This window comes from Manis pentadactyla, chromosome 9, assembly GCF_030020395.1.
Source record: "Manis pentadactyla isolate mManPen7 chromosome 9, mManPen7.hap1, whole genome shotgun sequence".
Taxonomy (NCBI): Eukaryota; Metazoa; Chordata; class Mammalia; order Pholidota; family Manidae; genus Manis; species Manis pentadactyla.
The window spans coordinates 20,689,350-20,761,438 of NC_080027.1; the positions used below are offsets into that span (position 1 = coordinate 20,689,350).

Consider the following 72,089-nt stretch of genomic DNA (forward strand, 5'->3'; position numbering starts at 1 on the left):
GAGCTTCAGGCATCCTATCACCTTGGTTGGAAATGCAGACCCTGAAGCCCCTCACTGTGACAAGCAGCCTGCCTCTCCTTCCCCCCAGCCGGTACGTATGTGCTAATAGGCTGTTCCCACCATTGCTGAAGAAGAGCCTGAAGGCAACCCTGCTAACAGCAACTACACAGCTTAACACAGAGGCTTCTCCCTGTGCACAGTAAACCAGCCCAGACTCCAAGGATTCTTCCTATGTGAAGTTGGCCAACACAGACAGTGTAGACTGGCTTAGAGTCCGCGAAGCATAAGGGGCTTTGTTATTGTGGCAGAACCCATGCTGCTCACCTGTGACCTATGCCATCACCCTAGGCCATCCCGAGGGCCACGCTGCCCAAGGCAGTTTAGGGGATTAACCCTAAGGTTGCTCCTTGCACACAGTTAACCAGCACAGACAGCGGAAACAGACATGGTGACTAGAAAGCAGGAAGAGACTTTGTCCTCCCAGGCAACACCCACCCCACTCACCGACAACAACTCCCACTGCAACAGGACTATGAAAAGGCAGAAGAACCTGGTTCAATCTCAAATTCCTCAAACACCAGAAAGAGGGCTTGGTGAGATGGAAATCACTAATCTTCCTGAAAAAGGACTCAAAAGAAAAGTGAGAAGCATGCTAATGGAGCTACAGAAAAAGATTCAAGAGCTATGGGATGAATTCAAGAGGGAGATAACTGAAATGAAACAAACAATGGAGGTATTTAAAAGCAGATTAGGTGAGGTAGAGGAGGCAGTGAATGGAATAGAAATCAGAGAACAGGAATACAGAGAAGCTGAGGCAGAGAGAGAAAAAAGGATATCTGGGAAAGAAAGAATATTAAGAGAACTGTGTGACCAATCCAAATGGAACAATATTCACATTATAAGGGTACATAAAGAAGAAGAGAGAGAAAAAGGGATAGAAAGTGTCTTTGAAGAAGTAATTGATGAAAACTTCCCCAATCTGGGGAAGGAAATAGTCTTTCAGGCCATGAAAGTCCAGAGATCTTCCAACACAAGACACCCAAGGAGGAAAACACCAGCACATATAATAATTAAAATGTCAAAGATCAAGGACAAGGACAGAGTATTAAAAGCAGCCAGAGAAAGAAAAAGATCACCTACAAAGGAAAATTCATCAGGCAATCATCAAACTTCTCAGAAGAAACCTTACAGGCCAGAAGGGAGTGGCATGATATATTCAATGCAATGAAACAGAAGGGCCTAGAACCAAGAATACTCTACCCAACAAGATTATCATTTAAATTTGAAGGAGGGATTAAGCAATTCCCAGATAAGCAAAAGTTGAGGGATTTTACCTCCCACAAACCATCTCTACAGTGTATTTTAAAGAGACTATTCTAGATGGAGGTGTGCCTAAAACCAAATAGCTGTCACCAGAGAAAATAAAACCAGAGCAGAGGAAGTAGACTAAATACTAACCAAATGCAAAATTAAATCAACTACCCACAAAGTCAGTCAAGGGATACACAAAGAGTACAGAATATGATAACTAACATATAAAGAGTGGAGGAGGAAGAAAAAGAAGGTAGAGACAAAGGAATCATCAGACTGTTTATAAGAGCATAATAAGTGAGTTAAGATAGACTGCTAGGTAGTAAAGAAGCTGCCCAAGAAGCTGCCCTTGAACCTTTGGTAAATCTCAAATACAAAGCCTGCAATGACAATAAGTACATATCTATCGATAATCATCTTACATGTAAATGGACTGAATGCACTAATCAAAAGACATAGAGTTACATAATGGATAAAAGAGCAAGATCCATCTATATGCCACCTACAAGAGATTCACTTCAAAGCCAAAAACATACACAGTCTAAAAGTGATGGGATGGATAAAGATATTTCATACGAACAATAGGGAGAAAAAAAGGTGTTGCAGTACTCATATCAGACAAAATAAACTTTGAAACAAAGAAAGTAACAAGAGACAACAAAAGACATTACATAATGATAAAGGGGTCAGTCTAACAAGGTGATAAAACCATTATAAATATCTATGCACCCAACACAGTAGCACCTACATATGTGAAACAAATACTAATAGAGATAAAGGGGGAAATAGAATTCAATGCATTCATTTTAGGAGACGTCAATACACACTCACTACAAAAGACAGATCAAACACACAGAAAATAAGAAGACAGAGGGTAAGTAAAGTTAAGTGAACAACACATTAGAACAGACGGACCTAACAGACATCTATAGAACACTCCACTGAAAAGCAGCAGGATACACATTCTTCTCAAGTGCACATGGAATATTTTTCAGAATAGACCACATACTAGGCCACAAAAAGAGCCTCAGTAAATCCGAAAAGATTGAAATTGTACAAACCAATTTCTCAGATCAAAAATGTATGAAACTACAAATAAAGTGTGCAAAGAAAACAAAAAGGCTCAAAAACACATGGAGACTTAACAACATGCTTCTAAATATTCAAGGGATCACTGACCAAATTAAAACAGACCAAACAGTATATGGAGACAAATGAAAACAACAGCATAATTCACCAACTTCTGTGGGATGCAGTGAAGGCAGTTCTAAGACCAAAATATATAGCAATAAAGACCTATTTAGAGAAGGAAGAACAATCACAGATGACTAGTCTGAAATCACAATTATTGAAACTGAGAAAAGAAGAACAAATGAGACCCAAAGTTAGTAGAAGGAGGGCATTAATAAAGATCAGATAAGAAATAAATGAAATTGACAAGAACAAAACAATTGAAAAATTAGTGAAAACAACAGCTGGTTCATTGAGAAAATAAAAAAAAAACCAGAATTGTAAAGAAAAAAAAGAGAGTCTGTACACATAAACAGAATCAGAAATGACAAAAGAAAAATCTCTATAAACACCATGAAAATACAAAAAATTATAAGAGAATACTATGAAAAATTATCTGCTAACAAACTGGATAACCTAGAAGAAATGGACAACTTTATAGGAAAGTACAGCCTTCCAAGACCGAAACAGGAAGAAAGAGAAAATCTGAACAGACCAATTACCAGCAATGAAATTGAATCGGTAATCAAAAAACTACCCAAGAACAAAACCCTCGGACCAGACGGTTTCACCGCTGAAATTTATCAGACATTTAGAGAAGACATAATACCCATCCTCCTAAAAGTTTTCTAAAAAATGGAAGAGGAGGGAATACTTCCAAACTCATTCTATGAAGCCTAATACCAAAACCAGGCAAAGACACCACAAAAAAAGAAAACTACAGATTAACATCTCTGATGAACATAGATGCAAAAACAGTCAAAAAAAATAGCAAACTGAATTCAAAAGTACATCAAGAGGATAATACAGTAGAATTCATGCCAGGATGGTAAAATGTTCAACAATCCATCAACATCATCCATTATATCAAAAAAAGAAAGACAAAAATTACATGATCATCTCCATAGATACCAAAAAAGCATTTGACAAAATTCAACACCCATTCATGATAAAAACTCTCAACAAATTGAGTATAGAGGGCAAGAACCTCAACATAATACAGGCCATACATGACAAACCCACAGCCAACATCATACTTAACAGCAAGAAGCTGACAGCTTTTCCTTTAAGATTAGGATCAAGGCAAGGATGCCCACTCTCCCCACTTTAATTCAACAGAGTACTGGAGTTCCTAGCCAGAGCAATCAGACAACACAAAGAAATAAAAGTCATCCAAATTAGTAAAGAAGAATTTAAACTGTCACTGTTTGCAGATCACATGATATTGTACATGAAAACCCCTAAAGAATCCACTCCAAAACTAGTAGGTCTAATATCTGAATTCAACAAATTGCAGGATACAAAATTAATACACAGAAATCTTTTGCATTCCTATACACTAACAATGAACTAGCAGAAAGAGAAATCAGGAAAACAATTCGATTCACATTTGTATCAAAAATAATAAAATACCTAGTAATAAACCTATCCAAGGAAGTGAAAGACCTATATCCTGAAAACTGCAAGACACTCTTAAGAGAAATTAAAGAGGACACTAATAAATGGGAATTCATCCCATGCTCTTGGGTAAGAAGAATTGATATTGTCAAAATGGCCATCCTGCCTAAAGTAATCTACAGATTCAATGCAATCCCTATCTAAATACTGAGAACATTCTTCAATGAACTGGAACAAATAGTACTAAAATTCATATGGGACCACAAAAGACACCAAATAGCAAAGGCAGTCCTGAGAAGGAAGAATAAAGCAGGGGGATTATGCTTCTCAACTTCAAGCTCTATTACAAAGCCACAGTAATCAAGACAATTTCATACTGGCATAAGAACAGCCCCATAGACCAATGGAACAGACTAGAGAGTCCAGATATTAGCCCAAGCATTTATGGTCAATTAATATACGATGAAGGGGCCATGGATATACAATGGGGAAATAACAGCTTCTTAAACAGCTGGTGTTTGTAAAACTGGAAAGCTACATGTAAGAGGATGAAACTGGATTATTGTCTAACTCCATAGACAGACTTATACTCGAAATCGATCAAAGACCTGAACTTAAGTCATGAAACCATTAAACTTTTAGAAGAAAGCATAGGTAAAACTCTCTTGAATATAAACATGAGTAACTTTTTCAAGAATATATCTCCCCAGGCAAAGGAAAGAAAAGCAAAAATGAACAAGTGGGACTATATCAAACTAAAAAGCTTTCATACATCCAAGGACACCATCAGTAGACCAAAAAGGCATCCTACAGTATTGCAGAATGTATTTATAAATGATATGTCTGGTAAGTGGTTGACGTCCAAATATATAAAGTGCGCACATGTTTCAACAAAAAAGCAAATAACCTGATTAAAAAATGGGCAGAGGATCTGAACATTTCTCCACAGAAGAAATTCAGATTGCCAACAGGCACATGAAAAGATGCTCCACACCTCTAATCATCAGAGAATTTAGATATCACCCCATACTAGGTAGGAGTCCAACATCAAAAAGACTAAGAACAACAAATGCTGGCAAGGATGCAGAGAAAGGGGAACCCTCCTACATTGCTGGTGGGAATGTAAGCTAGTTCAACCATTGAGGAAAGCAATATGGAGGTTCCTCAAAAAACTAAAAATAGTTACCATTTGACCCAGGAATCCCACTCCTAGGAATTTACCCAAAGAATGCAATTTCTCAGATTCAAAAAGACTTATGCACCCCTATGTTTATTGCAACACTATTTACAATAGCCTAGATACAGAAGCAACCTAAGTGTCCATCAGTAGATGAATGGATAAAGTAGATGTGGTACATATACACAATGGAAAACGATCCAGCCATGAGAAAGAAACAAATCCTCCCATTTGCAAAAACGTGGATGTATCCAGAGGATATTATGCTCAGTGAAATAAGCCAGGTGGAGAAAGACAAGTCCCAAACTATTTTTCTCTTTTATGGAGTAAAATAACGAAGCAAAACTGAAGGAACAAAACAGGAGCAGTCTCACAGATTCCAAGAAGAGACTAATGGTTACCAAAGGGGAGGGATGGTGGGGTGAGTGGGGAGGGAGGGAGAAAGGGATTAACGGGTATTATGATTGGCACACATTGTGTGTGGGGGATCATGTGGAAGCCAGTGTAGCAAACAGAAGGCGGATAGTGACTCTGTAGCATCTTACAACACTGATGAGCAGTGACTGCAATGGATATGGGAGGGACTCAATAATATGGATGAATGTACTAACCACATTGTTTTTCATGTGAAACCATCATAAAAAAAAGATACATACTAAATCCTTGTACAATGTATTTTCATAGCTACTTAAAAGAACTCTGTTAAAAAAAATATTAAAATAGGCAATGAAAAATATTTTTAAGATAATTTAGTTCATAAGAAAGATACAATTTTAGCATTAAGTGAAACTGAAAAGAATGTTGGGTGTCATTTTATTTTTCTGTGGTCAGTTCTATTTAAGTAACTGTCTTGGTTTTAATTGTTTTACATATATCTTACAATATTTCCAGATAAATCATTAATCACTCAAAGCAGCATTTTACAAAATGAAGGTAAACTGTACCATATCTCTATCTATGACTATGTTTATACTGATCTATATTCAATATTTATAGTTATACTACTGCTGCTCATCTGTATGACTTGGATTTTACTTTCTTTATTGAAAAAGCAAATGTTTGACATTAGAATCCATATACAAATTTCATCAAAAAACGCTTATTTTCACATATACATAATTGTTTATGTCATAGGCCAAATTTTATCTTCTAAAAAAATCAAGGTATTCAGAGCAACAACATCTTATAATATACATTGAGTGGTGGGTGAGGAGGGTGAGGGAGATGAAAGGGTACAAAAATTCTCTATCATAATTTAAGTTGTCATGGAGAATAAAGCAAATGATTCTGTAACATCTTCCTATACTGATAGATAATACCTGCATTAGTGGGTGTGAGGATTTAATAATATGGGTAACTGTTGAATCACTGTGTTGTATGCTAATGAAACTAACATAATGAAACTAATAGAAGATTGTATATCAATACTTCAATTATATATATATGTGTAAATGTATATTTATGTGTATGACCTTCTTGAGAAGAGTTTTCTGTTAGGATTAAAACTTTATCTAAAGTGTTATTAAATATACATCTCTTACAAAACTCAGGTTTTTCCAGCGTTCCTGGATTATTTTAGTCTTCTACCATTCAAATCAGGGTTTCAAACTGATGAGGTAAGGTTACCCTGAAAAATCCTATATCTACTAAATAAATTGAATTATTCTTTGAAATTCACCAGTAAGACATAACTTGGGAATTGTTAGTCCAAAATGAAATGAAAAAGCACACCTTTCTTTCACACTGTATGTGCACGAAGTGCTGGATGAATTTTCTTCAACAATTCAGGATGCAAAAGAGAACTACAGCTGAGAGAAAACAGTTCAACAACGCAAAGGCAGAGTAGGCAGAATTACATTGTGAAAAACAGCCATTCACAAACCCAAGTCAACTAAACTCTGCAACTTATAACCAGTGTTGCTTTATTTCTGTTGAGCTGCTCTGTTTACAGGATAGCTTCTACTCTATTACAGATTTTCTCAGGTTATAATATCACCTGATATATTGTTCTCTCCATTACAGAGTTACTCTTTTTGTAAATAAGACTATACCTATATATTTGAGAAAATTTAGCTAGTCCTGCCAAGATCACACTGTCCTTTAGCAGCAGCTGTGGATAATGTCTGCCAGCAAGCATAACTTTCAATAGAGCCTCATGTTTTTCTCAATGCCTTCTTTAATGTGATAATGGATTCTGTTTCTTCAATTGTGATAATAGTAGAATTCTTGATGAAGAGGATTGTGAACTCCATCGCTGGACTGTCTAGACTGAAATGGATGAACAGTGAGCCAGTTACTGAATCTCTCTGTGCCCTGGTTTCATCATCTGCAAAATTCATCCTTCACATACCTTTACTGAGGCACTTACTAGGTGCTGGGGATACAACACTGAACAAAATACAAATCCTGTGTTCACAGAGCTCACATGACAGGCAGCAGGGGCAGAGAAGAAACAAATGGCACAAGTTAAATACACAAAATGTTATGTGGAAGTGCTTGTAAAGAGAAACAAACGTTGTAAAGACATGAGACAGGTACAACATTAAATAAGGGGGTAAGGAATGTTCTCAGAAGAAAACAAGAAAAAACAGCATGCAGTTATCTACACAAAGGAAGGTTTAGGATGAAGAGGAGAAAGTAGAAAACACCTAGGCAGTATGGGCTCTAAGGTGTTCAGGAAGAGTTCAGGGGCCGCATGGGGAAGCAAAGTGAGGCTGACAGAACACTAAGGAATGAGTTATTAGGGCTCAGGAGTGGGGGTGAGATCACTTTGGACCTGGGGGCTCTTGGAAAGGTTTGGCTTTTATTCTGAGTGTGATGAGAAGCTTTGTAGGATGTGTGAAGAGCAACAGGCCCCAGCACACCACATGACAGTGCCAGTCCAGCTCTTACACTGAGATAAGTGTGAGGAGGGACAAAGTCACACAGAGAGACAAGCTAGAAACTGCAGGGCTAATTCCAGGACTGAGAGGTTGGATCCAGGGCCAGAGTGGCAGCAGAGAAAGAGCTGAGAAGTAGTCAAACTCCAGATAGATTCTGTGTTTAGCATAGCATGTGGATTGGCTGGATGTGAGGTGTGTGAGATAGAAGGAGAAATCCAGGATCATTCTTGTCTTTGTCCTAACAAAGAGAAAGTTCACCTTCCATTATATAAGACTACTGTTTGGTTACTGCTAGTACTATATGAAAGTTATGTTCTGTAGATAAACTATGTTAACTTTTTATCTAACACCCTTGGATTATTACCTGGCATATGGTCAGCACTCAGCGAAATAGGGTATGACCATATCTATCAATTACTTGGAAGCAAATGCAGCTGTTCATATATTTGCTCTATTCTAGTCTTATTTTCTTTCATATTTATACTGAATAATATTTCCCTTAAAAACATAAACAAGAAAAATATGTCTTAAATTATGTCATATTACTTACATGAAATATGCACTAATATAAGAGGGTAATTACAGGGAAAATGCAAATAATCTACACATTTCATTGCTTCTAGATTATACTACATGTATGTTATAACATAAACATGCTTTCTGAATTATAGTATAATGAGTAAAGTGCAGTCTTAATATGAATAGAGTCTAATTTCTTAAATTAGTATTTCCTTAAGTGTTGTCCACAAATTCATAGAATCTGTTGACCATCTTTGGTCACAAACCAATGAAATACTTTGCCTAAAGATAGGAATAGGCATAAATGAAAACAAGGTGAAAACCTACCTTATAAAAATATAACCAGAAATGTGAAAAAAGACTGTAATTATACAAAAAAGACATAAGACATACAGGAGATGACAAATGAGCCATCAAAGCATATAATTGAATAATAAATGTTAATCAAACACTCATCTCTAATTGCAAACAAAAACATATAGCAGTAGCTATAAATATTTCATCTGGACAAAATGGATATCAAAGCGAAAATGAGGCATAATTTTAAATAACATTGACATATGATAAGGGAAATTTTTAATATGTGAAGTAAATAAAAATAATTCATTTTTAAGGGATTTGAGACTTTTTGACAGTTTTGAATTAGTAAAATTCTTTAAGCTTTTAACTCCTAAAAGATATTTTGCACTTTTTCATGTTTTCAAAACATTTAAACCGTATTTAGGAAGAATAATAAAATATAGTTATTTTTATACACAAGTAAAACAATGTGAAGTTCAAAAAAAATACAATTTATAAACATTATTATTTAGATGAAAATTTTCTAGTTACAAAAGTTGAAACAGAAAAATCAAACAATGAATAGATAATTAATCTGCAACTCCACATGATATAGAGGAAACTTTTTTTTGAAAAGGGTATTTTAGTACTCTAGCTGACTAAAGTTCAAGGGCTGCCACAAAATCTAAATTCATTGCCATTTCTTAGCTTTGCAAACTGTCTCTGTTAAATATTTTAAAACAAATGAGTCATGCATTTAATTCAAGAATTTATTTTTAATGACCATAACAAACCTATAGAAATCAGAAGACAATGGTTATTAAAAATACATAAAAATACATCAGAGAGGAACTTTACTGAAGCTTGTTGACATGTGACAGAAATGATAAGACTGTAAACTGTTTATCAGGTAGCCACCAAAGAGATATCTCTGCACACAGATTCTTAACTTGATGAATACATATTTCACATCCTAAGCATGGCAAGTTGAGAGTCTGGATTTTTACAAGTTCTAAGAACACATTCATCTCAGGTTTCATAGACCAAATAATTACCAAAGGTTAAGCTAGTAAGTGTATACAGAAAGATGCAAAAGCATACAGAAAATGACTAACTGTGCTTATAATTTTAATATATACAATGCATGCATAATTGTAGATCTGGAAGAACACATACAAAACTTTATAACTTGTTTTATTTGTTGAGAAATAATAAAAACAGAAATAGAGGGCATTTCTATTTCCTTGATTTCTTCAATATTCTCCAAATTTTCTCCAAGGTTAGCATATACCTTTCTCAACCCAAAGTTGCTAAAGTGCTAAGTTTGTCCTTAGCTGTTTCCGTTTGTCACTTAAATTAACCAAAAATAACATATAAACACCGGGGAATATTCTCTAAAAAAAAAAACATTGTGCATTGCAAATTTATTGCGGGAATATAAGTTTTTCTAATGATATGATTAATATTTAGAAGTACTGTCTTAAAAGTTATACATCTATTAACTGATATAATCTTTACAGTAATTCTATGGAGTGGATTTATTATTTTTATTTTGCATTGAGAGAACTGATGATTAATGTTTCAATGACTGACATAGCTAAAAGGGTAGCAGATGTAGAATCTAAATCCTGGAAGGTTTGGTTTCAAAGATAGTTCTTGTAATGATTCTACCATGTTTCATTTCTATATAATAAATGAAACAATTTCTGAAACTGTTTTTAACATTGTGTCCAAAATATATCTTTTTTCTGTAGTAAAACTCTCTAAAGTTGGAGTATGCATACCACCTTGCATGACATAGTTTGAAAAATGGCAACTATGTTTTCTCATTTTGTGCAATTGCCCTTAAAAATATGTATAATAAGGCAGAGCCAAATGGTGGCATGAGTAGGACGGTGGGAATCTCCTCCCAAAAACATGTATATTTTTGAAAATACAACAAATACAACTAATCCTAAAAGAGAGACCAGAAGACACAGGACAACAGCCTGACTACATACACACGTGCGAGAGCTGAGCGCCTGGTGAAAGGGGTAAGATACAAACCTCGGCTTGGCGGGACCCGAGCACACCTCCCCCCAGCTCCCGGCAGGAGGGAGAGGGAGCCCAGGACTGCTAAACACCCAGCCCCAGTCACCCGCACCAGAGCAAAGACACAGTGCATGCGTGTAGGGATGGAAACTAGGGAAATAGGGCAGCAAGAACTCTGAACAGGTGGCAAAGCTGATGCCCCTGTGACTAAAGGGAGCGAGTGCTTTTTGAAAGTCTTAAAGGGACAGGGATTTAACAGCTAGACGGAAAAAACACAGGTCACAGCACAGTGGCTGTAAATTACAGGGAAAACTGGGCGAACTAACCCAATGGGCAAAATCTCAGAGACACCTCACGGAGGTAAACAGCCAAACAGCCTCCCCGTCTGTTACCCCTCCAGTCGCTGTGAAAGCAGAGAAACAACCTAAGGCAAAACAGGCCCACAGAAAGGAAAATTCCTACATTTTGGCCGGGCAAGACACAAAGACCCAGCCTACATGCAATTACCCAACACAAACCACTAGGGGTCGCAGTTGTCCCAGTAAAGAAAGGCCAGTAGCAAGTGAAAAGTTTGGACCTCCCAGCTGACAGTCAATAGCACCTGTCAACATGAAAAGGCAAAAAAATATGATCCAGACAAGACTAACCCAGACAGCTTCGGCATCTGCTACATCTTCCCCTGAGAAGGAACCTGGGAGATAGATTTAACCAATCTTCTTGAAAAAGAATTCAAAACAAAAGTCATAACCATGCTGATAGACTTGCAGAGAAATATGCAAGAACTAAGGAAGGAGAATACAGAAATAAAACAAGCTCTGGAAGGAATTCAAAACAGAATGGACGAGATGCAAGAGACCATTAATGGACTAGAAAACAGAGAACAGGAATGCAGAGAAGCTGATGCAGAGAGAGATAAAAGGATCTCCAGGAATGAAAGAATTTTAAGAGAGCTGAGTGACCAATCGAAACAGAACAATATCTGCATTATAGGGGTTCCAAAAGAAGAAAAGAGAGAAATAGGGATAGAAAGTGTCTTTGAAGAAATAATTGCCAAAAACTTCCCCAAACTACAGGAAGAAATGGCCTCTCAGACCACAGAGGTTCACAGAACTCCCATGACAAGGGATCCAAGGAAGGCAACACCAAGACACATAACAATTAAAAAGGCTAAGATCAAAGACAAGGACAAATTATTAAAGGAAGCCAGAGAGACAAAAAAGGTCAACTACAAAGGAAAACCCATCACACTATCATCAGACTTCTCAACAGAAACCCTACAGGCCAGAAGAGAATGGCATGATATATTTAATGCAATGAAACAGAAGGGCCTCGAACCAAGACTACTGTATCCAGCACGAATATCATTTAAATATGAAAGAGGGATTAAACAATTCCCAGACAAGCAAAAGTTGAGGGAATTTGCCTCCCACAAACCACCTATTCAGGGCATCCTACAGGGACTGCTCTAGATGGGAGCACTCCTAAAAAGAGCACACAACAAAACATCCAACATATGAAGAAGGGAGGAGGACAAATAAGAAGGGAGAGAAATAAAGAATCATCAGACCACATTTATAATAGCTCAACAAGCGAGTTAAATTAGATAGTAAGATAGTAAAGAAGCTAACCCTGAACCTTTGGTAACCACAAACTTAAAGCCTGCATTGGCAATAAGTTCATACCTTTCAATGATCACCCTAAATGTAAATGGACTGAATGCACCAGTCAAAAGACACAGAGTAATAGAATGGAAAAAAAAAAAGCAAGATCCATCCATATGCTGCTTACAAGAAACTCACCCCAAACCCAAAGACATGAACAGACTTAAAGTCAAGGGATGGAAAAAGATACTTCATGCAAACAACAGAGAGAAGAAAGCAGGTGTTGCCATTCTGGTAACAGACAAAACAAACTTCAAAATAAAGAAAGTAACAAAATACAAAGAAGGACATTACATAATGATAAAGGGCTCATTCCAACAAGAGGATATAACCATTATAAATATATATGGACCCAATACAGGAGCACCAACATACCTGAAACAAATACAAACAGAACTAAAGGAGGAAATAGAATGCAATGCATTCACTCTAGGAGACGTCAACACACCACTCACTCCAAAGGACAGATCCACCACACGGAAAATAAGTAAGGACACAGAGGCACTGAAAAACACACTAGAACAGATGGACCTAATAGACATCTACAGAACTCTACATCCAAAAGCAACAGGATGCACATTCTTCTCAAGTGCACTTGCAACATACTCCAGAATAGACCACATACAAGGACACAAAAAGAGCCTCAGTAAATTCCAAAAGATTGAAATCCTACCATCGAACTTTTCAGACCACAAAGGCATAAAACTAGAAATAAACTGTACAAAGAAAGCAAAAAGGCTCACAAACACATGGAGGATTAACAACACGCTCCTAACTAATCAATGGATCAATGACCAAATCAAAATGGAGATCCAGCAATATATGGAAACAAACGAAAACAACAACACAAAGCCCCAACTACTGTGGGACACAGCAAAAGCAGTCTTAAGAGGAAAGTATATAGCAATCCAGGCATATTTAAAAAAGGAAGAACAATCCCAAATGAATGGTCTAATGTCACAATTATCGACATTGGAAAAAGAAGAACAAATGAGGCCTAAGGTCAGCAGAAGGAGGGACATAATAAAGATCAGAGAAGAAATAAATAAAATTGAGAAGAATAAAACAGTAGCAAAAATCAATGAAACAAAGAGATGGTTCTTTGAGAAAATAAAAAAATAGATAAGTCTCTAGACAGACTTATTAAGAGGAATAGAGAGTCAACACAAATCAACAGAATCAGAAATGAGAAAGGAAAAATCACGACGCACCCCACAGAAATACAAAGAATTACTGCAGAATACTATGAGAACCCATATGCTAAAAAGCTGGGAAACATAGGAGAAATGGACAAATTCCTAGAAAAATACAACCTCTCAAAACTGACCAAGGAAGAAACACAAAATCTAAACAAACCAATTACCAGCAACGAAATTGAAGCGGTAATCAAAAAAATACCAAAGAAAAAACCCCCAGGCCAGATGGATTTACCACGGAATTTTTTCAGACACACAGGGAACACATAATACCCATTCTCCTTAAAGTTTCCCAAAAAATAGAAGAGGAGGGAATACTCCCAAACTCATTCTATGAAGCTAACGTCACCCTAATACAAAACCAGGCAAAAACCCAACCAAAAAAGAAAACTACAAAACAAAATCCCCGATGAACGTATATGCAAAAATACTCAACAAAATATTAGCAAACCGAATTCAAAAATACATAAAAAGAATCGTACACCATTACCTAGTGGGATTCATACCAGGGATGCAAGGATGGCACAATGTTCGGAAGTCCATCAACATCATCTACCACATCAACAGAAAGAAAGACAGAAACCACATGATCATCTCCATAGATGCTGAAAAAGCATTTGACAAAGTTCAACATCCATTCATGATAAAAACTCTCAGCAAAATGGGAATAGAGGGCAAGTACCTCAACATAATAAAGGATATCGATGAAAATCCCACAGCCAACATTATATTGAACAGCGAGAAGCTGAAAGCTTTTCCTCTGAGATCAGGAACTAGACAGGGATGCCCACTCTCTCCACTGTTATTTAGCATAGTACTGGAGGTCCTAGCCATGACAATCAGACAAAACAAAAAAATACAAGGAATCCAGATTGGTAAAAAAGAAGTTAATCTGTCACTGTTTGCAGATGACATGATACTGTACATAAAAAACCCTAAAGACTCCACCCCAAAACTACTAGAACAGATATCGGATTACAGCAAATTTGAAGGATACAAAATCAACACACAGAAATCGGTGCCTTCCTATACACTAACAATGAACCAATAGAAAGAGAAATCAGGAAATCAGGAAAACAACTCCATTCACAATTGCATCAAAAAAATAAAATACCTAGGAATAAATCTAACCAAAGAAGTGAAAGACTTATACTCTGAAAACTACAAGTCATTATTAAGAGAAATTAAAGGGGACACTAACAGATGGAAACTCAACCCATGCTCGCGGAAAAGAAGAATTAATATCATCAACATGACCATCCTGCCCAAAGCAATATACAGCTTTGTTGCAATCCCTATGAATCTACCAGGAACATTCTTCAGTGAACTGGAACAAATAATTCAAAAATTCATATGGAAACACCAAAGACACCGAAAAGCCAAAGCAATCCTGAGAAAGAATAAAGTAGGGGAAATCTCACTCCACAAATTCAAGCTCTATTATAAAGCCATAGTAATCAAGACAATTTGTTACTGGCACAAGAACAGAGTCACAGACCAATGGAACAGACTAGACCATCCAGACATTAACCCAGACATATATGGTCAATTATTATTTGATAAGTAGCCATGGACATACAATGGCGAAATGACAGTCTCTTCAACAGATGGTGCTGGCAAAACTATACAGCTACATGTAGGAGAATGAAACTGGACCATTGTCTAACCCCATATACAAAAGTAAACTCAAAATGGATCAAAGACCTGAATGTAAGTCATGAAACCATTAAACTCTTGGAAAAAACATAGGCAAAAACCTCTTAGACATAAACATGAGTGACCTCTTTTGAACATACCTCCCCGGGCAAGGAAAACAACAGCAAAAATGAACAAGTGGGACTATATTAAGCTGAACAGCTTCTGTACAGCAAAAGACACCATCAATAGAACAAAAAGGAACCCTACAGTATGGGAGAATATATTTGAAAATGACAGATCCGATAAAGGCTTGACATCCAGAATGTAAAAGAGCTCACACGACTCAACAGACAAAAACAAATAACCCAACTAAAAATTCGGCAGAGGAACTGAAATGACGGTTCTCCTAAAAAGAAATACAGATGGCCAACAGACACATGAAAAGATGCTCCACATTGCTAATTATCAGAGAAATGCAAATTAAAACTACAATGAGGTATCACCTCACACCAGTAAGAATGGCTGGCATCCAAAAGACAAAAAACAACAAATGTTGGCGAGGCTATGGAGAAAAGGGAACCCTCCTACACTGCTGGTGGGAATGTAAATTAGTTCAACCATTGTGGAAAGCAGTATGGAGGTACATCAAAATGCTTAAAACAGACCTACCATTTGACCCCAGAATTGCACTCCTAGGAGTTTACCCTAAGAGTGCAGCAATCAAGTATGAGAAAGACCAATGCACCCCTATGTTTATCACAGCACTATTTACAATTGCCAAGAATTGGAAGCATCCTAAATGTCCATCGATAGATGAATGGATAAAGAAGATGTGGTACATAAACACAATGGAATAGTACTCAGCCATAAGAAAAGGTCAAATCCTACCATTTGCAGCAACATGGATGGAGCTGAAGGGTATGATGCTCAGTGAAACTAGCCAAGTGGAGAAAGAGAAATACCAAATGATTTCACTCATCTGTGGAGTATAAGAACAAAGGAAAAACTGAAGGAACAAAACAGCAGCACAATCATAGAACTCAAGAATGGACTAACAGGTACCAAAGGGAAAGGGACTGGGGAGGATGGGTGGGTAGGGAGGGATAACGGGGGGACGAAAAAGGGGGGTATTAAGATTAGCATGCATTGGGGGGTGAGAGAAAGGGGAGGGCTGTACAACACAGAGAAGACAAGTAGTGATTCTTCAACATTTTGCTACGCTGATGGACAGTGACTGTAAAGGGGTATATAGGGGGGACCTGGTATACGGGAGAGCCTAGTAAACAAAATATTCGTCATGTAAGTGTAGATTAATGATAAAAAGAAAAAAAGCAGTTCCTGTCTGGTGACCTCCAATGAGTTCTACACAATGATATAAAGGACATATAAAAGTGTAGGCAAAGTGTCTGTTTTTGTTTATACACAGGATGAAAGCCTAATTTGGCTACTCTGAAAATGAACTAAGATACAATATGAAAAAATCTTCCAACATCAGCACTCTCTGGAAGACTCATGCCAGAAGATGATCAACAAAAAACCTCAACAATGATCCACGCACTGCTACAGGTGTAGATGCACTCATCCTACCAGTTCCTGGACTTGCCATGGGAATGAAGGAGATATCCAAGCTGGCCTGTGCATACAGTAAAACAACAAATTTGACTGGATCTATAATGTTGCAACTCAACCAAGAATTTGGAGAAGTGCAAACTGTAGCGCTCCAAAATCTTACAACTACAAACTATTTACTGTTAAAAGAACATATGGTATGTTAACAGTCCCCAGGGATGGCTTGTTTTAATTTGTCTGATTTCTCTCAGACTGTTCAAGTTCAGTTGGACAATATCCACCATATCATAGATAAGTTTTCACAAATGCCTAAGGTGCCTAACTGGTTTTCTTGGTTTCACTGGAGATGGCTGGTAATTACAGGTATGCTTTGGTTATGTAACTATACTCCTATTATGTTAATGTGTGTGCGCAATTTAAGTAGTAGCTTAAAACCTATACATGCTGAAGTTACTCTACAAGAAGATATGTCAAAGAAATAATCAATCTTCCCATGTTTTCTGCCGCCTGCTACTTCTATAGCTTTTCTTCTTCCTTCCTAATTACAACCCTTAAATAGAATTCGTGCCTCATATCAAATTTACTGAGTATCATAATTCTTCCAAGTGGTAAAGATACCTCAAGACAAATGCTGGGCATAGAAGCTACAGGGCATAAATATGCAAAGAAATAAAAAGCTAACCATTTCAAACTTGTATCTGTTAAAAATTTTAAAACAAATGAATCAACCACAATTTTCAAGTATTTATTTTGTAATGGCCATCACAAATCCTTAGAAATCAGGAAAAATGCATTGATTTTTAAACATACACAGAAATTCAATAAAAGCAGTTTACTGAAGCCTGTTGACACAGCAGAAAAATAAGGTTGTAAAATCTTCAGCCTGTAACCACCAAAGAGGTGTTTCTGCTTAAGAGACGTCTAATTTGATGAGTTTGCAGCATTTCAGGTCCAAAGCATGGCAAGATGGATACTGATGTTTCCACTGTACCAAGAACACATTCATCTCAGGTTTCAACAACAAAATTATCAAAGGTTAAGCTTGTAAATGTATGAAAAAAGCTGTAAAAAGTACATAGAAAATGAAAGAAATATTCCTCATATTTGTAAGACATGCACATACATACATCACTGTAGATCTAGAAGAACATACGCTAAAACACTAGTAACTGTGAAGGCATGTCTAATTCTTGATTGTTTCAGTATTTAACACATCTCTCCAGGGCAAACACATACCATTCTAAATGCAAAATTATAAAGGGCTACATTTTCTTTAGCTATTGTGCATTTGTCTTCAAATTAATCTTGGTCACGTCCCAATGTCAAAGGGAATTTACAAAAAGCGAGTGAATATAACTTAAGAAAAATTCCTGTGCATTAAAATTTTGCAGAAATGTGTCTGCTAATGATTGTGGCCAGTATTTATCAGTATCACCTTAAATACTTAACATTCACTACCTGATGTTATCTTTAAAATAACACTGTGGACCTGGAATTACTATTTATTTTGTCCAGTGGATAAAATGTAGGCTTAAATTTCAGGAGTTATTAGAGGTTATACAGCTAAAAGGGTAGCAGATCAGGAATCTAAATCCTGGAATGTTTGGATCCAGAGAAGTGCTTCTCATAACTGTGCTATTTCTTCTCTGTATAATAAATGAAACAATTTCTGAAACTGTTATTATTTTTCCAAAAATGAAGCACTTTTCCTTAATAAAATCTTTGAAGTTAGAGTATGTGTGAGATGTTGTATGATATTGTTTAAAAGATGCCGATTGTATTTACTTACTTTGAGCATCAGTTGCCTTTAAAAACAAATATACTTAGACAATATTTTTAGCACACAATTAATGGATTCCAATTACAATGTAAGTTTGAAAAGACGTATTCCTAGAAATATCCAAGATCATATTTGGTAAAGCAGAGGATAATTCTACAAAAAACAAAGAAATTAAAGGATTCAACCAATTCTGGAAAGAGAACAAGTAAATACACCAAAAAGAAGAAAATAATATCTTAGAAGTTTAACATCATTGTTACTTTAATTGCCTAGAGTCCTCTCTCTTCTGCATGATTCTAATGAGGGCATTTTTCACTTCTTTGTTCCTAAGACTATAAATGAGTGGATTCAACATGGGGATCATGATTGTGTAAAACACAGAAGCTACTTGATCCTTTCCCAAAGAGTAGGATTTACTTGGTTTTAAGTAAGTGAACATCAGAGTACCGTAAAAGATGGTGACTCCCAGGAGATGGGAGGCACAAGTAGAGAAGGCTTTCCACTTCCCTGAAGTGGAAGTAATTTTCAGGATGGTAGACAGAATGGACACATAGGATGCAGATATTGTGATCAGAGACACCATTAGAGTGGAACCAGCAAAAATAAATATCATAATTTCAACCCCATGTGTGTCGGTGCAAGATAGGGCTAAAATCGGGGATACGTCACAGAAAAAGTGATGGATTACATTGGAGTCACAGAAATGCAAGCTGCTCACGAAAAGCACATTGACAATGGAATCCATAAATCCAATGAGGTAGGACCCCAAGATGAGGGAGCAGCAGAGCCTTGTGGACATAACGACGTGGTAGTGGAGGGGGTTGCAGATGGCTACGTAGCGATCATAGGCCATTGAGGAGAGAAGAATACATTCTGTGGCAACCAAGAAGACAAAAAAGTACATCTGGGTGAAGCAGCTCATGTAGGAAATATACTTGGTGGAAGTCAGTAAGTTCTCTAAAGTTTTAGGTGTGATGACGGTTGAGTAAATGAGGTCGAGAAAGCTCAGGTGACTGAGGAAAAAGTACATGGGAGTGTGAAGGCTGACGTCCAGGCGGATCACCAGCACCATGCCTGCGTTCCCCAGCAGTGTGATCAGGTACATCAGCAGGAACAGCAGAAAGAGGACCAGCTGGACTTCCAGGGAATCTGTCAGCCCCAGAAGGATGAAGTCTGTCACCTGCGTGGTATTCCTTCTGCCCATAATGGTAACTGCTCTGAACTGCTGAGAAGTCAGTGTTGAAAGTTCGTAGCAGGGACTTCAGAAAGGCTTGTGTCTGTATGAACAACATCACACATTTACTTTAGTGTCCTGTTTTAAGAAACGAAGATAATGAGAGGTGTAGAGAATAAAACTGAAAAAAAATGTTAGTTTCACAGCCAGATATAGGAATGGGTATAAACTGATATTTAGATATGACTAAATAATAACTAACTATGCCATAATTAGAATAAGACCAACACTGCTGTAAATGTTTGTATTTAGTAATGTATTTAGTCCACATGAGAACATTATGCCATATGTAACCACCATTAGTGTCATTGTTTAGATGAGAAAAAGGGTCCAGTTTAAGCATCTAATCCAGAGTCAGAGCTGTTAAATGCTGGCCATGGTTCTACCAAGATAGACCGACTCCAGAAAGCATGTTCATAATACTGTATCCTTGTTTACATTTAATTTCAGCAAATGTGAGAAAATATGCTATAAATATAATGAACAATGATAGAAAAAGATTTTTAGGGCATTATTCAACATCACTTTGTTTCCACTATACATGACAAAGAAATTTCAAGCTAGGCGACTTTACTAGAGTGTGTTAAAACTATGGACCACATATTAATATTAATTTCAAAGAATAAGATGTTTTCCTAACTTGACCATTCAAAATCAAATTTATTACAAATACTATATTTCTAATATATGCACATTACTTGTAGACCCTGTTTCCATCAACTCTCTCTTTCTCATTTACAATTCCTGGAGTTACTGCAGATAAGGTCTAAATGATACGGATATGCATAGTCTTCTTATAATGTCCCAGTTTTACTTGATCTTAACTGAAACCCTCTAGTCTTGAGAATAATACTTACTGTGAGCCAAAGTTAGTGGGAGAAAAATCCTTATTCCAATAATGTCATTCCAGAAATTTGTCGACGTCACATGTTACTCATGAATTAAACTTGAAAACCATTTGAGTCAAAAATTTCTGTAGTTTAACTTTTGTTTTCCTTGAGAAAAGTGCTGCTTAAATGTTACTGCATTCATTTTTCCTTTTATTTGTGTTGAATAATGCATTATTCACTTTTTACCCTTTATTCTGAGGTAAAGGACATAAGAAATCAACTAGGACTTTTATTCAGGTCCTGGTCAAATGGAAAATTTCATCCAAAAGAACCTCAGGGAGCTCCTGTGATCATAAGGAGAGCCGAGTGGCCTTGCCTCTCACGCTGGTAATTCCAGGGTCCCTCATGTTTTGGGGGTACATGAAACATTCAGTCTTCTGTGGGGACCAATTCCCAAGAAGGAGTTTTTGGTCTGTTTTGCGTGGCATGTTTCCAAGGACACAGGTTCAAGGACTAATTGCAGCTCTGTGAGGTTTCCAGGAACTGGTTGCCTTTCCCTTAGAGGGCACACAGTGGAGGGAGGGCCTGTTGGCTTGGTCCTTCTTTGTGAGGCCCTAATATTTTGACTGGGAAGGTGAAGAAGCTATTTCTGGAGAAATATCTCATTACTCTATGACAGAAAGGTTTGGGAATGGAATGATACACTTTTTACAATGACATGTTTTTATAGCTAAATGGGTGATGCTATTATAGGAGTAAATATGTTCATTAGAAGAAAACAAGAATGTAAAAAAATTCAAAGAACACAATAAAAACAATTCAAAACTTAAAACATTTTGATGAATTTCTCCCAATTGTTTTCTTTTGTGCATAGAATGCTTATATGTGTGTCTGTAGATTTACATAATCATCATTATACTGCATAGTCAGTATCCAATCCTCATTTCATGATTACATGGCCTTTCTGCTCTCCTTTTATATTTAATAAAATAAAATAATACTAAACAAACGCACTAAAAGAGTCAGTCCCATTACACACGCATGGCTCTGTGTGTGGATGAGGTGCTGCCAGAGTAAAGCAGGGGCCTGCACCACATTTTCCTTGTGATGCCTCGAAAGATCTATTTATCATCTGATGAACAGTTCTGGGGGAAGCTAGTGATGAGGCTCCTGTCAATGCCTATAATGAAACATGGCCTTTATCAAAGGCTAATATCACAATGTAAATGGTATTTTATGAAATTTTAGTCATAACCTTTCTTATGAACTAATTTCTTTTTAAAATATTTTTGATTGCCTCTTTTAATCTTTGCCCCTTTAAGGTTGTGGAAATAGGGAGCAAAATTTTGAGTGGGTCTGTAGGAGTAACAGTGAGAGGTGCCACTACCATTTCTACCCCTTGATTCTTGCACTCATGAATCCTGGCTCTGGGAGAAACAGCACCATATGCTGGGTGTTGCTTCAAAGCCTATATACCCTTTATTCATGATCTTTACTGGAAAATGTCCGAGAAGGAAACTGACAATCTGAAACAGTTTTATTATAACTTCCTGAAAAATAGACAATGTATATCATCCGCAAATTGATTCATTTTAGTACTTAGTGTGAAAATAGTGGCACATTAAAAAATTTCAAGTTAAATTTTTTATTTCCTGCTGACTAGGAACATTTTATGATTATGCTTTTAATGTTCAAGCTAAAAGATTTATTTTTATCTTTTAATTACCAATTTTAAAGAAAGTCTCAAATATTGATATGAAGTCTAGCTGTATTATAGTATTTTAGATTGTAAATTTTCAGCAGGTAGAAACAGAAAAAAACAAAAATTACTGATACAACATACTAAAATTTGAAAGTTCTATAAAAAATAAAGGAAATGTAAAACATCTTAGTGCATGGGGGCTGTGCAGGAGGGGCGCGAAAAGCAATCAAAAATTTTATGCCCTAGGTAGTGGCAGTGAAAAATAGGCATCTGACTAAAGATTTTAGGAAGGATGAGCTAGTAATGCAGCACATGGTAGGAAAGTTTCAGACAGGGAGCACCAGTGCAAAGACCCTGCAGTTTGAGGAATAACAAGGACTGTGTGCTAAAAGTGTCATTCTTTGGTCGGGGAGGGGTAACAAAGGAAACAAAAAAGAAGAATCTGTAAGTTGCAGGGTTAAGGGCTATGGAGAAAGACACAATGGAGTGGCTACATGAAGACAGTTAGACTTCTGCTCCTCAAAAATCTTCTACAGAGGAGTCCTTCAGTGATAGGGTGACACTAAAAGAGGTGAAGGGGAGGGCTGTACTGGGAGAAAGTGAAATTCAGGCAACTGGTATAGTAAAGGCAAGGTTCTATAAAATGCGTTCCTTTATCCCAATGTTTCACATCACTTTATTTTGGTAAAACCTGTGCAAATAATATAACACACTTGAGATTTTATTCTGGCTCACTCTGATAATCTTTGTCCTTTTAGAGGAATTTATTGTACTTACATATATCATTTCATTATACTTTTTTCTAATACATTTATATTTCATAACACCAGTATTTCTATAGCTTCTTCTTCTAGGAAATGCATTTTTCTTTGATGTTTGTTGTTTTTAAGATATTTTTAGGTAGTTTATCCATATCTCCACCCCCATACTTTGAAAGGCATATGAACAAAATCCTACTATATTCTTCAGTACTCTGGAATGCATTTCTGAATGGACCTCTAACCATTGTGAATGAGCAGAAGTGTGAGTCTGACTCTATCTGATATCAAAAAGCTGATTTCATTCAAGTTATTTTGTATTCACTTATTTACTTTTCCTGGAATTCCTGCAATGCTTCTTAAAATAGAACAAGTTAAGAAACATAATCATGTTTTTTTGATACAGAAGGTATCTTAAAGGTGGCAAAACAGACATGAACTAGAGCAGTAGAAATGGTTAAAGGAAGGTTACAAGAGCACCACAGTTTTTAACACCTGAAAAGAAAAACACTTACCATCTCTATTTTAAAGTCTGATACATCAAACGTATTTAAAATTGAGTGCCTTTCTTCAGCATAATAAAACAAGATGATGTCTGGCAAATTTCGTACACTATGACTGCTTCAATTTATTTTATGGAACAATGTACTTTGATCTCAAAACTAGTCAAAGAATATGTAAGATAGAAAACTATATGCTAAACTCATAAATATAAACAAGTCTCCAGGTAAAATATTAATAAATCCAGTTTAGCAGAACACAATATGTTTTAAAAATAAGACCAAGCATAAATTATCCTAGGAATGTGCAGAAATTTTGAGAAAATCTAAGCATGTAATTCCCCATAGCAGCAGAGTAAACGAGGGCATCCACATGATCCTGCATAGGTACAGGCCTAGCATACTAGAAAATGTGATGCTCGTTTGTAATTTTTAAAGACAGTACTTAACAAAATATACATAAAACTTGAACATCTATGGCTTGAAAAGAGGTATGTAACAAAATCCTACATTATATTGTAATAGATTGTATTACTTATCATAAAATAAGTGTTTGGAGGCTTTTCCATTAAAGTTAAGAATAAGGCAACCACAACCACTACCACAGTATTAATTAATTAATATAGTTAGAATCAGTGTTGTGGTAGAGCTCCCAGCCAATATCCTGGGTCCTTCCTTCCATTCCTGTCAAACTAATGTTTTGCTCAGGTGCTTCCTAATCTGCTGGGATGTGAAGACCCCTTGGGTTACATTTGCTCAATCAGGACCTCACTGGAGCTTCTTAAACAGTTCCACTTTTCAAGACCACGTAGGCTAACTTCCCTTCAATCTACACCCCACCCCAACTCCATGATTTAGACCTGAGCTTATAGAGCTACATTATTATTACATGTTAGAGCACCTAATGTATCTCCCAGGGAATTTCTGTTTTCATTATAAATGGGGTCATAAGGAATTGAAAATGGCTATACGGGAAATTTTATATAAGCATCCAAGTGAGTGAGAAAAATTACCTATATCTAGGGGTTTCCTAGGACCCTTGGTGAGTCTAAGACAATACTATGCAGGCAGCTCTCTACTTGAAATCACATCCTTCAGAAAATAGTTTGCTGTCCCTGAAACACTGAGTGTTATGACAGGGTTCCTGGCATGACACCAGGTACAAAATACACTATTTCCTCACAGATGAAGGAAACACTACAGATGCCTCTGTTTATAAGGATGTTGTTCCGCGAGGAAGTCAGCCCTTTAAATAAATGATTATGGACTGAGATATTCTATGAAATACTTGCATTATATTAATTTTACAAATGTATTATGAACACATAAGGTGCTTAATGAAGTTCTAGATTTGAAAAACAATATACTGCACTTGTTTACCGTCTGATGGTGAATGTACTTTGCTTTTGAAACTCTTTTAGCATCTAACATACATATAGAACATTTTCATTTAAAAAAAGCATACTGCAAGTAAGTCTTCAGAAATGAAAAGATTCACTTCACCTGAGCCAGGCAAAAAACAGAACATTATTAGTATCTTGGAAATCATCCCCACACCCATCTCTAATTGATATCCAGTATGATGGGTCCATGGGTAAGTTTTTGAAGTATAGAGTAGTGAAATCATACACTCTTTATGCTTTTTTACCTTGCTCATTTTACTCAACATTAGGTTTGTGAGATTTTTCCATGGTGTAGCCTGTGGAGGTAGTTCATTCATCCTCATTGATGTGAATTTCCTAAGGTACAAACTGACCATGAATTAACCTACTCTGGACAAGGATCAACAAACTATGGCATATGAAGTTTTTATTGGATATGGGACATACCTTTTACTTATTTGTGGCTGATGGTTGCTTTTGAGATACATGGGTGATCCTAAGTTGTTGCAAGTAAGATTTTATGGCCTACAATCCCTAAAAGGTACAATATTTAACACTTGAAGGAAAATTTATCAACATCTGTATTATTGTGTTGATAAAAATTTGAGTTGACTGAGATCGAAGACGGCAGCGTGAGAGGAGAGACAGAGGATTCCTCCTAAAACTGGATACAATTAGAAAATTTAATTGGCTCAACTAATCCTGAGAGAGCAGTAGGAAAGAGGACGGCATCAGACTGCACACACCTGGAGAAAAGAGCAGACCACACTCAACGGGGTAACATAACAGAGCTGTGGCTCCATGGGACCCAAGCCCCTCCCACACCCCAGCTGACCAGCGGGAGGAAGCAAAACGGAGCAGGGAGGGAGTGGAAGGCTTGAGACTGCTGAATACCTAACTCCAGAGATCTGCGCTGGGAGCACAAACCTAAATTTCATGGTGCTTTCATGAGACTCACATGACTACTGGGTTGGAAACTTAACACAGGAAGAGCTCCTGGGGAGACTGGGATTCCAGCTGCTTGTGGAAAGCAGGGACCCATATCCTGCTGCTCTGGGACAAAAACTTGTACTTGTGTGCCAGGCCCACTGGCTCAGGCAGTGGAGATAGGCACAGGAGCCAGGAGGCGGGGAACAGCTCTTTCATCCCCCCAGTAATGCACCCCTGCGAACCCTGACATTGCTTCAGGGGCTCCACAGCTACAGAGACTACAGCTTCTGGACACTAGAGGGCGCCATATACAATATGAAATGCCAAAGGAACCATGTCCAGAGTAAAATTGTTAAGACAACTCCAGAGAAACATTTTAATGATATGGACCTCGTGACTCTTCCTGAAAGGAACTTCAAAATTAAAATAATTGACATCCTAATGGAGGTAAGGAAAGACATCCAAGAACTTAGGAATGAATTCAGGTCAGAAATCCAATCATTAAAGCACGATGGAGGCTATTAAAAACAGGTTGGATACAGTGGAGGACACAATAAATGAAATAGAAACTAGAGAAGAGGAATACAAAGAAGCTGAGGCACAGAGAGAAAAAAGGATCTCTAAAAATGAAAGAATATTGAGAGAATTGTGTGACCAATGCAAGCGGAACAATATTCACATTATAGGGGTACCAGAAGAAGAAGAGAGAGAAAAAGGGATAGAAGGTGTCTTTGAGGAGGTAGTTGCTGAAAACTTCCCCAATCTGGGGAAGGAGGTAGTCTCTCAGGCCATGGAAATCCACAGATCACCCTACACAAGGGACCCATAAAGACAACACCAAGACACATAGTAGTTAAAATGGGAAAGATCAAGGATAAAGACAGACTGTTAAAAGCAGCCAGACGCAGAAATAATATCACATACAAAGGAAAACCCATCATACTAACAACAGACTTCTCAGCAGAAACCTTACAGGCCAGAAGGGAGTGGCATGATGTATTTAATGCCATGAAGCAGACGGGCCTGGAACCAAGATTACTTTATCCAGCAAGATTACCATTTAAATTTGAAGGAGGGAATAAACAATTTAGAGATAAGCAAAAGCTGAGAGAGTTTACCTCCCACAAACCATCTCTGCAGTCCATTTTGGAGGAACTGCTATAGATGGAAGTGTTCCTAGGGTTGGATAGCTGTCACCAGAAGTAATAAAATCATGGTAGGGAGGGTGGAGCATCTGATTGTGAGGTAAATGCAAAATAAAATTGTCTATCCACAAAGCCAATCAAGGGAGAGAGAAAAAGTATAGAATCGGATACCTAATATATAAAAAACGAAAGAGGAAGAAAAAGGAAGAGAAATAGAAAAGAACCTTTAGATTGTGTATGTAACAGCATACCAAGTGAGTTAAGTTAGACTGTTAGATAGAAAGGAAAGTAACCTGGAACCTTTGGTAACCACGAATCTAAAGCCTGAAATGGCAATAAGTACATACCTATTGATAATCACCATAAATGTAAATGGACTGAATGCACCAATCAAAAGACATAGAGTCACTGAATGGATAAAAAAACAAGACCCATCTATATGCTGCTTACAAGAGACACACCACAAACCCAAAGACATGCACAGACTTAAAGTCAAGGAATGGAAAAAGATATTTCATGCAAACAATAGGGAGAAAAAAACAGGAGTTGCAGTATTAGTATCACACAAAATAGATTTCAAAACAAAGAAAGTAACAAGAGATAAAGAAGGACAATACATAATGATAAAGGGCTCAGTCCAACAAGAGGAAATAACCATTATAAATATATATGCAATCAATACAGGAGCACCAGCAAATGTGAAACAAATACTAACAGAACTAAAGAGGGAAATAGACGGCAATGCATTCATTTTAGGAGATTTCAACACACCATTCACTACAAAGGACAGATACAACAGACAGAAAATAAGTAAGGGCACAGAGGCACTGAAAAACACACTAGAACAGATGGACCTAACAGACATCTATAGAACTCTACACCCAAAAGCAACACGGTACACATTCTTCTCAAGTGCACATGGTACATCTCGAGAATAGACCACATACTAGGCCACAAAAAGAGCCTCAGTAAATTTAAAAAGATTGAAATCCTACCAACCAACTTTTCAGACCACAAATGTATAAAGCTAGAAATAAATTGTATCAAGAAAGCAAAAAGGCTCACAAACACATGGAGGCTTAACAACACACTTCTAAATATTCAATGGATCAGTGAGCAAATTAAAATGGAGATTTAGCAATATATGGAAATAAATGAAAACAACAACACAAAGAACCAACTTCTGTTGGATGCAGCAAAAGCAGTCTTAAGAGGAAAGTATATAGCAATCCAGGCATATTTAAAGAAGGAAGAACAAACCCAAATGAATAGCCTAATGTCAAAGTTATCAAAATAGGAAAAAGAAGAACAAATGAAGCCTAAAGTCAGCAGAAGGAGGGACATAATAAAGATCAGAGAAGAAATAAACAAAATTGAGAAGAATAAAACTTTAGTGAAAATCAATGAAATCAAGATCTGGTTCCTTGAGAAAATAAACAAAATACATAAGCCTCTAGCCAGACTTACTAAGAGAAAAAGAGAATCAACACACAACAACAGATTCAGAAATGAGAAATGAAACATCATGATGGACCCAACAGAAATACAAAGAATTATTAGAGGCTACTCCGAAAACCTATATGCTAAGAAGCTGGAAAACCTAGAAGAAATGGACAACATCCTAGAAAAATACAACCTTCCAAGACTGACCAAGGAAGAAACACAAAAGTTAAAATACCAATTACAAGCAAAAAATTGAAACGGTAATAAAAAAAACTACACAACAACAAAACCACCAGGCTGGACAGATTTACTTCGGAATTTTATCAGACATACAGAGAAGACATAATCCCCATTCTCTGTAAAGTTTTCCAAAAAATAGAAGAGGAGGGAATACTCCCAAACTCATTGTACAAAGCCAACATCACCCTAATACCAAAACAAGGCAAAGACCCCACCAAAAAAGAAAATTACAGACCAATATCCCTGATGATTGTAGATGCAAAAATACTCAATAAAATATTAGCAAACCGAATTCAAAAATATATCACAATGATCATACACCACGACCAAGTGGGATTCATCCCAGGGATGCAAGGATGGTACAACATTCGAAAATCCATCAACATCATCCACCACATAAACAAAAAGAAACACAAAAACCACATGATCATCTCCATAGATGCTGAAAAAGCACTCGACAAACTTCCACATCCATTCATGATAAAAACTATCAGAAAAATGGGTATAGAGGGCAAGTACCTCAACATAATAAAGGCCATATACAGTAAATCCACAGGCACATCATACTTAACAAAGAGAAGCTGAAAGATTTTCCTCTGAGATTGGTAACAAGAAAGTGATGCCCTCTTTACCCACTCTTATTTAACATAGTACCGTAGGTCCTAGGCACAGCAATTAGACAAAACAAAGAAATACAAGGAATCCAGATTGGTAAAGAAGAAGTTAAACTGTCACTATTTGCAGATGACATGATATTGTACATAAAAAACCCTAAAGACTTCACCCCAGAACTACTAGATCTGATATCAATACAGCAAAGTTGCAGGATACAAAATTAACACACAGAAATCTGTGGCTTTCCTATACACTAACAATGAGCCAATAGAAAGAGACATCAGGAGAACAATTCCATTCACAATTGCATAAAAAGAATGAAATACCTAGGAATAAACCTAACCAAAAAGTGAAAGGCCTATACCCTGAAAACTATAAGACACTCTTAAGAGAAGTTAAAGAGGACACTAACAAATGGAAACTCATCCCATGCTCCTGGCTAGGAAGAATTAATATAATCAAAATGGCCATTCTGCCCAAAGCAATATACAGATTTGATGCAATCCCTATCAAATTACAAACAACATTCTTCAATGAACTGGAGCAAATAGTTCAAAAATTCATACGGAAAACACCAAATAAACCAAATAGCTGAAGCAATCTTGAGAAAGAAGAATAAAGTGGTGGGGATCTCACTAACCATCTTCAAACTCTACTACAAAGCCATAGTAATCAAGACAATTTGTTACTGGCACAAGAACAGACCCACAGACCAGTGGAACAGATTACAGACTCCAGACATTAACCCAAATATATATGGTCAATTAATATTCGATAAAGGAGCCATGGATATACAATGGGGAAATGACAGTCTCTTCAACAGTTGGTGCTGGCAGAACTGGACAGCTACATGTAAGAGAATGAAACTGGATCACTGTCTAGCCCTATACACCGAAGTAAATTCAAAATGGATCGAAGACCTGTATGTAATTCATGAAACCATAAAACTCTTAGAATAAAACATAGGCAAAAATCTCTTGGATGTGAACATTAGTAACTTCTTCATGAATATATATCCCTGGGCTAGGAAAACGAAAGCAAAGAAGAACAAGTGGGACTATATCAAGCTGAAAAGCTTCTGTACAGCAAAGGACACCATCAATAGAACAAAAAGCTACCCTACAGTATGGTAGAATATTTTCGTAAATGAGAGATCCGATAAAGGCTTGACATCCAAAATATATAAAGAGTTCATGTACCTCAACAAACAAAAACCAAATAATCCAAATAAAAATGGGCAGAGCTGCTGAACAGACAGTTCTCCAAAAAGAATTTCAGATGGCCAACAGACACATGAAAAGATGCTCCACATCGCTAGTTATCAGAGAAATGCAAATTAAAACCACAATGAGATAACACCTCACACCAGTAAGGATGGCCACCATCCAAATGACAAACAGCAACAAATGTTGGCGAGGTTGCGGAGAAAGGGGAACCCTCCTACACTTCTGGTGGGAATGTAAATTAGTTCAACCATTGTGGAAAGCAATATGGAGTTTCCTCAAAATGCTCAAAGTAGACTTTCCATTTGACCCAGGAATTCCACTTCTAGGAATTTACCCTAAGGATACAGCACTCCAGTTTGAAAAAGACAGATGCACCCCTATGTTTATCGCAGCACTATTTACAATAGCTAAGACGTGGAAGCAACCTGAGTGTCGATCAGTAGATGAATGGATAAAGAAGATGTGGTACATATACACAATGGAATATTATTCAGCCATAAGAAGAAAGCAAATCCTACCATTCACAACAACATGGATGGAGCTTGAGGGTATTATGCTCAGTGCAATAAGCCAAGCAGAGAAAAACAAATACTTAATAATTTCACTCATCTGTGGAGTATAAGAACAAAAGAAAAACTGAAGGAACGAAACAGCAGCAGAATCACAGAACCCAAGAATGGACTAACAGTTACCAAAGGGAAAGAGACTGGGGAGAATGGGAGGGTAGGAAGGGATAAGGGCGGGGAAGAATAAAGGGGGTATTATGATTAGAATGTATAATATGGGGGTGGGGAAAGGGGAGGGCTTTGCAACACAGAGAAGACAGAGAAGACAAGTAGTGATTCTACAACATCTTACTATGCTGATTGACAGTGACTGTAATGGGGTTTTTGGGGGTTACCTGGCATAGGGGAGAGCCTAGGAAACATAAATAAAAATTGAAAGAAAAATTTTTAAACCTGAAAAAAAAAATTTGAGTTGATTACAGTTTTATATGATTGTAAGTGATACAATGATAAATATTTTTGTGCCTATCTTTGAGTGGACATTCACTTACTACACTCCAGTAGAAACCTAGGAAAAGAGTTTATAGGTTAAAATACATTTATATGTGCAGCTTTAGTAAATACAAATATACAGCTTTGTTTTTTTTTTGAGAGAGCATTTCTCATATTTATTGATCAGATGGTTGTTAACAACAATAAAATTCTGTATAGGGCACTCAATGCTCAATGCACAATCATTAATCCACTCCAAGCCTAATTCTCATCAGTCTCCAAACTTCTGAAGCATAACGAACAAGTTCTTACATGGTGAACAGTACAAGGGCAGTCATCAAAGAAACTTTAGGTTTTGATCACGCATTATGAACTATAAACAATCCGGTCAAATATGAATATTTATTTGATTTTTATACTTGATTTATATGTGAATCCCACATTTCTCCATTATTATTATTATTATTAGTAGTAGTAGTAGTAGTAGTAGTATTTTTAATAAAATGCTGAAGTGGTAGGTAGATGCAAGATAAAGGTAGAAAACATAGTTTAGTGCTGTAAGAGGGCAAATGTAGATGATCAGGTGTGTGCCTGTAGACTAAGTGTTAATCCAAGCTAGACAATGGCAATAAAACATCCATGGAATCAGAATATTTCTCTCAAAACAGGGGGGTGAGGTTCTAAACCTCACCTCTGTTGATCTCCAATTTCTCACCTGATGGCCCCCCTGAGACTGTGCTTGTCTTAGGTTGTTTCTCCCTTGAGGGATCTTACCCGTCTCTGGCTAACCTGTCATCTTCCGGGGCCATACAGGGAAATGTAAAGTTGGTAAGTGGGAGAGAGGCAATATTGTTTGAAAAAGTTGGCTTTTTACTACTTTGCATATTTATACCCTGTGGGTTTTAAGCCCAACATTTGTCTTGAGGTATCTTTATCACTTGGAAGTATTATGATACACTGTAAATTCGATTTGAGGCACGAATTCTATTTAAGGGTTGTAATTAGGAAGGAAGAAGAAAAGCTATAGGAGTAGCAGATGGAAGAAAACTTGGGAAGATTGATTATTTCTTTGACATAGCTTCTTGTAGAGTAACTTAAGCATGTACAGGTTTTAAACTACTAATTAAATTGTGTACACACATTACCATAAGAGGAATACAGTTACATAACCAAAGCAGACCTATAATTACCAGCCATCTCCAGTGAAACCAAGAAAACCAGTTAGGCACCCTAGGCATTTGTGAAAACTTATCTATGATATGGTGGATATTGTCCAACTGAACTTGAACAGTTTGAGAGAAATCAGACAAATTAAAACAAATCATTCTTGGGGACTGTTCACATCCCCTATGTTCTTTTAACAGTAGATAGTCTGTAGTCATAAGATTTTGGAGTGCCACAACTTGCACTTCTCCTATTTCTTGGTTGAGTTCCAACAGTATAGATCAAGTCAAATTTGTTGTTTTACTGTATGCACAGGCCAGCTTAGATATCTCCTTCTTCATTCCAATGGCAAGTCTAGGAACCGGTGGGATGAATACAGCTACAACTGCAGCATCGCCTGGATCTTTGTTGAGGTTTTTTGATGATCATCTTCTTTTATGAGTCTTCCAGAGAGTGCAGATGTTGGAAGTTCTTCTTCATATCGTATTTAATTCATTTTCTTGGTAGCCAAATTAGGATTTGATCCTCTGTATAAACACTAACAGACTCTTTGCCCACACTTTGATATGCCCTTTATACAATTATGTAGAACTCATTGGAGGTCACCACACAGGAACTGTTTTTTTCTTTTAAGAGGAAGGAATATTATCAGAAAAGTGTACCTCCATAGCCAATCATCTTACACCCTTTAAGTGTTCAAAATTAAGGATATTTAAAGCATGCATTAATCGTTGATTTACAGTTAGTTTTATCTTATCAGGGAGTAATCCCCCTTTTATTTCTTTCTTTTTTTTTTGTTATCTTTAATCTACACTTACATGAAGAATATTATGTTTACTATGCTCTCCCCTATACCAGGTCCCCCCTATAAAAACCTTTACAGTCACTGTCCATCAGCACAGCAAAATGTTGTAGAATCACTATTTGTCTTCTCTGTGTTATACAGCCCTCCCCTTTCTCCCACCCCCCATGCATGCTAATCTTAATACCCCCTTCTTCTACCCCCCCTTATCACTCCCTACCCACCCATCCTCCCGAGTCCCTTTCCCTTTGGTACCTGTTAGTCCATTCTTGGGTTCTGTCATTCCGCTGCTGTTTTGTTCCTTCAGTTTTTCGGTTGTTCTTATACTCCACAGATGAGTGAAATCATTTGGTATTTCTCTTTCTCCGCTTGGCTTATTTCACTGAGCATAATACCCTGCAGCTCCATCCATGTTGCTGCAGATGGTAGGATTTGCCATCTTCTTATGGCTGAATAGTATTCTATTGTGTATATGTACCACATCTTCTTTATCCATTCATCTACCAATGGACATTTAGGTGGCCTCCAATTCTTGGCTATTGTAAATAGTGCTGCGATAAACAGGGGTGCATCTGTCTTTCTCAAACTTGATTGCTGCGTTCTTAGGGTAAATTCCTAGGATTGGAATTCCTGGGTCAAATGGTAAGTCTGTTTCGAGCATTTTGATGAACCTACATACCGCTTTCCACTATGGTTGAACTAATTTACATTCCCACCAGCAGTGTAGGAGGGTTCCCCTTTCTCCACAGCCTCGCCAACATTTGTTGTTCTCTGTCTTTTGGATGGCAGCCATCCTTACTGGTGTGAGGTGATACCTCATTGTAGTTTTAATTTGCATTTCTCTGATAATTAGCGATGTGGAGCATCTTTTCATGTGTCTATTGGCCATCTGTATTTCTTTTTTCGAGAACTGTCTGTTCAGTTCCTCTGCCCATTTTTTAAATGGATTATTTTGTTGTTGTTGTTGAGGCGTGTGAGCTATTAATATATTTTGGACATCAAGCCTTTATCGAATCTGTCATTTACGAATATATCTCCCATAATGTAGGGTTCCTTTTTGTTCTATTGATGGTGTCTTTTGCTGTACAGAAGCTTTTCAGCTTAATATAGTCCCACTTGTTCATTTTTGCTGTTGTTTTCCTTGCCCGGGGAGATATATTCAAGAAGAGGTCACTCATGTTTATGTCTAAGAGGTTTTAGCCTATGTTTTTATCCACGAGTTTAATGGTTTCATGACTTACATTCAGGTCTTTGATCCATTTTGAATTTACTTTTGTGTACGGGGTTAGACATTGAACCAGTTTCATTCTCCTACATGTAGCTGTCCAGTTTTGCCAGCACCATCTGTTGAAGACACTTTCATTTCGCCATTGTATGTCCATGGCTCCTTTATCAAGTATTAATTGACCATGTATGTTTGGGTTAATGTCTGGAGTCTCTAGTCTGTTCCACTGGTCTGTGGCTCTGTTCTTGTGCCAGTACGAAATTGTCTTGATTACTATGGCTTTATAGTAGAGCTTGAAGTTGGGGAGTGAGATCCCCCCTAATTTTTCTTCTTTCTCAGAATTGCTTTGGCTATTCAGGGTCTTTGGTGTTTCCATATGAAATTTTGAATTATTTGTTCCAGTTCATTGATGAATGTTGATGGTATTTTTATAGGGATTGCATCAAATCTGTTTACTGCTTTGGGCAGGATGACCATTTTGAAGATATTAATTCTTCCTAGCCATGAGCATGGGATAAGTTTCCATTTGTTAGTGTCCCCCTTAATTTCTCTTAAGAGTGACTTGTAGTTTTTAGAGTATAGGTCATTCACTTCTTTGGTTAGATTTATTCCTAGGTATGTTATTCTTTTTGATGCAATTGTGAATGGAATTGTTTTCCTGATTTCTCTTTCTATTGGTTCTTTGTTAATGTATAGGAAAGCTACAGATTTCTGTGTGTTAATTTTGTATCCTGCAACTTTGCTGTATTCCAATATCAGTTCTACTAGCTTTTGGGTGGAGTCTTAAGGGTTTTTTATGTGCATTACAATGTCATCTGCAAATAGTGACAGTTTAACTTCTTCTTTACCAATCTGGATTCCTTGTATTTCTTTGTTTTGTCTAATTGCTGTGCCTAGGACCTACGGTACTATGTTAAATAACAGTGGGTAAAGAGGGCATCCCTGTCTTGTTCCCAATCTCAGAGGAAAATCTTTCAGCTTCTCACTGTTAAGTATGATGTTGGCTGTGGATTTATCATATATGGCCTTAATTCTGTTGAGGTATTTGCCCTCTATACCCACTTTGCTGATAGTTTTTATCATGAATGGATGTGGAAGTTTGTCGAGTGCTTTTTCAGCATCTATGGAGATGATCATGTGGTTTTTATCTTTCTTTTTGTTTATGTGGTGGATGATGTTGATGGATTTTCGAATGTTGTACCATCCTTGCATCCCTGGGATGAATCCCACTTGGTCGTGGTGTATGATCTTTTTGATATATTTTTGAATTTGGTTTACTAATTTTTTATTGAGTATTTTTGCATCTACAATCATCAGGGATATTGGTCTGTAATTTTCTTTTTTGGTGGGTTCTTTGCCTTGTTTTGGTATTAGGGTGATCTTGGCTTCATACAATGAGTTTGCGAGTATTCCCTCCTCTTCTATTTTTTGGAAAACTTTATGGAGAATGGGGATTATGTCTTCTCTGTGTGTCTGATAAAATTCCGAGGTAGATCCGTCCATCCTGGGGGTATTGTTGTTGGGTAGTTTTTTGATTACCATTTCAATTTCTTTACTCATATTTGGTTTGTTTAACTTTTGTGTTTCTTCCTTGGTCAGTCTTGGAAGGTTGTATTTTTCTAGGAAGTTATCCATTTCTTCCAGGTTTTCCAGCTTTCTGGCATATAGGTTTTCATAGTAGTCTTTAATAAATCTATGTATTTCTCTGGAGTCTGTTGTGATTTTTCCGTTCTCATTTCTGAGTCTGTTGATTTGTGTTGATTCTCTTTTTCTCTTAATAAGTTTGGCTAGAGGCTTATCTATTTTGTTTATTTTCTCAAAGAACCAGCTCTTGATTTGATTGATTTTTGCTATTGTTTTATTCTTCTCAATTTTGTTTATTTCTTCTCTGATCTTTATTATGTCCCTCCTTCTGCTGACTTTAGGCCTCATTTGTTCTTTTTTTCCAATTTCGGTAATTGTGATGTTAGACTATTCATTTGGGATTGTTCTTCCTTCTTCAAGTGTGCCTGGACCACTATATACTTTCCTCTTATGACTGCTTTCGCTGCATCCCACAGAAGTTGGGGCTTTGTGTTGTTGTGGTCATTTGTTTCTATATATTCTTTGATCTCTATTTTAATTTGTTCGTGGATCCATTGATTATTTAGGAGCATGTTGTTAATCCTCCATGTGTTTGTGAGCCTTTTTGTTTTCTTTGTAGAATTTATTTCTTGTTCTATACCTTTGTGGTCTGAAAAATTGGTTGGTAGAATTTCAATATTTTGGATTTTGCTGAGGCTCTTTTTGTGGGCTATTATGTGGTCTATTCTGAAGAAAGTTCTGTGTGCACTTGAGAAGAATGTATATCCTGTTGCTTTTGGATATAGAGTTCTATAGATGTCTAGTCGGTCCATCTGCTCTACTGTGCTGTTCAGTGCTTCCATGTCCTGACTTATTTTTGCCTGGTGGATCTATCCTTGGGGGTGAGTGGTGTGTTGAAGACTCCTAAAATGAATGCATTGCAGTCTATTTCCCCCTTTAGTTCTGATAGTATTTGTTTCAGATATGCTGGTGCTAATGTGTTGGGTGCATATATTTTTAGGATGGTTATATCCTCTTGTTGGACTGAGCCCTTTATCATTATGTAGTGTCCTTCTTTATCTCTTGTTACTTTCTTTGTTTCGAAGTCTATTTAGTCTGATATTGGTACTGCAACTCTAGCTTTCTTCTCGCTGTTGTTTGCCTGAAATATGTTTTTCCATCCCTTGACTTTTAGTCTGTACATGTCTTTGGGTTTGAGGTGAGATTCTTGTAAGCAGCATATACATGGGTCTTGCTTTTTTATCCATTCTCTTACTCTGTGACTTTTGATTGATTCATTCAGTCCATTTACATTTAGGGTGACTATTGAAAGATACGTACTTATTGCCATTGCAGGCTTTGAATTCCTGGTTACCAAAGGTTCAAGGTTAGCCTCTTTATATCTTACTGCCTAACTTAGCTCGCTTATTGAGCTGTTATATTTACTGTCTGGAGATTCTTTTCTTCTCTTCCTTCTTATTACTCCTCCTCCATTCTTCATATGTTAGGTGTTTTGTTCTGTGCTCCTTTTAGGAGTGCACCCATGTAGAGCAGTCCCTGTAAGATGCCCTGTAGAGGTGGTTTGTGGGAAGCAAATTCCCTCAGCTTTTGCTTGTCTGCGAATTGTTAAATCCCGCCATCATATTTAAATATTAGTCATGCTGAATACAGTATCCTTGGTTCAAGGCCCTTCTGTTTCATTGCATTAAATATATCATGCCATTCTCTTGTGGCCTGTAGGGTTTCTGTCGAGAAGTCTGATGTTAGCCTGATGGGTTTTCCTTTATATGTGACCTTTTTCTCTCTAGCTGCCTTTAAAACTCTTTCCTTGTCCTTGATCTTTGCCATTTTAATTATTATGTCTCTTGGTGTTGTCCTCCTTGGATCCTTTCTGGTGGGGGTTCTGTGTATTTCCGTGGTCTGTTCAATTATTTCCTCCCCCAGTTTGGGGAAGTTTTCAGCAATTATTTCTTCCAAGATACTTTCCATCCCTTTTCCTTTCTCTTTTTCTTCTGGTACCCCTATAATATGGATATTGTTCCTTTTGGATTGCTCACACAGTTCTCTTAATATTGTTTCATTCCTGTAGATCCTTTTATCTCTCTCTATGTCAGCTTCTATGCGTTCCTGTTCTCTGGTTTCTATTCCATCAATGGTCTCTTGCATCTTATCCATTCTGCTTATAAACCTTTCCAGAGTTTGTTTCATTTCTGTAATCTCCTTCCTGGCATCTGTGATCTCCTTCCGGACTTCATCCCATTTCTCTTGCATATTTCTCTGCATCTCTGTCAGCATGTTTATGATTTTTATTTTTTATTCTTTGTCAGGAAGACTGGTTAGGACTTTCTCCTTCTCTGGTGTCTCTATGATCTTGGTTTGCCTGTAATTTTGCCTCTTCTTGGTGATAGGAATAGTTTGCAGAGCTGGGACGAGTGACGGCTGGAAGAACTTCCCTTCTTGTTGGTTTGTGGCCTTCCTCTCCTGGGAGAACAGCGGCCTCTAGTGGCTTGTGCTGCGCAGCTGCGCGCAGACAGGGTTTCTGCTTCCTGCCGGGCTGCTATGGAGTTAATCTCCGCTGTTGCTGTGGGCGTGGCCTGGTTCGGGCCTCTGCTCCAAAGTGGTGGAGTCGCGTTGGAGTGGGAGTGGCCGGGAGGCTATTTATCTCCGTAAGGGGCCTCCGTGCTCCCTGCAGCCCAGTGGTTAGGGTGCCCAGAGTTCCCTGGATTCCCTACTTCTGGACTAACTGCCCCACCCTGCCCCTTTAAGACTTCCAAATAGCACCCGCCAAAACAAAACAACGACCACAAAAAATAAATAAATAAAAATAATTTTAAAATTGGCCGCTCGTTTTTCTTTATTCTCCGGTGCCAGCCTCAGGCCTCTGCTCACCGGTCTTTCTGCCCTGTTTCCCTACTATTGGGGTCCCTGTCCCTTTAAGACTTCCAAAAAGCACTCGCCAAAACAAAACATGAAGAAAACAAACAAAAAAACAAAAAAAATGGCCACTCGCTTTTCTTTTGTCCTACAGCGCCAACCTCCAATACCCGCTCTCACCATTCTAGCTGCTCTGTTTCAGTAGTTTCCAGCACCTTATGCATGCACTGGGTCTGTGCTCTGGTGTGGATGGCTGGGGCTGGGTCTTCAGCAGTCCTGGACTCCCTCTCCTTCTCTGCTCTGACTCCTTCCCCCCCGCCGGGAGTTGGGCTGAGGGGTGCTCAGGTCCCACCGGGCTGAGCTTGTATCTTATCCCCTTCGAGAGGCGCGGGGTTTTCGCAGGTGTGGATGTAGTCTGGATGTTGTCCTGTGTCTCTGGTCTTTATTCTAGGGAGAGTTGTCTTTGTTATATTTTCATAGATATATGTGGTTTTGGGAGGAGATTTCTGCTGCTCTACTCACGCTATCATCTTGGCTCAACCCCATCTGAATTTGTATTATTTAGTAATTATACAAAAATATCTTGAAACCATGGATTTAAGGATCTCAAAGAGATTTAAAAGTAAATAACAATATCCTGCAATTGTCTACAATCTGGCGGTACATAGCCTTTGTGTTCAGAAAATTATTTGAAGTCTCATATTTTATGATTAAAAATAAACACGTTAATTTTTGGAAACAAACCATCACTGCACACAGTACAATGACCAAATAAAAGAACACAATGTGCATTTCAGAGAAATCAATAAACTCAACAAAAATAGATGTGTAATATGATAATTTTCTGTGATTTTAAAAAACTTTACAGTAGTGAAATAATTTAGTTTGTATCCTTTAGTCTGATTTCTGCTGCTCTGTGTCACGTATGTGAGATTCGATAGTTCATTCATTCTCTGCTGTGTAGTAGCCCAATGAACAAACCCCACACATTATTGTCAGGTTCCAATAAAACTACTATGTGTGTGATCACTTTTGTGGAAGCTTTGGGTATACATATTACTCATTTCTGTTGGGGATAATGAGGAAGGGGAATATATGCCAGCTCTCATAGAGACTCTGACATGGTTTTTGAAAGATGAATGAATGCTGAGTTCTTCCTCAATGTTGAAAGCTGTAACTGTTCCATATGCACCCCAATACATGATATAACTTTGTAAATATTTATCATTATAGATGCTCAAGTGTGAGTCATAGTGCAGTGCTGAGGTTATAAATTTTATTTACTTGAACACTAATAAAGTTGTACAATTACTTCTGTGAAGACTCCATAAAAGCCTAAATATCAGTTGGGTGGATTTGTGTTTAAATTATTTGATGTCCCCAACACGCAATCTCTAGCTGTTTTCATTATTCTATTTCTTCTGAAATCTGTCAGAGACAAAATGGAATTGTTTTGCATGAAGATAAAGCCACTCTCTTGTGTTGTTGTTTGGCTTTTATATATCCTATAGTGAGGATAGGTGTACACAAAGCATTAGATCACAGATATGGACAGACTGTGATGACTGGAAAGGACATTAGGGATAACCTAGGGTAGGACCTCTTTTACGCGGAGGTGCTGGGGTCTGGCAAATATGAGAGGGGAAGTGAAATGGAGTCACTTAGGTCCAGGGGTTTTAACATGGAGCCAGGAGGCCATTAAGTAGGGGGCCTTTCCCACACTCTGATGAGGTAGATCCCTGAAATTTTTATCTGGGACAAACCAGAAGTATTCCAAGGGCAGCCCAGGACATGTGCAACTTGCTACAGTAACAAACATCTACCCGGTCATAGCCGAGCAACAGCTTCACTTCAGCCAGTTTTAGTTTTCTTCCACCATCTACAGTCAAAATTCTTTGTAAATGACATGCTCACCATTCCCTTCTGTCTTTAAATCCCACTGACTATCTTTACCGAATGGGACATAATTTGAGTTGCCACTTGATTCTTGCTCCCAGAAATGCATTTTGAGACCACAGATAAAACTTCTGTTTGATTTCAATTATGCCTGTTTCTTCAGATGACAAGAGAGGGAGTTATTTCTTCAACACCACAGGGATTCAGAGCTGCACTGGGTGCCTGGGTCATAGCGTTTTCCTGGATAGGAGCTTCCAGAGAGATTACACCTCGCTGCCTGTGCGTCTTGCACAGGGCCTCCCACTGCTGGGTCACTGAGCTTTGGCACTGCTGCAGCCTCCCCCATGCCATCACACAGCCTAAACCAGTATGCCTCCACGTGTCCACTGCTCTGTGCATGCACCCAAATCTACCACCATGGCCATTTGTTTCTTTAGGGATTTCAGTACCAAGGCTGAAGGAAAGGTGTCCGGGCACGGAAACGTGCCTACTACCTCAACCACTGCACACAACCACTGGTAATCCCATACCTGGACAGTAGTGATTCCCAATAGTCCTGGTGTGTGTGTGAGAATGCTATGATGAGGAGATGCAGCGAATGGAAGGAAATAGTGAGGATTAAAACAGATGAGCAAGAATAGATAAAAGATCCTGATAAAATGTTTTCCCTGATTTTGTAGAATTGCATCACAGAAAAATTAGTTCTGGCCATAAACATGATGTTCCTATTAAACAGTGAATCCTATGACACATACTAGTAAATTATTTTTCAACATCTAATGCAACATCCAGGAAGATGAAATTACAATTATGCAAAGTGGTGTATTACATTATTAGACTTACAGTTATTGAGCTAAGGAACTAATTTATTCAGACCAAATTTTCTTGTCACTACTTTGTACTTATTAGATGTGATTAAAGAAATCATTGTGCATGTCAAATCAGTCTTTACCAGATACGACTGACATATATTGTATGGAAGGAAGATGGCATGTTTATAACTTCTGAACACTGCAAACACAATGAGCCTCTGAGTTGACTTTAACAAACTTCAAACTGTTTTTCCTAATATGTTCATGCACATAAAATGATTACCAAGTAATATGCCTAAATTAAGAAATATGGTACAGCTAGTGATCCTTCAAACTGTTTATCCAAAGAAGTATTCCTCATAGATTTTTTTACCACAACCATATTATCCCATTGTCTGTTATAGGTCATGCAAATGTCTCCTTGAAAAGCAGAGCAGCCTCTCGTGGTTTACTATCATTCTGAAATGAATTCACAAAAGAACATTTGCAATTACTTAAGGGGTGAATTTCTAATGTGCAATGAAAATGCCATTGAATGTGAGTTCGGGCAACAGTGTTTTTATTTATTCTTATTTACTTATTTACTATGGGTATATTTCTAGGTGTTATGATGGATCATTTACACAGGGATACTAGTGCATAGGAAGGGATATATACAAACATAATGTAAGACACTCAAACCCTTCTGATTAAATAAAACCAATGTTTATGAAAAATATTGTACCTTGGGAGAATAAGTTGAATTATAATGTTAAGAAACATGGGGAGTTCTGGCAATGAAAGCTCGCTGGGACTTATCCATCAATAAGGAAAGCAGGTAGAAAAAGACGGTCTTCAAAAACAGCAAAGTGGACGTATTAGCACACTTCACATATTGAGAGGAGGTTAAGATCAAAAGTGACTCCTCCCTACACTCAACTTAGGCACAGTGATGAGTAATGGAAAGTATATAGAAGATGTATTGGAACCTGTATCAAAGGACTTGAACTTCAGATCTCAGAAATTTTAAATAACACTTTTGGGTGGAATAACTTGTTTCACACAGAACATAATTTAGTGCTGACCATTTTTTTCAGGGCATCTTTCACATCTTTTTTCCTCAAGCTGTAGATCAGTGGGTTCAGCATAGGGATGACAACTGTGTAGAAAACAGAGACCACTTTGTCCGTGTCCATGGAGTAAGTGGAGATGGGTCAGAAATACATGAACAGTAGTGTGCCATGGAATATGGTCACAGCGGTTAAGTGGGAGGCACACGTAGAGAAGGCTTTGAGTCTGCCCTCTGCTGACTTCATTCTCAGGATGGTAGTTAGGATGTAGATGTAAGAGAGGAGGACAGTCATGATGCTGAGCCACACAACATGGCTACTGAAAACAAACAAAAGGATCTCATTGATGGAGGTGTCTGAGGAAGAGAGGGCTAGCAAGGGTGGGATGTCACAGAAAAACTGGTTGATGATGTTGGAGTTGCAGAATGGCAATCGAAATGTACAACAGGTGTGGATTGCCGTGTCGACCAACCCTCCCATGTACACAATGTTCTCGAGCTGGATACAGCGTCTCCTGGGCATGGCCAATGTGTAAAGAGTGGGTTGCAAATGGCTACATAACAGTCATAAGACATGACCGCCAACAGGAGACATTCCACATCTCCAAATATTCCCCCAAAGCACATCTGAATGGCACATAAAGTTTGTGGTATCCTCTTCTGCTCAGATAAGAAATCAGCCAGGGGAAGTGGAAGAAAATTATAGAAAATTCACATTAATAAACCTTAAATTTCTATGATAACATTTCCTTAAAATAAGACATACAATCAACAAACTCAAAAGAAGAAAAGAGAAACGCAAAAGAAAAAAGATGACTACTTTGGCAAAATTGTGTCCCAAAAGCCCTCTATTAATATCCACAATGGGATTTTTAAGGTGTCAAGACACCCAAAGCAGCAGAAGAATGGTGGAATCAGCAGTTTTCCACCAAGCCCTGGATTAACATGGACAGGGAAGTGTTAACAAATCTGTGACACTTGGTGAACGTGGAATCTCAAAAATCCATCATAAAAAGGAGGGGACAATTTACTCAGTGGAAACCTCAGCAAAATCAAACTGGGAAAATGGAAGTCTTCACATTCTCCAAGTTGTAGATGAAAGACCCCCCACCCACCTCCAGGCTGAATCAGGGTGTTACAAAGGGCCTGTAGGAGACCCAAATTGTTGGTGCTCTCAATCACTGAAGATCTCCAAAATATGCAGCACATACTTCCTTCCAAATGTCAATGACTAGGGCAGAATCAGTGGGAAGGAAAGTTTGAAATAAGGAAAGGGGTTCTGGAATACATAGGTGTCAGAAAGTTATGTTACAGGAACGTATAATGTCTAAGGTGTAGAGTACCACTTTGGAAGGTAAGTCTAGTTGTAGGACTCAAGCAGCTTCATAGAAATGCTAATGAATTAGACTTAGCTCTGAGAGTTTAAGTATTTATACAGTAAGACAATATTTTAAGTGCAAGGATCCTTCGATCATGTAAGTTACAAACTACCTGCAAACTATATAAATTCTTATGATAGTCAAAATGCCCATCACATTTAAACATGGGAAGAAGGTAGATAAATAGATGAATGTAATATATTAGTATGTAACTTTCAAATGGATAAAAATAAAAATCATGTTCCAAAATTTACTAAAATCATAAATAAAGTAAGACTACAGAACAAACTAATATGATAATTTTTTATTAGGGTATATTTGATATATAATCTTATGAGGGTTTCACATGAGCAACATTATGGTTACAACATTCACCCATATTATCAAGTCCTCCCCTCCCCACACACCCCATTGCAGTCACTGTCCATCAGCATAATAAGATGCTACAGAGTCACTACTTGTATCCTCTGTGCTATACTGCCTTCCCTATGACCTGACTACATTATAATTATCTTAAAATAATATTAAAGAAAATTTCAAAGAGTTGAGTTTTTTTCAAAATAGTAAAGTAATATTTGTATATTGCAAATGCAGTGGCTACACATCAGAAGGACTTGAAGACATGATTAAGAGGACACAGAAATTAACTAGAAATTCAAAAAATCATACATCAAGAATGATTCAGTAAAACACAAGAGTGGGTGGTGACTGTTGAAGGCCCAGTGAAGGAGCGAGAAGACAGAAGAGACAAGAAAAGTCAATTTGACATACAGATAGTTAAGAGTTTGAGAAAAACTGACAGAGAAATGCTAAAATATAATTTTCAAAATGTTAAAGATATTACTCATCCCAATATAAAATGACAGAAAGAAAATTTTTATTAACTTTCTCAATAAAAAGAGAATCAGAAGGCAATCAAAGAGCAATTGAGTATTGGGGCTTATTGAGTTTGCTAGAAAATTACAACAAAATAAGCATTTTTTTCCTTTTTAAATATTTATTGAAGGAAAAAATACATATAGAAAAGTATTTACATCTCAAGTGTTCAGCTTGATGAATTTTCACAATCTGAACATAACCCTATAAGAAAACAAGACTAAGAAGGAGAACATTGCCAGTACTTACCCCAGATGCTTCCCTTATACTTTCTTCTAGTCACAATCTCCCTTATAAAGAAAATCCTCACTCTGAAGCAAGGATTAATTTATGTAATAGCTTGTTTTAAAGTTAGGGTGATTACATTTTAATATAATTTAAGAAAATCCCCCATTTTAGGTGCCAGTTACATGAACACTGTCAAACATATGCTATTGTATAACTATAATCAGATGATAGAACATTTCCATTGTTCTAAAAAGCCCTGTCATACCATTTTGTAGTCAGTCACCTGCCTTTAGCACCCAATTCCAGCAACTGCGAATGTAGTCTCCATTTTTATAGTTTTGCCTTATCTGGAATGTGATGCAGTGGAATCACATTGTCACCTTTTGAATTTGTTTCCTCCCACTTAACAAGATATTTTAGATCTGTCTGTGTACTTGAATATATCAATAATACCCCTATTAATTGCTGAACAGTATGCAATCCAATGGATGTACCAGTTAGTTTACCCATTCTCTAGTTGCTGTGTAATCGGATTTCAGCTTGGGAATATTGTGAATATAGTTACTATAAACATTGGAATCCATTCTTTGTATTCATGTGTGTTTTCATTTCTTTAGGGTAAATTGCAGAGTCAGACTGCCAAGTCATAGGGTAAGTCATTTGGTATAATAGGGCCATGTTATATGGCAAGTCACGTTGCCAAATCATATGGTATTGCCAAGTCTTATTGCCAAGTGATATGTTAAGTCATTTGGTAAATGTATGTTTCACTTCATAAGAATCTTTCAGATTATTTTCCAAAGAGGCTGCTTCCTTATCAGCAGTGGATAAAAGTTCCAAGTGCTCTGCATCATAAGACACTTTATATTAACAGTTAATATAATTTTAAATTTCACCCATATATATTGATAGGTAAAAGGGATCATATTGTTGTTTTAAAGTACATTTCTTTCCCTAATAACAGATGTGTATAACACTTTATTATGGTCTTAGTTATTATCTGTGTAACTTCAGTGGTGAAATGTTTATTCAAGTTTATACCCTTTTTCTTGTTTTTCTTTTATTTTTTTTTTAGAGTCTTAAAAATATATTCTGGATAAATGTTCCTCCATGGATAGCTGTTTAGCAAATATTTTGTACAAGTCTGTGCTGTATTTATTTATCCCCTCAACAATGTCTTTTACAGAGCAGATTTTAATTGTGATGAAGTAAAATTTATCACTTTTTTCTCCCACAGTTCATGCATTTGAGATATATTTTAAAATTTGTTTCTCAACCATAGTCACACAAATGTCCTATGTTTTCTCTATGTATTTTCTAGAAATGTTACAGTATTTGGATTTATATTAAGATTTAATATTCATTTTAAGGAAAGTTTTATGGGTGGCACAATGAGTCAGTGTTTTCTTTTTCTGTGGAATTAAGTTGTTCTTCAAATTTATTTTAAAAATGTACTTTCCTTCCTCCATGGATTTTTCTTGGCCACTTTGACAAAAATCAATTGACCATGTTTGTTTGAATGATTTCTGAAGACTAGCTTTTTCTACTGATCTAGGTGTCAGTGTTTTATTAAAATTTCACTCTCTGATTATTTTAGCTTTATGGTAGTCCTAAAATCAAATCATGCAGACATTCCAACTTCATTCTTCTTTTCTAAAATTCATTGCTTTTCCATATAAAATGGGGACTCAGAGTGTCAATGCTGCAAAAATACTTGTTTAATTGCAATTGGTGTTGCATTGAATCTATAGATCAATTTCATTTTATTTCATTAATAGACCATTTTTCACAGTCGGGATGCCTGCCAATTAATCTGGTTTCTTTTTATTTGCATTCTGATTCCATTAGCAGCATTCCCTATCTACTAATTTATAATCTCTGAGTGTGGAGTCTAGGCATCCATGTAATTTCCACAATTTCTCCAAGAGTTTCTTATGTACATAGCCAGTTACTTGTCTAAATTAGCATATGGGATCTCTAAGACAAGACCTTATACAGCTTAAAAATGCTTGACTCTTCTCTGATGTTTCTCTAATATTCTTATGTTTTATTACATAGAATATTATAATTTTCTATATACTTCCCATCTTCCCTGCCAATACTCTCTATTTGTGTATTTATACTTTATTTCCAAATCAAAATCTCAATGAGTTTATATCTGTTTCTCATACCACTTATAACTGGGGTGGTTTAAAATTTATAAAAAATATAGATGTCTTTGTTAAGTAATTATAAATTCTGTCATAGGCTATGCTTTCATATTATATCTCATTATGTCCATATTTACAGGATAATTAAAAAGTTTATTTTCCCAGGAATAAGAAACTAGGTTTTAGAAACTTTAAGTCATCAACCTAATGGCATACAGCTAGTTAGTATCAGAGCTAGGACTATGTTCTGTACCATTAACTTCTTTCCCACTGAGGAATCATTTTAAACCAGAGGTCAGAGGGCATTCATGTAATCGTTTTCATCATGTGGTTCATTACCCAGAACTGTTCAGTTGTTTAAAATGAAAACAAATCATGATACTTTTCTGTATTAGAAAAGAATTAGTCTGTTTTCCTCTTGGGGCATCACTGTGAACTTTAAGAACTCAATAAAACGTTGTAAGAATCTAAATGCATGCTATTCACAGCATAACTTAACTGAGTGAATAGTTCATTTCCACAGGTAAGAGGAAAGGTCTTAATAACTTATAAAATATTTTAGAAACTACTCTTGAATTTGAAACAAGTGTATATAACAATATTTGTATTTAAGAGAGAAGATTCTATTTAACGCAAGGCTGTATCAAAAATTGATCACATGCCTTTCAGGGAACATAGCAGAGAAAACAGGAAAGGTTTCCTACGTATTTTGGTCAATTGAGCTGTAAATTAGACATGTGCCTTAATTTCCTTGAAGAATCACAGCAATCAATGTAGTAAGAGTAGAATCAAGGGGTTAGAGTTACAGTTTAAGAAAATTATCAACTCAATAAAATATGACTACCAATTTTGATATACCCAGCCATTGGGTAGATGCTACTTTGGGATCATAATATTTTTATTGTTTGAAGAATACAAATAAATTTTAAATTTATTTTACCATTTAGCTAATTGATCCAGAAGCAGCTTTAGTTTCTTTTTTTTTGTTTATTTCAATGTGCAAGGATGCTGTCTCAGTGTTAACATTTCCAGAACTCGGTATATCACATGGGGTTGTAATACAGTCAAGAAAAGCAATATAGGGTTTGAAGTTGGAGAAATCTAGGCTTGAATCCTGGTTCTTTCAGAAACTGTGCAACTCTGGCCAAGTTTTACATCCAGTTGTGCCTCAGTTTTCTCATCTGCAAAAGGACACTGAATTATTTCATTTGTAGGCTGCTACACAGATTATATTAGATAATGTGCACAAAATTACTAACCTCCAGCAGCCACTTAATAGTGTGAGTAGCTACAATCATAGCTCTCCTTCTTTTGGAGCTCAGATTCTGAAATAGTGTTCTCATGGCTGTCTGGTACTTCACATTTTTTGACCATGAAAGTTGAGAAACTGATTTCATTTTAGTCTTCCAGATTGATCACGTTTTGTTAAAAACTCACGGTCTACATTTTTGTATTTCTAGCATCTCTCTGTTCAAGTGAAATAACAAGACATAAACACAATCACTTCTAACTCCTTAAATATCAGTTAACAGAAATGTCTGCTTGAAGAGCAATCTGGGTGCAGTAGCTAAACCTCATGCTTTTTCTCTCTCATGACCCCAGTTTCCTATCCTGAAGTGTACAAAAGCTCTAAAGAGACACAATTTGGAATAAAACAGTTTCATTCACAAACCACCTTCTTGAACTGCAGGCAAGAATAGAGACATCAAAAATTTCCAGAAAATTACATTGACAAAAGTATCAGGAAAATTTAAGCATGTTATTGTTTTACTGGCATACCCCCGAAGAGAATGCAGTGACAGAAATAGTTTCAGTTTGTTACAGCACAGAATATTGGAATTCACTGTTTAATCTCAATAAAATAGTATTTGTATATATACTCAGTACCATATAATAAATATATGTATAACGTAAAGAAGAGATACTTTGCTCCTGTTTGAGACCCATTAACTTCTTGATACTTTCATTAAAAAATTGACTTTATAAGTCCCTATTTATTTTTTTGGAGTTAAGTAAATTTTGGAAGTAATATTTCATGTGTATGCATCTTTCACATATAATTAATATTTTAATTTAATAGAACATACTTTAATTCCTCTGATAAACCGACAGCCTGTAATCCCACCATGTTCATGTAGTTGAACAAGATACGCCTGAATCTTTGGTCAGTCTTAGTTATTCTTCGGTTTAGAAGGACATGAAAAATTTAAAAACAAAAAACAAAATGAGCAAAGCAGTAGTAGGCTCATAGGCATTGAGAAGTGACTGGTGGTTACCATAGGGGAATGGATGGGGAATGTGAGGGGTATAAAAATCTCAGTCATAAAATAAGTTGGTCAAAGGAATGGAAGTACAGCATGGAGAGGACAGCCAATGATTCTGTGACACCTTTCCATGTTGACAGATAACAGCTGCTCTAGTTGGAGTAAGGATTTCATAATGTGTGTGTTAAACTGCTGTGTTGTATACTTGAAACCAATACAATATTGATATCAACTTTAATTCAATAAAAATATGCTTAAAAATATTAAAAGTTACTCTTAACTTTCCTGAGCTCCCGCTGTCACTAGGTGCTAAATATGGCATTTTAATATGAGGTCTTAGAGTCCAGTTCTTAATGATCCTAATCTTTCATACTTGTCTCGTCACAGGCACATTAGTTAAGTAATGGTTACAGAAGTAAATCACTGAAATTTCTCCTGTGTCTATCAGTCAGCATGTATGTCGTGATGGATACTTTCAGTAGACTACTAATTGATACATTTTTCAAAATATGTTTGCATATTTTTATTTGTTTTCACTGTGATTATTCCTATCTGCCTAATGCCTGTTTTATAGAGGACTCTTTTTAATGAATATTTTTTTATTCTCCAAACCATTTGAGAAAGAGAAGGATGGAGAGAAACAGAAAGGGAGAAGAAAAGTTTTGGAGAAAAAGAAAAAGAATAGGAATTTTTAAACAGAAATGTATTTTTGGTGATGCCCGAAAAATACATTAATACATATTTATACCAGTAATTGACTTCTTTATAAGGTATTTTTATAGAACAGTTTAAACATAATTATATGTTATTATATTTGTGTGTATGTGTTCTGATGAGTACTCTGTAAATTTCCTGGATTTATACAGAAATCAGAAATTAAGTTCATTATTTTTTTACTCTAGATTTTTTTAAGAATCAGATGAACACTTTGCATTTTGTAGACTCATATTTATGAGGCAATTTAATCTATGCATTAGAAACATCTTCCACATGGATCTATGGGAACATTTATGGGACAATAAAGACATGTGATTTCCTTCTCTTTCTAACACTTTTAAGCTTATTTCTTAATTTTCTTCTTGATGTATGGGCATCTCAATATAACAAAACTGTAGTGTGTTTCACATCATAAATATAATCACTTGTAAGTCACTGAATGCAGCCTGGCCCTGTGTCCAGCAGGAATTTCACTTCTTTCCAATACTTTTTCATTGTGACATCCTGAGGGAAAACAGAGGTCAACGTGTCAAAATCCGCTCCCTAAATATGATGAATCCAGTAATTAGTTGCATGTCAGTCACTGAGATTTAAGCCCAAATATAAATGACTCTTAAACTTTTCTTCCCTTAAGTCATGCATTTTCTTTTCCTCATACTCCACCAAATAAGAAAAAGTAAGATGACATCAGGGAAAAATAAATAAATTTATTTGTGTGTGTGTGTGTGTGTGTGGCAAACAGTGATTTTATCCTTTTATCAAAATCTTCTAGGGGCAGTTTTATTATCTTTTATCATGTGACATTAACTTCACAGTTATTTAAGAAACTCCAAAAGTAAGTATAATATACTAGAAGAACAGCCATGGTGACCTTTTGGCTGAAATGCATCTCAAAAATAGTTCTAAGGACATTGCAGGGATAATAAGCACACGTGAAATGAGAAACATCTCACATTGCTATTAAGATAAAATTTGAAAACATTAACAGTACTATAGGCTGCAAAGGACACATTTAACAACTTAATGATATATATTTTGAGAAAAAAAGTGAAAAGTAAAGGATATTGTATCTTTTTTGTTTGTTAACAAGGAGCATATGTCTCCAGAATATTGCCTGCTCTTCTGTTTATCACTCTGGAATGGAAACTAATGGAACAGGGTAATTGTCAGAAAAAAAAGAATATAGCATGGTTTTGTTGGAAAAAGTGTCTCTGTACAGTAAGTTGAAATGGAAGTCTCACTTGCCTCATTTTCTGCTCATATGGAAGTGTTTTAAAATTTGATCATTTTCATAACTCTTCTCATTGAAGTTTAACCCCGTCTTTTAATGTAAGTGTGCTGATTCCCATCTTAACAGTTGTGAGCAGTACGAAAGGCCGTCTCATGCCGCAGCCAATCCAGAGCTAGTAGTCAGCTGTGGACTTTCCAGATAACATTTTAAGATTGAATGATTCCTGTGTTCACTCATGTTTGTGAATTTTAAGATGATGTAATAGAAAAACCAGATGGTAAGGAATTTAACAGGAAACAAATTGGAAAATAGGACACTTAAATTGATATTTTTAATATGACAAATGTAGTCGATGCCAGAACAAAATTATTTCTTCGTTTTAGTTGAACCACAAAATGCATCCTCTCGGCTCCAGCGGCTTCCATGGTGCCGGTCTCGTCGCTCTCCGGGAAATCATTCTACCCGACTGAGAAGCAAACATCAGGGTGTAAGTGGAAGGATTCGGTTTTCGTAAGAAACTGCTTTAGAACTTGTAATTAAAAACCCAAATGTTAGGGTTTCCATTGGATTTAGACTTATACAGGTTTCAGATGAAAAATGTGACTGAAGTCACCACATTTATACTGATGGGCTTCACAGATGATTTTGAGATGAACGTCTTCCTATTTTTGCTATTTTTAGCAATCTATCTTTTTACTCTGGCCGGAAATTTGGGACTGGTTTCCTTAGTCATTGGGGATTCCCGGCTCCATAACCCGATGTACTACTTCCTGAGTGTGTTATCATTCCTGGATGCCTGCTATTCCTCAGTTGTCACTCCAAAAATGTTGGTCAGTTTCCTAGCAGAGAATAAAGCCATTTCATTCCTTGGATGTGCAGCCCAGATGCTTCTGTTTGTTACTTTTGGAACCACAGAGTCCTTTCTCTTGGCGGCAATGGCATATGATCGCTACGTAGCAATCTACAACCCTCTCCTGTATTCAGTGAGCATGTCACCCAGAGTCTACGTCCCCCTTATCATTGCTTCCTATGTTGGGGGCATCCTGCACGCTTCTGTACACACCGTGGCCACATTTAGCCTCTCCTTCTGTGCATCCAATGAGATCAGACATGTCTTCTGTGACATCCCTCCTCTCCTCGCTCTTTCTTGCTCAGACACTCACACAAACCAGCTTCTACTCTTCTACTTTGTGGGCGCCATTGAGATGGTTACTATCCTGATTGTGCTGATCTCCTATGGCTTCATTCTGTTGGCCATTCTGAGGATTCATTCCACTGATGGGAGGAGAAAAGTCTTTTCTACGTGTGGCTCTCACCTGACTGGAGTGACAATTTATCATAGCACAATCCTCTTCATATATATGAGACCAAGTTCCAGCTATGCGTTGGACCATGACATGATAGTGTCAACATTTTACACCATTGTGATTCCCATGCTAAATCCCATTATCTATAGTTTAAGGAACAAAGATGTGAAAGAGGCTATGAAAACATTACTTGGAAGAAACTGGTTATAAGTAAAGTGCATTTTTAGCATTGAATAAAACTGCAAAGTATGTTGCATGTCAGTCCATATCTCTATGCTCAGGAACTAGAGAAGAAAGCGTATTGATTTCATTTAATAGTGTTTGTGTATTCTGAACTATTTCCAAATGTGGCATTAATCAGCCCTCCAATGCAGCAGTTTAAAACTGTGTGTATATTTGCAGTAGACATATCTCACCTACATGTTGATTACTGTATTCGAACTGATCCATATTAAATATTCATTGATGTAAAGTATATTGCTGTTGTTAGTTATTGTATAATTGATTTTAACTCACTATTATTAGAGCTCACCTCCTCAGGAATCTATAGATTGCTGTACCCTCACATTGCTTACAGTGCCTTCAGCACTCATTCTAAAGTTAAGTCATTCAGGAGGCCCTATGAATGACCTCCCAAATGTTACCTCATGTGCCCTCCATGTGCTTCCACAGAATATGATCCATCCAGGCTTAAGGGAATGTCATTTCACTGTTTGGCTCAACATCATATATTTTTATTCCCCTGTCAGAATCTTTCCTTGTGACTGCCAATCATATAAATTGTTTTGATCCATTCAGAAACTTCAAAGATTATAATGATGTGTGATGTTAATATTTATTGGGAGTATACCTAAGGCTTTTGAAAGACAAACAGAAGTATAGCTTAGAGAAAAGCATAAACTGGCAATTTTATGTATATATAAACACACACACATACATAGAATGTGTATATACATATATGTGAATCAGCATATAATATATAAACTATGTCAAACATATATACACATTATATATGCACATATATGTGTGTGTATATGTATATTTTGTTGGACTGCATGTCAGGAAAAGAAATAACAAGGAGACAAAGGACATGCTTACTTTCATTGGATGCACAGAAGGAGCAGCTAAATGCGGCCATTGTTTGTACAGAAGCATGCCCTTTGGTGGTCATAGACATGGGACACAAATACCCTAAGGATTAAACACAAAGAGGTAGGTCTCCCCACATACCTCTTCACCAGGGTTCCTTACCATCAACTTTCCAATCACTTTTCTTCCATGTCCCTGACTATTCAGAGAAATCATTGGTCACAGGACAGGAATCAGCATATAATTGCACATCTGACCATGTGTACTTCTAAGAAAAATGAAAATCTGATTATTTTGCTCGAGATTCTTCACACTAGGAAGATTTCCTTTCACTACACTTGTTCAGGGTTGTCACAGAAAAGGGAGACAGACCACAACTACCCACGTTGGGTGGTGCCTGCATATTGTGCAAAATCATTTGCAAAGTATGTCTGAGTCTTCTCCACCTCCGTCAATGATCAAAGGGAACTCCTGAGAGGCCAGAGAGTCGGGCTAGAAGAAAGAAGGAATGTGGACCATGGGCATCTCTGGTCCATGTAACTGACCTGGACCTTCAGGGTCTGTCATATAGAGTCTCATATAGAGTACTTCCATTTCATGATGAAGTTGTGCTGTGCATGCCCAGATTTATGACCTGTTGGGACTGCATACACCCAGCTCATGATGGGAAGCTCTGCTGGCAAGGTGACTTCGTGACCACTAACAAGTGTTCAATCACTATTAAGGCCTAATAGCAGACCAAGATTTGTTTTAAAGAGAAAAATATTTATCTATGAAGAGTGGCAGGGCTTTGCTCTAAGACACTAAAGGCCTGATGTGTGATTCTCCTATGGGGACCAACCGAAGTCTCCAAACAGTATGCCTGTCTGCTCCTGACCAAGCTCCACCAGACCTCCTGGGTCATACGGTCCAAGAAAAGAAAGCTTGAACAGCAGCCTGAACTCACTACAGAGCCTTCTCCTATTGTGAATCTCCTTGAAATGATCAGCTTTTTAGGTCATTTGGTAAATGAGCTGTAGTAACACAACAAAGAATGTACTGTCTCCAAAATTCAGACAAATCCGGTAGTGCTGTGCTTCAGAAAGGGTCAGACACAGAAAATTTTCCTTTGCTTTAAAAGGAATGTCTCGACATACTCCACTCCCCTGGATTGCAAGGTATTTCAGTAAGATAGAAAGTCCCTGAATTTTTGTCAGATTAATTTACCACCCCATGGCCCGTGGAAGTCTTACCAATAAGTGGAGTAATTGCTACTCTTGTGCATTAAATCAAATCAGCATAATGTCACCAATGTAATGAATCAGGGAGGTATGTTATGGAAGGGAAAGATGATCCAGTCCCTGTGAATCAAATTATGACATCGGCTGTAGAGTTGATGTACCCCTGAGGTAAGACAGTCGAGTTGTCTTGTTGTCTTGCTGGCCTTACTAGCTGAGAGCAAACTGCTTTTGGTAGACCTTAGAGAAGTGGATGGAGGAAAAAGGACTTGCCAGATGAATAGCTGCACCCCAGGTAGCAGCGCATATGCTAATTTGCTCAAGCAGTGGAACTACATCCGGTCCAGCAGGAGTGACTGGAACAACCATAGAATTAAATTTATGATAATTTTTTGTCATTCTCTAAGACCTATCATTCTTCTGCAAAGGCCAAATAGGAGTCTTGAAGGGGAATGTCATGGAAGTCCCCACCCCTGCCTCCTTCAAGTCCTTGGTGGCAGCACTAATCTCTTATTTCCCTCCCAGAATGCAGTATTGATTTTGGTTTACTCTCTTCCTTGGTAGAGGCAGTCCTAGTTGTTCCCCACTTGGCTTTTCCCATCATAGTAGCCCTCACTCCACCGGGCAGGGAACAGATGTGCAGATTCTACCAGTTGATCTATTGCACTTAGGCATTCTGCAGCTGGAGAAATAACCACAGGATGGGTTCAGGGACCATCTTGGACCACTGTGAGATGGACAGGAGATAAAGCTCCACTGATCACCTGGTCCCCAAAAGCCTACTCCTCTGACTCTTGGGTCACAGTGATAATTTGGTTCTTCTGGAATTAGTATCAGTTCTGGTTATTTCCTTTATTCCAGTGCACAGTTACCCTGGTAAAGGGTAAGGTCCCTTTGGGGAAGGAAGGCTTGGAGAAAGATTAATAGTTTAAATTTTTGGTAGTATACCAGGCTCATTCCTCAAGGGTACATAGACTTCCCTTCATATGAGGAGCTCTAGGACTATAAATTGGCACAGTCCAGGAACTGATTGAGGGACCACAACTCTCTATTTTTGTGGCTCAAATTGGATTTTTGTTAACTTAATCTAGAAGTTTTCTGCTTACACAGATAAAGTCAGAATTTAGTGGGCCTCCTATCTATCTTACTCTTAGAAACACCATGATCAACCATCCATTGCCATGCTTGTTCAGGAATCAGACTATTCTGATTGCTGCTTTGAGTCCACTGTCCTAGAGAGTAACCACATTCCCTTGTCACTGAGGTTGAGGGCCTCCACTTGCACTCTGCTGCTTCAGGATTCAAGTATCACCATTGTGTATTTTTATTATTTTGTGTACATATGTCTGTGTAAGTCTGTCTGTGTGTTTGACATATTTGTAGCATGAACAATATGACAAAGCCAAGACAAAATATACGTTAAGACTAAATAATTGTAGATGCATCTAAGATATCTTTGCAAAGAGAAGACCTTCATTGTAGTTTTCTAAAAGCTAAATACATTACAAAATATTTCAGAAAAATAATTATAAAAGTATGAACAGATATGTATTTAGGTAATACACATAGAAGAAGCATTTGTTCTAATGTTAATACTGAGAAATATAGAATGAAGGAAAGAGCATCAAAATTTAAAAAGGATACTTTGTAATACAGGTTTTAATTCTCTGTGAAGGTTTAGAAGTGAATGTTACACATATGAATAATGTAGTGACAAACATCCAAAAGCAAGAACTTTCTCATAGAGAACATGTAAAGAATGAGAAGGAAGCCTTCTAATATTCAGAAAAGCTAATATACCTCTATGAAATATTTTCTGTCAAGAAAATATTAATTAATACATAAAGAAAAACCACACATTCAGTAAATTTATTTTCATAGATAGGTATGCATTAAGTTTTGATAGCAAATAAGACAATTTTCTTCCTTTGTAAGTGTATGTACAGCATTTATGAAAACTTGCGTATGTTTGTGAAAACTAACATCTGAATAAGGAAGTTTTTAAAAATTGCATTCTGTTCAGAAATGAATAGCCATTTTTTTAAAAAAAACCTCAAATTTTTCAATTTAGGCATTTTTAAATATAACTAAACTACTCCTATGTCAAAGAGAAAAAAGAAAAAAATTCAGAAATATTGCTAATGAAATATGATAGACTAAAATATGTGGGAGACCATTAATAAATTGTTCACTGGAAAAATCCATACCCGAATAAGAAAACTATAAAAAAAACAGTAAAGTAGATAATTGCAAGAAAGGGAAAATTTTTGAGGGGAAAAAGAAACTAGAAAGTCTAAAATAATAACTAATATTTAAATAGAAAGTGCTATCTTATTTCACATGTATCCCTTGTTATTTTGTCACCTATGTATCGTAGAAACCCCATCACCTATTTCATGTTTCTCTAGTCTTAAATGCTAAAAATATGCAAACAAGTAAGAAATCACGTTTTTGTTTTATTTCAGCAGAGGTGGTGAAGGGGGATGTCAGAGGCAGAATGAAGCCTTCGTATAATACGAGGCAGAAAACGGTGAAACTCAGGAAGACCTGGGATTGAATCTTGCCTTTGGGACTTAACTAGCGCTGAGAGTTGCTCTTTAGGTGAAAGTTAATGTGCACAAAAGTCTGTTCCTCCAGGTCAATGAATGGCTTTGTATTTCTCTCTTCCTTTGCAAACAGTGTTTCAAGACTGAGTCTGGGGTATCTGGAATATCCTGCCATCTACTAAAGTCATATTTTTGGAAGTGACTTTACATTAATTTTAAAAGTTGATCTTATACGATTAAATTCCTCAAGAATCATAGTCATTTTCTCAGTATAACTCTGAGGCCTTTCCATGTGTACTGGTAGTGATTTAGTCATTGCCACCAAAAATGACAATGTTATGAGAAACTGAAGTGTCTAACATTTATAAATTTTTATTATCTTATTTTTCGAAAACAAGATTAAGGTCCCTGCAATGTGACAAATGTGATGGTGGTGTTATGGGTGTGTTTTGGGTTTGGGTTTTTTGTTGTTCTTAACAGATCATACTATTCCCAAAACTCCTTTACTGTCTTTTTTTTCTGGATTATACCCATAAAGAATGTGCAGAGGAAAAAACATAACATAATATAATTCACTGGGTTTGCCTGATAGACAAATGTTTCAGTGCACATTAACAATTATAAAATAAATATATTACATGTAGTTCAAGAATGAAATATCTGGTTCAAGGTTCTGGTTCACTAAGGTTTTCAATGATTTATTTTTAACACTAGCATGTTTGTCCTATATTTGCTATTTAAAAAAAATAAATACATGTGAGAAAAATTTCAATTAAATGGGCATCTTAAATTGATAAAATAAATATATTTACAGGAAATCGTTTTAAATATTTACTGCTTCACATATTTAATTTGTCTCCCTGGCTGTATATTACTGTATCTACTTTGTTATTTAAATATGTTGCTATTTGAAAGAGAAGTAAACTTTGGAGAGAAAGTCCAATATCACCCATGGCTTTTAATTATGAAGCTGGGGGAGGAACACATGTTTTCAGATTCCAAATCTTATGTAGTTTTTCTTGTCCCAGATAGATTAGTGAATGGTTGGCATGAACTGTTATTAGGGTTGAACTTTTTCTTGTGACTCCTAATGGCATTAAAACATAGATTGGTTCCATCATAAATCACTTTTTATTTCTTCATTTCTATTTTTATTTCATGTACATGAACTCTTGTCTGAGCCTGCCTTTGTTTAATATTAATGTCAAACCTCCCCGTTGCATTTTTCCCCTCTTAAAAAATAAGAATAAAAATGTATTTGTGTCTTTTCTAATCAATTCATTAAGATTTTTTTTCAAATAAAATGATATATTGAAAGCATTATATTGTGTTAGAGAAACTTGTAATATTCTGTTAATTTGAATAAGTGGTTCAAGGGCTCTAATTTGTTTTGTTGTGATTTTATCTCTGGCAGAATCAATCGAAATCGAACTTCCTTCCTCTCTGATGTCTCATATGAGCATTTCTTGTTGCCGATGCTTTAAAGTTTCCATAAGTCTGTGCAATGTTTACTCCTGATACTGATATTTCTAGAAAATCCTGACTTTGCCTTTCCCAGAAGATTACTGATATGTGCTTTCTTCCCTTCCATCAGTATTTCTAATCCAAATGGATTCCTTCCTGATGGGATCCATGCCAATGTATTAGATCTGGGGCTTGACTGTGTTATGAATTTAAATAAGGTACAGAGTGTTGTTTGTATCCAATTATGTGCCCTTGGAACTGATTTAACTTTCCTATGGGTAGATATATTAAAAAAAAATTTTTAAATAGCAATTATAAATAACTATAATAAAATATGTCCTTCAATTTGTGCTGTTATAGGTTAATAGTGGAACTTTGAATACAGGGTCAGGTAGCATTTTTCCTCCTAACTTGATCTACTATGGGACTATGTAGAGAAAACTTGTTTTTTCTATACCTCCTAACTTTTATTTTTCTTAGTTTTTCCCTTGAAAATTGCTTTATGTCTAAGATCAAATATGGTTTTACTGTTGTTATATTTTTAATTACTGATTTTTATGAACTTTTTTGTTCCCTTTAGATAATGGATACCTAGTTCTCATTAAATTGAATCCAAAGTTAACAATGTATAATTAAGTCTAATTTCTGAAAGAAAAATCATGTTTCTTAAATTTCTTATTTCTCCCATTTTCAACATTCAATTTTAAATGTAGAAAAACATATAGGTGATTAAGAATTCATAATTTCAGGGGAGAGAAAAAGATGGTGACATGAGTAGTGTGGCAGAAATCTCTTCCCAAACCAAATATATTTTGAAAATACTGCAAGTACATCTATTCCTAACAGTGACTAGAAGTAACAGTACACCAGCCAGTCTACATCTGTGAGAAGTCAACATCTCATGGAAAAAGGAAAGGTAAAAAGCTACAACCTGGTGGGACCTGAGCACTAGCTAGAGGAAAAGAATCAGAGTGGGGAGGGAGTGAAAGTACAGGACTGCTAAATACCCAGCCCTAGAAATCTACCCTGTGAGCACGGACCCACATTACATGGTGCTCTGGAGATTGGAGGAACTGAAAGGCAGAGTCTGACACTAAGACTGTGAGCAGGTTCCCACAACCAGCTGCTCTGGGATGAAAGAAAAGTAGGTACTTTAAGGGACCTCTCAAGATTCAGAGGGCTGCTAAGGGGACAAGGGTTTGGGAGAAGGAACAGGTGGTCAAAAATCTTCCTGGCACATTCAGCCCAGCAGGCTGGAAACTTCCAGGAGCTTCAGGCATACTATCACCTTGGTTGGAAATGCAGCCCCTGAAGCCCCTCACTGTGTCAAGCAGCCTGCCTCTCCTTCCCCCCAGCTGGCACCTATGTGCAAATAGGCTGTTCCCACCATTGCTGAAGAATAGCCTGAAGGCAACCCTGCTAACAGCAACTACACAGCTTAATACAGAGGCTTCTCCCTGTGCACAGTAAACCAGCCCAGACTCCAAGGATGCTTCCTATGTGCAGTTGGCCAGCACAGACATTGTAGACTGGCTCAGAGTCCAGGAAGCATAAGGGGGCTTGTTATTGTGGCAGAACCCATGCTGCTCACCTGTGACCTCTGCCGTCACCCTAGGCCATCCCGAGGGCCACGCTGCCCATGGTAGTTTAGGGGATTAACCCAAAGGCTGCTCCTTGCACACAGTTAACCAGCACAGACAGCGGAAACAGACATGGTGACTAGCAAGCAGGAAGACTTTGTCCTCCCTGGCGACACCCACACCACTCGCCGACAACAACTCCTATTGCAACAAGACTATGAAAAGGCAAAAGAACCTGGTTCAGTCTAAAATCCCCCAAACACCAGAAAGAGGGCTTGGTGAGATGGAAATCACTAATCTTCCTGAAAAAGCACTCAAAAGAAAAGTGATAAGCTTACTAATGGAGGTACAGAAAAAGATTCAAGAGCTATGGGATGAATTCAAGAGGGAGATAACTGAAATGAAACAAACAATGGAGGTATTTAAAAGCAGATTATGTGAGGTAGAGGAGGCAGTGAATGGAATAGAAATCAGAGAACAGGAATACAGAGAAGCTGAGGCAGAGAGAGAAAAAAAGGATCTCTAGTAAAGAAAGAATATAAGGAGAACTCTGTGACCAGTCCAAATGGAACTATATTCACTTTCTAAGGGTACCAAAAGAAGAAGAAGAGAGAAAAAGGGATAGAAAGTGTCTTTGAAGAAGTAATTGATGAAAACTTCCCCAATCTGGGGAAGGAAATAGTCTTTCAGGCCATGAAAGTCCACAGATCTCCCAACATAAGGCACCCAAGGAGGAAAACACCAACACGTATAATAATTAAAATGTCAAAGATCAAGGACAAGGGCAGAGTATTAAAAGAAGCCAGAGAAAGAAAAAGATCACCTACAAAGGAAAATTCATCAGGCAATCATCGAACTCCTCAGAAGAAACCTTACAGGCCAGAAGGGAGTGGCATGATATATTCAATGCAATGAAACAGAAGGACCTAGAGCCCAGAATACTCTACCCAACAAGATTATCATTTAAATATGAAGGAGGGATTAAGCAATTCCCAGATAAGCAAAAGTTGAGGGATTTTACCTCCCACAAACCATCTCTACAGTGTATTTTAAAGAGACTGTTCTAGATGGAGGTGTACCTAAAACCAAATAGCTGTCACCAGAGAAAATAAAACCAGAGCAGAGGAAATAGACTAAATACTAAACAAATGCAAAATTAAATCAACTACCCACAAAGTCAGTCAAGGGATACACAAAGAGTACAGAATATGATAACTAACATATAAAGAGTGGAGGAAGAAGAAAAAGAAGGTAGAGACAAAGGAATCATCAGACTGTTTATAAGAGCATAATAAGTGAGTTAAGATAGACTGCTAGATAGTAAAGAAGCTGCCCTTAAACGTTTGGTAACCACAAATACAAAGCCTGCAATGAAAATAAGTACATATCTATCGATAATCATCTTACATGTAAATGGACTGAATGCATTAATCAAAAGACATAGAGTTGCATAATGGATAAAAAGCAAGATCCATCTATATGCCACCTACAAGAGATTCACTTCAAAGCCAAAAACATACACAGTCTAAAAGGGAAGGGATAGATTAAGATATTTCATACGAACAATAGGGAGAAAAAAAGGTGTTGCAGTACTCATATCAGACAAAATAAACTTTGAAACAAAGAAAGTAACAAGAGACAAAAAAAGACATTACATAATGATAAAGGGGTCAGTCTAACAAGGGGATAAAACCATTATAAATATCTATACACCCAACAAAGTAGCACCTACATATGTGAAACAAATACTGATACAGATAAAGGGGGAAATAGAATTCAATGCATTCATTTTAGGAGACGTCAATACACACTCACTACAAAAGACAGATCAAACACACAGAAAATAAGAAGACAGAGGATAAGTAAAGTTAATTGAACAACACATTAGAACAGATGGACCTAACAGGCATCTATAGAACACTCCACTGAAAAGCAGCAGGATACACATTCTTCTCAAGTGCACAAGGAATATATTCCAGAATAGACCACATACTAGGCCACAAAAAGAGCCTCAGTAAATTCAAAAGGATTGAAATTCTACCAACCAATTTCTCAGATCAGAAAGGTATGAAACTAGAAATAAAGTGTGCAAAGAAAACAAAAAATCTCAAAAACACATGGAGACTTAACAACATGCTCCTAAATATTCAATTGATCACTGACCAAATTTAAACAGATCAAACAATATATGGAGACAAGTGAAAACAACAGCATAATGCAACAACTTCTGTGGGATGCAGCGAAGGCAGATCTAAGAGGAAAATATATAGCAATAAAGGCCTATTTAGAGAAGGAAGAACAATCACAAATGACTAGTCTGAATTCACAATTATTGAAACTGAAAAAAGAAGAACAAATGAGACACAAAGTTAGTAGAAGGAGGGCATTAATAAAGATCAGATAAGAAATAAATGAAATTGAGAAGAACAAAACAATAAAAAACTTAGTGAAACCAACAGCTGGTTCTTTGAGAAAACAAAAAGAATAAACCAGACTTATAAAGAAAAAAAAGAGAGTCTGTACACATAAACAGAATCAGAAATGACAAAAGAAAAATCACTATTGACACCATGAAAATACAAAAAATTATAAGAGAATACTTTGAAAAATTATCTGCTAACAAACTGGATAACCTAGAAGAAATAGACAACTTTATAGGAAAGTACAGCCTTCCAAGACCGAAATAGGAAGAAAGAGAAAATCTGAACAGACCAATTACCAGCAATGAAATTGAATCGGTAATCAAAAAACTACCCAAGAACAAAACCCTCGGACCAGACGGTTTCACCGCTGAAATTTATCAGACATTTAGAGAAGACATAATACCCATCCTCCTAAAAGTTTTCTAATAAACGGAAGAGGAGGGAATACTTCCAAACTCATTCTATGAAGCCTAATACCAAAACCAGGCAAAGACACCACAAAAAAAGAAAACTACAGACTAACATTTCGATGAACATAGATGCAAAAATAGTAAAAAAAAATAGCAAACTGAATTCAAAACTACATCAAGACGATCATACAGTGGGATTCATGCCAGGATGGTACAACATTCAAAAATCCATCAACATCATCCATTATATCAAAAAAAGAAAGACAAAAATTACATGATCATCTCCATAGATACCAAAAAAGCATTTGACAAAATTCAACACCCATTCATGATAAAAACTCTCAACAAATTGAGTATAGAGGGCAAGAACCTCAACATAATACAGGCCATACATGACAAACCCACAGCCAACATCATACTTAACAGCAAGAAGCTGACAGCTTTTCCTTTAAGATTAGGATCAAGGCAAGGATGCCCACTCTCCCCACTTTAATTCAACAGAGTACTGGAGTTCCTAGCCAGAGCAATCAGACAACACAAAGAAATAAAAGTCATCCAAATTGGTAAAGAAGAATTTAAACTGTCACTGTTTGCAGATCACATGATATTGTACATGAAAAACCCTAAAGAATCCACTCCAAAACTAGTAGGTCTAATATCTGAATTCAACAAATTGCAGGATACAAAATTAATACACAGAAATCTTTTGCATTCCTATACACTAACAATGAACTAGCAGAAAGAGAAATCAGGAAAACAATTCCATTCACATTTGTATCAAAAATAATAAAATACCTAGTAATAAACCTATCCAAGGAAGTGAAAGACCTATATCCTGAAAACTGCAAGACACTCTTAAGTGAAATTAAAGAGGACACTAATAAATGGGAATTCATCCCATGCTCTTGGGTAGGAAGAATTGATATTGTCAAAATGGCCATCCTGCCTAAAGGAATCTACAGATTCAATGCAATCCCTATCAAAATACTGACAACATTCTTCAATGAACTGGAACAAATAGTACTAAAATTCATATGGGACCACAAAAGACACCAAATAGCCAAGGCAGTCCTGAGAAGGAAGAATAAAGCAGGGGGATTATGCTTCTCAACTTCAAGCTCTATTACAAAGCCACAGTAATCAAGACAATTTCATACTGGCATAAGAACAGCCCCATAGACCAATGGAACAGACTAGAGAGTCCAGATATTAACCGAAGCATATATGGTCAATTAATATACGATGAAGGGGCCATGGATATACAATGGGGAAATAACAGCTTCTTAAACAGCTGGTGTTTGTAAAACTGGAAAGCTACATGTAAGAGGATGAAACTGGATTACTGTCTAACTCCATAGACAAAAGTAAACACGATATCGATCAAAGACCTGAACATAAGTCATGAAACCATTACACTTTTAGAAGAAAACATAGGTAAAACTCTCTTGAATATAAACATGAGTAACTTTTTCAAGAATATATCTCCCCAGGCAAAGGAAAGAAAAGCAAAAATGAACAAGTGGGACTATATCAAACTAAAAAGCTTTTATACATCCAAGGACACCATCAGTAGACCAAAAAGGCATCCTACAGTATCGCAGAATATATTTATAAATGACATATCTGATAAGTGGTTGACATCCAAATATATAAAGTGCTCACATGTTTCAACCAAAAAGCAAATAACCTGATTAAAAAATAGGCAGAGGATCTGAACACTTCTCCACAGAAGAAATTCAGATTGCCAACAGGCACATGAAAAAATGCTCCACACCTCTAATCATCAGAGAAATTAGATATCACCCCATACCAGTTAGGAGTCCAACATCAAAAAGACTAAGAGCAACAAATGCTGGCAAGGATGCAGAGAAAGGGGAACCCTCCTACATTGCTGGTGGGAATGTAAGCTAGTTCAACCATTGAGGAAAGCAATATGGAGGTTCCTCAAAAAAATAAAAATAGTTACCATTTGACCCAGGAATCCCACTCCTAGGAATTTACCCAAAGAATGCAAGTTCTCAGATTCAAAAAGACTTATGCACCCCTATGTTTATTGCAACACTATTTACAATAGCCTAGATACAGAAGCAACCTAAGTGTCCATCAGTAGATGAATGGATAAAGAAGAAGTGGTACATATACACAACGGAAAACTATTCAGCCATGAGTAAGAAACAAATCCTACCATTTGCAAAAACGTGGATGGAGCTGGAGGATATTATGCTCAGTGACATAAGCCAGGTAGAGAAAGACAAGTACCAAATTATTTTTCTCATTTGTGGAGTATAATAACGAAGCAAAACTGAAGGCACAAAACAGGAGCAGTCTCACAAACTCCAAGAAGAGACTAGTGGTTACCAAAGGGGAGCGATGGTGGGGTGAGTGGGGAGGGAGGGGGAAAGGGATTAAGGGGTATTGTGATTGGCACACATTGTGTGTCGGGGATCATGTGGAAGCCATTGTAACAAACAGAAGGCAGATAGTGACTCTGTGGCATCTTACTACACTGATGGGCAGTGACTGCAATGGATATGGGAGGGACTCAATAATATGGATGAATGTACTAACCACATTGTTTTTCATGTGAAACCATCATAAAAAAAAGATACATACTAAATCCTAGTACAATGTCTTTTCATAGCTATTTAAAATAACTCTGCTAAAACAAAAGATTAAAATAGGCAACGAAAAATATTTTTAAGAGAATTTAGTTCATAAGAAAGATACAATTTTAGCATTAAGTGAAACTGAAAAGAATGTTGGGTGTCATTTTTCTGTGGTCAGTTCTATTTAAGTAACTGTCTTGGTTTTAATTATTTTACATATATCTTACAATATTTCCAGATAAATCATTAATCACTCAAAGCAGCATTTTACAAAATGAAGATAAACTGTACCATATCTCTATCTATGACTATGTTTATACTGATCCATATTCAATATTTATAGTTATACTACTGCTGCTCATCTGTATAACTTGGATTTCACTTTCTTTATTGAAAAAGCAAATGTTTGACATTAGAATCCATATACAAATTTCATCAAAAAACGCTTATTTTCACATATACATAATTGTTTATGTCATAGGTCAAATTTTATCTTCTAAAAAAATCAAGGTATTCAGAGCAACAACATCTTATAATATACATTGAGTGGTGGGTGAGGAGGGTGAGGGAGATGAAAGGGTACAAAAATTCTCTATCATAATTTAAGTTGTCATGGAGAATAAAGCAAATGATTCTGTAACATCTTCCTATACTGATAGATAATACCTGCATTAGTGGGTGTGAGGGTTTAATAATATGGGTAACTGTTGAATCACTGTGTTGTATGCTAATGAAACTAACATAATGAAACTAATAGAAGATTGTATATCAATACTTCAATTATGTATATATGTGTAAATGTATATTTATGTGTATGACCTTCTTGAGAAGAGTTTTCTGTTAGGATTAAAACGTTATCTAAAGTGTTATTAAATATACATCTCTTACAAAACTCAGGTTTTTCCAGCATTCCTGGATTATTTTAGTCTTCTACCATTCAAATCAGGGTTTCAAACTGATGAGGTAAGGTTACCCTGAAAAATCCTATATCTACTAAATAAATTGAATTATTCTTTGAAATTCACCAGTAAGACATAACTTGGGAATTGTTAGTCCAAAATGAAATGAAAAAGCACACCTTTCTCTAACACTGTCTGTGCACGAAGTGCTGGATGAATCTTCTTCAACAATGCAGGATGCAAAAGAGAACTACAGCTGAGAGAAAACAGTTCAACAACACAGAGGCAGTGTAGGTCCAGAATTACATTGTGAAAAACAGCCATTCACAAACCCAAGTCAACTAAACTCTGCAACTTATAACCAGTGTTGCTTTATTTCTGTTGAGCTGCTCTGTTTACAGGATAGCTTCTACTCTATTACAGATTTTCTCAGGTTATACTATCACCTGATAAATTGTTCTCTCCATTACAGAGTTACACTTTTTGTAAATAAGACTATACCTATATATTTGAGAAAATTTAGCTAGTCCTGCCAAGATCACACTGTCCTTTAGCAGCAGCTGTGGATAATGTCTGCCAGCAAGCATAACTTTCAATAGAGCCTCATGTTTTTCTCAATGCCTTCTTTAATGTGATAATGGATTCTGTTTCTTCAAGTGTGATAATAGTAGAATTCTTGATGAAGAGGAATGTGAACTCCAGCGCTGGACTGCCTAGACTGAAATGGATGGACAGTGAGCCAGTTACTGAATCTCTCTGTGCCCTGGTTTCATCATCTGCAAAATTCATCCTTCACATACCTTTACTGAGGCACTTACTAGGTGCTGGGGATACAACACTGAACAAAATACAAATCCTGTGTTCACAGAGCTCACATGACGGGCAGCAGGGGCAGAGAAGAAACAAATGGCACAAGTTAAATACACAAAATGTTATGTGGAAGTGCTTGTAAAGAGAAACAAACGTTGTAAAGACATGAGAGAGGTACAACATTAAATAAGGGGGTAAGGAATGTTCTCAGAAGAAAACAAGAAAAAACAGCATGCAGTTATCTACACAAAGGAAGGTTTAGGATGAAGAGGAGAAAGTAGAAAACACCTAGGCAGTATGGGCTCTAAGGTGTTCAGGAAGAGTTCAGGGGCCACGTGGGGAAGCAAAGTGAGGCTGATAGATAGAACACTAAGGAATGAGTTATTAGGGCTCAGGAGTGGGGGTGAGATCACTTTGGACCTGGGGACTCTTGGAAAGGTTTGGCTTTTATTCTGAGTGTGATGAGAAGCTTTGTAGGATGTGTGAAGAGCAACAGGCCCCAGCACACCGCATGACAGTGCCAGTCCAGCTCTTACACTGAGATAAGTGTGAGGAGGGACAAAGTCACACAGAGAGACAAGCTAGAAACTGCAGGGCTAATTCCAGGACTGAGAGGTTGGATCCAGGGCCAGAGTGGCAGCAGAGAAAGAGCTGAGAAGTAGTCAAACTCCAGATAGATTCTGTGTTTAGCATAGCATGTGGATTGGCTGGATGTGAGGTGTGTGAGATAGAAGGAGAAATCCAGGATCATTCTTGTCTTTGTCCTAACAAAGAGAAAGTTCACCTTCCATTATATAAGACTACTGTTTGGTTACTGCTAGTAGTATATGAAAGTTATGTTCTGTAGATAAACTATGTTAACTTTTTATCTAACACCCTTGGATTATTACCTGGCATATGTTCAGCACTCAGCGAAATAGGGTATGCTATCAATTACTTGGAAGCAAATGCAGCTGTTCATATATTTGCTCTATTCTAGTCTTATTTTCTTTCATATTTATACTGAATAATATTTCCCTTAAAAACATAAACAAGAAAAATATGTCTTAAATTATGTCATATTACTTACATGAAATATGCACTAATATAAGAGGGTAATTACAGGGAAAATGCAAATAATCTACACATTTCATTGCTTCTAGATTATACTACATATATGTCATAACATAAAAATGCTTTCTGAATTATAGTATAATGAGTATAATGCAGTCTTAATATGAATAGAGTCTAATTTCTTAAATTAGTATTTCCTTAAGTGTTGTCCACAAAATCATAGAATCTGTTGACCATCTTTGGTCACAAATGAATGGAATACTTTGCCTAAAGATAGGAATAGGCATAAATGAAAACAAGGTGAAAACCTAGCTTTTAAAAATATAACCAGAAATGTGAAAAAAGACTGTAAGTATACAAAAAGACATAAGACATACAGGAGATGACAAATGAGCCATCAAAGCATATAATTGAATAATAAATTTTAATCAAACACTCATCTCTAATTGCATACAAAAACATATAGCAGTAGCTATAAATATTTCATCTGGACAAAATGGATATCAAAGCAAAAATGAGACATAATTTTAAATAACATTGACATATGATAAGGGAAATTTTTAATATGTGAAGTAGATGAAAATAATTCATTTTTAAGGGATTTGAGACTTTTTGACAGTTCTGAGTTAGTAAAATTCTTTAAGCTTTTAACTCCTAAAAGATATTTTGCACTTTTTCATGTTTTCAAAACATTTAAACCGTATTTAGGAAGAATAATAAAATATAGTTATACAAGTAAAACAATATGAAGTTAAAAAAAAATACAATTTATAAACATTATTATTTAGATGAAAAATTTCTAGTTACAAAAGTTGAAACAGAAAAATCAAACAATGAATAGATAATTAATCTGCAACTCCACATGATATAGAGGAAACTTTTTTTTGAAAAGGGTATTTTAGTACTCTAGCTGACTAAAGTTCAAGGGCTGACACAAAATCTAAGTTCATTGCCATTTATTAGCTTTGCAAACTGTCTTTGTTAAATATTTTAAAACAAATGAGTCATGCATTTAATTCAAGAATTTATTTTTAATGACCATAACAAACCTATAGAAATCAGAAGACAATGGTTATTAAAAATACATAAAAATACATCAGAGAGGAATTTTACTGAAGCTTGTTGACATGTGACAGAAATGATAAGATTGTAAACTGTTTATCAGGTAGCCACCAAAGACATATCTCTGCACACAGATTCTTAACTTGATGAATACATATTTCACATCCTAAGCATGGCAAGTTGAGAGTCTGGATTTTTACAAGTTATAAGAACACATTCATCTCAGGTTTCATAGACCAAATAATTACCAAAGGTTAAGCTAGTAAGTGTATACAGAAAGATGCAAAAGCATACAGAAAATGACTAACTGTGCTTATAATTGTAATATATACAATGCATGCATAATAGTAGATCTAGAAGAACACATACAAAACTTTATAACTTGTTTTATTTGTTGAGAAATAATAAAAACAGAAATAGAGGGCATTTCTATTTCCTTGATTTCTTCAATATTCTCCAAATTTTCTCCAAGGTTAGCATATACCTTTCTAAACCCAAAGTTGCTAAAGTGCTAAGTTTGTCCTTAGCTGTTTCTGTTTGTCACTTAAATTAACCAAAAATAACATATTAACACCGGGGAATATTCTCTAAGAAAAAAACATTGTGCATTGCAAATTTATTGCAGGAATATAAGTTTTTCTAATGATATGATTAATATTTAGAAGTACTGTCTTAAAAGTTATACATCTATTAACTGATATAATCTTTACAGTAACTCTATGGAGTGGATTTATTATTTTTATTTTGCATTGAGAGAACTGATGATTAATGTTTCAATGACTGACAAAGCTAAAAGGGTAGCAGATGTAGAATCTAAATCCTGGAAGGTTTGGTTTCAAAGATAGTTCTTGTAATGATTCTACCATGTTTCATTTCTATATAATAAATGAAACAATTTCTGAAACCGTTTTTAACATTGTGTCCAAAATATATATATATTTTTTTGTAGTAAAACTCTCTAAAGTTGGAGTATGCATACCACCTTGCATGACATAGTTTGAAAAATGGCAACTATGTTTTCTCATTTTGTGCAATTGCCCTTAAAAATATGTACAATAGGGCAGAGCCAAATGGTGGCATGAGTAGGACAGTGGGAATCTCCTCCCAAAAACATGTATATTTTTGAAAATACAACAAATACAACTAATCCTAAAAGAGAGACCAGAAGACACAGGACAACAGCCTGACTACATACACACGTGTGAGAGCCCAGCGCCTGGTGAAAGGGGTAAGATACAAACCTCGGCCTGGCGGGACACGAGCACCCTTCACCCCAGCTCCCGGCGGGAGGGAGAGGGAGCCCAGGACTGCTAAACACCCAGCCCCAGTCACCCGCACCAGAGCAAAGACACAGTGCATGTGTGTAGGGCTGGAAACTAGGGAAATAGGGCAGCAAGACCTCTGAGCAGGTGGCAAAGCTGATGCCCCTGTGACAAAGAAGAGCGAGTGCTTTTTGAAAGTCTTAAAGGGACAGGGATTTAACAGCTAGATGGAAACAACACAGGTCACAGCACAGTGGCTGGAAATTACAGGGAAAACTGCGCGAACTAACCCAATGGGCAAAATCTCAGAGACACCTCATGGAGGTAAACAGCCAAACAGCCTCCCCGTCTGTTACCCCTCCAGGCGGTGTGAAAGCAGAGAAACAACCTAAGGCAAAAAAGGCCCACAGAAAGGAAAATTCCTACATTTTGGCCGGGCAAGACACAAAGACCCAGCC

At 36.7% G+C, this 72,089-nt stretch overlaps 2 protein-coding genes and 1 pseudogene across 2 annotated transcripts; 1 reads left to right on the forward strand and 2 right to left on the reverse strand.

Moving 5' to 3' along the window:
- Window positions 1–14,015: 14,015 nt before the first annotated feature.
- On the reverse strand, window positions 14,016–19,875 carry LOC130684836 (olfactory receptor 8H1-like). Its single transcript, XM_057507081.1, has 2 exons — window positions 18,932–19,875; window positions 14,016–14,034 (listed from the first exon to the last, which is right to left on the reverse strand). Exons 1-2 carry the CDS (start codon window positions 19,873–19,875, stop codon window positions 14,016–14,018), a joined length of 963 nt encoding a protein of 320 aa, XP_057363064.1.
- Window positions 19,876–43,047: 23,172 nt separating this feature from the next.
- On the reverse strand, window positions 43,048–43,745 carry LOC130684765 (olfactory receptor 5AS1-like; annotated as a pseudogene).
- An 8,706-nt stretch (window positions 43,746–52,451) lies between these two features.
- On the forward strand, window positions 52,452–53,420 carry LOC130684834 (olfactory receptor 5T1-like). Its single transcript, XM_057507080.1, has one exon. The coding sequence runs from the start codon at window positions 52,452–52,454 to the stop codon at window positions 53,418–53,420; it is 969 nt and encodes a 322-aa protein (XP_057363063.1).
- Window positions 53,421–72,089: the final 18,669 nt, after the last annotated feature.

Coding starts and splice junctions, on each gene's coding strand:
- LOC130684836 (XM_057507081.1), bottom strand. CDS start 19,875: ATGGGCAGAAGGAATACCACGCAGGTGACAGACTTCATCCTTCTGGGG.
- LOC130684834 (XM_057507080.1), top strand. CDS start 52,452: ATGTTAGGGTTTCCATTGGATTTAGACTTATACAGGTTTCAGATGAAA.